The sequence below is a fragment of the Phyllobates terribilis genome, unplaced genomic scaffold, assembly GCF_046119375.1.
Source record: "Phyllobates terribilis strain yellow unplaced genomic scaffold, ASM4611937v1 Scaffold_2__4_contigs__length_985480577, whole genome shotgun sequence".
NCBI classification, from domain to species: Eukaryota; Metazoa; Chordata; class Amphibia; order Anura; family Dendrobatidae; genus Phyllobates; species Phyllobates terribilis.
In genome coordinates this window covers 727,929,912-728,002,000 of record NW_027362762.1, presented here as the reverse complement: position 1 = coordinate 728,002,000, position 72,089 = coordinate 727,929,912, and positions in this window count along the sequence as shown.

The window sequence follows — 72,089 nt, the reverse complement described above, 5'->3', positions numbered from 1 at the left end:
TACTGCTGCTGCCCTGCACCATCACCCCCATCCTCCGCATACACTGCCCTGAGGCTATACTCCTCCCGTGGGGAGTTATGCTACGCTCTGCTGCACCCACAACACCAGCCTTAGCGGTCTGCCCTGTAGCGGCGGTTCACTCTGACCGCAATCCACGGGTGGCGTAGTCGGACATTTAAACATCAAAACCACATAAATAGTTCCGCCACTGGTTTGACCGCCCTGAGCCACGGAACCGGATCGCCGCCACGAAGACTACAACCACCAGCATCCACCAAAAAGGGTCCGGCTCCGGGTGTCCCAAGGCCCAGGGGGTGCGTCAGAACATTTTCATCACCTTTCACAATCACCAATGGGACAAGGCAGGGATGTCCTCTGTCCCCTCTCTTATACATCCTAGTGACGGAGCACCTGCTCTCATCAATTCGCCATAACCCCAATATTAGGTGGATTGAGGTGGGAGGCACCAAGTACAAGTGCTCTCTATTTGCTGATGATGTCCTAGTATATATCACTCAATCACATATATCCATCCCTGCTGTTATGGCTGAAATAGATCACTTTGTTACATGGTAAAATTTTAAAATCAATGCAGCGAAGTCTGAGGCCCTCGATGTCTCCCTCCCTAAATCCATATAGGATTCCATCCAGTCCAACTTTCCCTTTGCCTGGCCCTCACAGGGTATCAAATACTTAGGAATTCCTATTCATAGAGACCTCTCCCATCTATGTTATCTTAATTTTGGGCCCTTTATTGAACAATTCCATACAGACCACGGTTGGCAAGTTAGAACTGTAAGATTCACTACGTGAACCACTGGTGTTTTGTGGAAAAGCACATGTACACCGCGTTCCAAATTATTATGCAAAAAGTGTTTAGGAGTGATAAGGGAAGAATTTGTTTGTTTGTCAGTTAAACTCATTGATGGTGATGTGTGTCAGGGCTCTTTATATCACTGTAAGCAATTGCAGACACCTGTGCTAATTAGTTTGGCAGGTGTGTCCAATGAAAGGCAAGACTACTTAAGAAGGCTCTCTCACATTATTAAGCAGCCTACATTTTCTGCCAAAATGGGAAAGAAAAAGGATGTGTCGGCTGCTGAGAAGCAACAAATTGTGGAGTGTTTAGGTCAAGGCATGACTACAATCAACATTGTGCGATGATCAGGATGAAGTGTCTTGGCAATCAAGAAGTATGTAGCTGATTCACAGTACACACGTGTGCGTGCTGATAAGGGCAAATTGAGGACTCTTTCCTACAGGCAATTACGTCAGGTTGAAACAGCAGCGGCAAAAAAGCCTTGTCATAGCAGCAGACAAGTTTTTGAAGCTGCTTGTGCCTCCAACGTCCCCCGAACAACAAGATGCAGGGTCCTTCAGAGGTTTGCAGCTGTGCATATGCCATCCTGTCGACCTCCTCTATCCACTTCACACAAGCAGAAACGGCTCCAGTGGGCCAAACATTACATGAAGACTGATTTCAAAACTGTTTTGTTCACGGATGAGTGCCGTGCAGCGCTCGATGGTCCAGATGAATGGAGTGGAGGATGGCTGGTTGATGGACACCCCACGCAAACACGGCTACAGCGCCAACAAGGAGGAGGTGGAGTAATGTTTTGGGCTGGAATCATGGGGAGAGAGATTGTCGACCCCTTTAGGATCCCTGAAGGCGCTAAAGATGAACTCCATAATGTATGTGGATTTTCTCAAACAGCACTTCCTGCCATGGTTCAAGAAGAAGAACCGTGTATTTCACAGCAAGATCATTTTTCTGCATGATAATGCACCATCTCATGCTGCACATAAAACATCTGCATCTCTGGCTGATATGGGCATAAAAGGGGACAAACTTATGGTGTGACCCCCATGCTCCCCTGACCTCTACCCCATTCAGAACCTTTGGAGCATCATTAAAAGGAGTGTCTATGATGGCGGGAGGCAGTTCACATCTAAGCAACAGCTCTGGGAGGGTATTCTGTCCTATTGCAAAACAATTGAAGCAGAAACTATCCAAAACCTGACAAATTCAATGGACGAGAGAGTTCAGAAGCTCCTTTCGAACAAGGGGTCCTATGTGAAAATGTAACATCACCTAGAATAAAGTTTTGAGTTGAAAACTGTTTGATTTCAGTTTCTAACAACCTGCTAATGCTTATAATTTCAAAAATGACCATTTTTTTGTTCTTTATTAAAATGAAAAGGTTGATCGAAAAGTTTGGGGGATCTAAGAGTGTGGCAACCCAGTAGTCATGATTACTTCGAATTCTGACAATATGAGGGTCATGCTGCAGGTAGTGCAGCAAGAAGGCACTTATGTGTCTTGCGCATCTCGGAGCCCCAAAATTATTTTCCGGGCTAGATGCAGCTAAAAATTATTTTTAATTTTAAATCTGGTGAAGCTTATTATAGATGGCCTAATAGGATCAGTGCTGCACACTGCTACAAAGCCCAAATTATTTTCCAGTCAAGATACAGATAAACATGATTAGTAATTTGAAAGCTTAAAACGGTTGGTAGGGTGATTTTAACCAATCATCAAGCTTTTACTCTCCCCAGGATGACACAGGGGTAGAAAAGTCGTTTCGGATCCATGATTTGTTCATCTTTATGAACGTGAGTCTGTCTACATTATCAGTGGAGAGCCGCGTGCGCTTATCTGTCAGCACACCACCAGCAGCGCTGAACACACGTTCAGACAGAACGCTGGCTGCGGGGCATGACAAGATCTCCAAGGCGTAAGTGGCTAGCTCCGGCCATTTATCCAGATTGGAAGCCCAAAAAGAGCAAGGGTCCAGTGACACAGTCGTGGCTTCAATGTTTACTTGGAGATACTCCTGTACCATCGTCTCTAGGCGTTGACTATGTGTCAGACTTCTTGTCTCCTGTGGCCTTGCAAAGGATGGGCTAAAAAAGTGGTGAAATGATTCCGCAAAATTGATGTTACCAGCAGATACTGTGGTTCTGTTACGGTTTGAGTGCTGAACACTTGACGGTCCCACGGTTGGCAAGTTGGAACTGTGAGATTCACTACGTGCACCACTGGTATTTTGTGGAAAAGCACATGTAAGATTCTGCAACAGTCTCTGCTGATACTCCTGCATGCGTGCATCCCTTTCTATGGCAGGAATAATTTCTGCAAATTTACTTTTGTACCGGGGATCTAACAGTGTGGCAACCCAGTAGTCAGGATTATTTCTAATTCTCACAATTCGAGGGTCATGTTGCAGGTAGTGCAGCAAGAAGGCACTCATGTGTGTTGCGCATCCAGGAGCACCAAGTCCCTGTTGTGTTGGTGGTGAGGTAGCAATCATGCTTCCTTCCTCTGTCCTCTCCCCCCAACCTCGCACAACAGAAATGTGATCAAGGTCTCCCTCATCTGATGAGTCTTCCATCAGTTCGTCCTCCACTTCTTCCTGGGCTCCTGCACCTTCCTCACTAGTTTGGCTGCTACCATGCGCCCTGGTAAAATCATCTCCCCCACCCTCACATGCCTGCCGCCTTGGTGCTGCCGACCGTCTGGACCTTGCAGATGTTAGCCCTTCCGCATACAACTCCTCCTCCTCTACTTCCTCCACCTCCTCTTGTGCCACCACCTGACTCCGAATTCTGTTTAACATGTGCTCCAGCATGTAAATCACCGGAATAGTCATGCTGATAATGGCATCGTCAGCACTAAACATCTTCGTCGCCATTTCAAAACTGTGCAGAAGGGTGCATAGGTCCCTGATCTGAGACCACTCCTCCAGCGTGATTTGCCCCACCTCTGAATCTCGTTGGCCCAGGCTATACGTCAGAACGTATTGCACCAGGGCTTGTCGGTGCTGCCACAGTCGCTGCAACATGTGCAGAGTTGAATTCCACCGGGTAGGCACATCGCATTTTAGCCGGTGAAGTGGCAGGCCCAACGACTTCTGTAGAGATGTAAGTCGCTGAGCTGCGGGATGCGAACGGCGGAAGTGAGCACACAGCGACCGTGCCCTCTGCAGAAGGCCATCTAGTCTGGGATAGTGGGCTAAAAATTGCTGGACAACCAGGTTCAACACGTGAGCCATACAAGGCACGTGTGTGACATTGCCCCGGCGAAGGGCCGCACCCAGGTTTGCAACATTGTCGCACACGGCCTTCCCTGGTTTCAGGTCCAGTGGCGACAACCATTCATGAAATTGGTTCTCCAGAGCTGACCACAACTCCTCAGCTGTGTGACTCACATTTCCCAGACATTTCAATGTAAAAACCGCCTGATGACGTTGAGCCCTACTGCCAGCATAGTAAGGAGGTGTGCAGGATCCCTTCTGCGCAGTTAGAAAGCTTGTGGCATGACCAGACAGGCTTTGGGTGCAGGTGGAAGACCGAGAGGAGGTTGAGGAGGCAGAAGCAGTGGAGGAAAAATGACATAAAGAGGATTGACGCACAACTCGTGGGGACGGCAAGACTTGGACAGCAGCCCCTTGTCCTGCTGTCACCATAGTTACCCAGTGCCCAGTCAGCGACATGTAACGCCCCTGTCCATGCCTACTCGTCCAAGTGTCTGTGGTGAAATGCACCCTGTCACACACAGAGTTTCTCAAAGAAGCGGTGATGTTGTGTGCGACATGCTGGTGGAGCGCAGGCACACCTTTCTTTGAGAAGTAGTGCCGACTGGGCATCTGGTACTGGGGCACTGCGACGGACATAAGGTCTCGAAAATCCTCTGTGTTCACCAGGCGGAAAGGCAGCATTTCTGTAGCCAAGAGCTTGCAGATGGTGAAATTCAACCTCTTAGCTTTCTCATGGCTAGGAGGAAATGGTCTTTTACTTGTCCACATCTGAGGGACCGAGGGCTGGCTATTGTGCTTAGACGGGGTTGATAAGGGTGTCCCCGGCAAACTGCCGGTCTGTGAGGAAGATGCAGGCGGACATGTTAGGTTGCCTTGATCCAAAGGTGGTGCTATCGATGTCGGACAGCGCTCAAGACCAGCTGGTGTTACCACCTCCAAAGAAAATGATGACCTGCCAATCACGCTGGCTGTTGCGGGTAAAGAGGTGGCAGGTCTGCGCCCCAAAACAGGTGTGACTGCTGTCCCCCCAGTCACAGAGGATGAAGAGGCCGCGGATGCACAAGATATGGCAGACGGTGGTTGGCCCGGCCGGCTAGACCGCATTGTAGCACACTGAGCTTCCCACTGCAACTTATGCTTCATGTCCATGTGCCGGTTCATGCATGAAGTACTCAAACTATGTATTTTTTGGCCTCTACTTAGCTTTTGCTGACAAATGTTACAGATAACACGAGTTGGGTCATCTTTATCGATCTGAAAAAATGCCCAGGCTATGCAAGGCTTAGCACCCATGCGACCTGAAGAGCCACCACGACTTGTGGTGAGAGGCAGAGTTGTGTTTGAGGATGCAGTTGTTGACGTGCTTCCAGTACTACGTCTCTGTCCAGGAAGGCGCAACCTGACCTCGTCGTCACTAGCATCTTCCTCCACCTCCTCTGCTGACCTCATCTCTTGGCTGACTGTGGGTTGACAGTAAGTGGGATCTCCGACCTCATCATCATCACCCTGTGCGTTATCACACCCGTCGTCCTCAGAGCCAACCTGTTCCTGCCCTGACAAAAAACTAAAGTTGTCGCTCCAATCAGGTATTTGAGTCTTATCATCGTCTTCCTCATTGTCTCCACCAACAGGAGTTACAGTTTGGGAATGAGGGTCTACATTATGGTCAGAACCTTCTGCGTCTGGTCCTGGATCCGACTCATAAAGATTCTGGGCATCAGTGCAGATCATTTCCTCGTCTGGATTCACAGAAGCGCTGGAGTCGACCTCTGATTCCCAGGCTATAGTATGAGTAAACAGCTCTGCAGACTCAACCATCTGTTCTACCTCATACTCAGACGGGCAGCTGGAGATTTGGGAGCTGTGAGGAAGCAAGTGCGATTTGGGTGACACCTTTGAGGACTGGAGTATTTGTGATGTTGAAGTTGATGTGGAGGAGAGCCCACTTAAAGGAGCACTTGATATCCGTTGAAGCACCTGCTGTTTTTGTGCCTCATCTGGAATTTGTAGCGATTGGCGTGGCCGTAAGAAAGGGATCTTATCACATTGTCCGCTAAAAGAAGTAGACATTTTAGTTTGGCTGGAAGATGGTCTTTCTTCTGCACCTACCCCACGGACACAACCTTTTTTCCCCTTCCCAACACGCCTATTCCCCTTTCCACCAGCAGCAGGCCTTTTTCCACTCATTTTGGTGGTTAACTAATTCTCAACTCTGGAGTTGTTTGCACAAAAAAACAATGGATGGTAACCGAGCAGAGCTGAGTGGCCAAACTGTGGTATTAGGCCAAAACTATTGGCTGGGTTAGATGCAGAAAAAAATTATTTTTAATTTGCAACCTGATGGAGGTCAGTATAGATGGACTAATAGACCAAGTCCCACACACCGCTAGAAGCCCAAATATTTTTTCAGAGCTAGATGCAGAAAATTTTTTTATTCAATTTGCAACCTGATGGAGGTCAGTATAGATGGACTAATAGACCAAGTCCCACACACTGCTAGAAGCCCAAATATTTTTTCAGAGCTAGATGCAGAAAAAAATTATTTTTAATTTGCAACCTGATGGAGGTCAGTATAGATGGACTAATAGACCAAGTCCCACACACCGCTAGAAGCCCAAATATTTTTTCAGAGCTAGATGCAGAAAATTTTTTTATTCAATTTGCAACCTGATGGAGGTCAGTATAGATGGACTAATAGACCAAGTCCCACACACTGCTAGAAGCCCAAATATTTTTTCAGAGCTAGATGCAGAAAAAAATTATTTTTAATTTGCAACCTGATGGAGGTCAGTATAGATGGACTAATAGACCAAGTCCCACACACCGCTAGAAGCCCAAATATTTTTTCAGAGCTAGATGCAGAAATTTTTTTTATTCAATTTGCAACCTGATGGAGGTCAGTATAGATGGACTAATAGACCAAGTCCCACACACTGCTAGAAGCCCAAATATTTTTTCAGAGCTAGATGCAGAAAAAAATTATTTTTAATTTGCAACCTGATGGAGGTCAGTATAGATGGACTAATAGAACAAGTCCCACACACTGCTAGAAGCCCAAATATTTTTTCAGAGATAAATGAAGAAAAAAATTATTTTTAATTTGCAACCTGATGGAGGTCAGTATAGATGGACTAATAGACCAAGTCCCACACACTGCTAGAAGCCCAAATATTTTTTCAGAGCTAGATGCAGAAAAAAATTATTTTTAATTTGCAACCTGATGGAGGTCAGTATAGATGGACTAATAGACCAAGTCCCACACACCGCTAGAAGCCCAAATATTTTTTCAGAGCTAGATGCAGAAAATTTTTTTATTCAATTTGCAACCTGATGGAGGTCAGTATAGATGGACTAATATACCAAGTCCCACACACTGCTAGAAGCCCAAATATTTTTTCAGAGCTAGATGCAGAAAAAAATTATTTTTAATTTGCAACCTGATGGAGGTCAGTATAGATGGACTAATAGACCAAGTCCCACACACCGCTAGAAGCCCAAATATTTTTTCAGAGCTAGATGCAGAAATTTTTTTTATTCAATTTGCAACCTGATGGAGGTCAGTATAGATTGACTAATAGACCAAGTCCCACACACTGCTAGAAGCCCAAATATTTTTTCAGAGCTAGATGCAGAAAAAAATTATTTTTAATTTGCAACCTGATGGAGGTCAGTATAGATGGACTAATAGAACAAGTCCCACACGCTGCTAGAAGCCCGAATATTTTTTCAGAGATAAATGAAGAAAAAAATTATTTTTAATTTGCAACCTGATGGAGGTCAGTATAGATGGACTAATAGACCAAGTCCCACACACTGCTAGAAGCCCAAATATTTTTTCAGAGCTAGATGCAGAAAAAAATTATTTTTAATTTGCAACCTGATGGAGGTCAGTATAGATGGACTAATAGAACAAGTCCCACACACTGCTAGAAGCCCAAATATTTTTTCAGAGATAAATGAAGAAAAAAATTATTTTTAATTTGCAACGTGATGGAGGTCAGTATAGATGGACTAATAGACCAAGTCCCACACACTGCTAGAAGCCCAAATATTTTTTCAGAGCTAGATGCAGAAAAAAATTATTTTTAATTTGCAACCTGATGGAGGTCAGTATAGATGGACTAATAGAACAAGTCCCACACGCTGCTAGAAGCCCAAATATTTTTTCAGAGATAAATGAAGAAAAAAATTATTTTTAATTTGCAACCTGATGGAGGTCAGTATAGATGGACTAATAGACCAAGTCCCACACACTGCTAGAAGCCCAAATATTTTTTCAGAGCTAGATGCAGAAAAAAATTATTTTTAATTTGCAACCTGATGGAGGTCAGTATAGATGGACTAATAGACCAAGTCCCACACACCGCTAGAAGCCCAAATATTTTTTCAGAGCTAGATGCAGAAAATTTTTTTATTCAATTTGCAACCTGATGGAGGTCAGTATAGATGGACTAATAGAATGATGCTATGCCCAAAAGATTTTACTTCACTAGGTGCAGTAAAAAAATTGGTATTCTATACACAGGTGGTATATCTTGCAACACAGATAGGCTACTCCACTGACTAACACACTCTGCAATAGGCCAAAAAGGATTAGCTTTGCTAGATTCAGCCAAATGCTGTGAAAAAAACTTGCACAGCACTGGCACAGACCTGCCTGGCAAAAACTGATAGGAACTGATGTAACCTAGTCCTGAAAAGGACTCCAATTACAATTAGTCTTTACTCCCACAATCTATCTATTTAAGAGCACAGACCTGCCTGATAAAAGTCGTAGGAAATGCTGTAACCTAGTCCTTAAAAGGACTGCAATCACAACTATTCCCTACTCCCAAGCTATCTGTATATTTGTGCGAAAATTGGCTTGAAATTAACAAGGTATAGCGCACACAGCAACAGCGGTGCCGTCTAACACGCAGCTGCAGCAGTGAGAAAATGGTGGCGACGGGGAAAATGGCTTGGTCTTATAGGGCAAGGACATGTGACATACACTGCCAATCACACATGCCCTTGCTTGTGTGAAAAAAAGCACTTTGCTCCGTGTGTGCGCTGCTGATAGGCTGACAGATTGCACCTCCCCACTGCAAATGCGGGAAAGAGAAAAAAAAATGGAGATCTTCATTGTTCCTGCAGAGATCCATCCCCTGCCCCTCCCCCCGCCCCGCTGTACACTCAAACTGCGTATTAACATTAATTTTCATCATTACTGAGAAAAAATCCAGTTATGATTTTGGTGCACGAACAGTTATCGAACATAACCTCGAACAGCCGAATTTTTCTCAAATTGTTCGTGTTCGCCGATCGGCTCGAACACCGCCCAAAACAGCTCGAATTTGAGATTGGCGAACAGTTCGAGTAGAACAACGCTCATCTCTAGTGCAGAGTGCTCTGGGAGCTGGAACATGGCATTCACCACTGGTTCAGTGAGAGTCCCAATTTTTATGCCCACCAGCAATGTTTAAATGCTTGAGGGGCGGGACTCAATCCCAAAGGGGCCAATGCAATGCAGCGCAGGGGTGATGGGTGTGGTACTTAGTCATGGGGGCGGTAGGAATTGCTCCTATGGACGGTGGCTTTCTGTCAATGGCTACAGTGCTGTGATGATGGGCCGGATATCGGCCGTGACGTCACTGGAAGTGACGCGCGATGCGTGCTCCCATCCATTTGAGAAATAGTCTATGGTAGTGCTGGTCATGTGAGCGTGCATTTCACTGTCCCGGGTCTAAGGCCAAGAGTGTGCATTCCACAGGCTGGGGGACGGACTTGTGCATGATGGCCATGTGATAGGTCCGCAATGGGTGCCCCAGGAGATGACAATAAGGACATAGAGCGCCATCTGAAACATAAATGTGCTGCATAAGTAATGGTAACAAAACACCTAAATCAAACAAGTTACAGTATAATGCAAAATTGAAATGCGGGAACACACATGTAAAATTGTCATGACAGGATTTAAAGGTACAGTCTCAATGGAGTAATAGGAACCCTTACTGCTATTACCTAGAGAAGGAGGGTAACGATGGGAAATAATGCATTAAATAAAAGATAATAAATCATAATCCCTATTCAAACCCTTAGGCGCGAGGGACTGGAGTTCATGTATCCAATAAGCCTTGTGTTGTTTCAGAAGGCGTATGCGGTTGCCACCCCTCCGTGGTGGAAGAACTTGTTCCAGAACCTGAAACTTCAGTTGAGAGATGTTATGTCCCGCTGTAATAAAGTGTAAAGGGATGCGTAATAATAAATTCTTGCACCGTATAGTGGACTTGTGCTTCGATATTCTGTCCCTAATGGGCTGGTTGGTCTCTCCTACATAGATCAAGCCACAAGGGCATTTGATCAAGTAAACCACAAAGAATTTTTCACAGGTGAAAAAGTTTTTTATTGTATATTTCTTACCCGTATGTGGATGATGGACGCAGCGGTGGGCGCCGCTTTCCAGCTCCCAGAGCACTCTGCAAAGCATCACAGGTATTTGTTTTTCTGAAAATCCCTGCTGTATTTAATACCTCAGCCCTCATTTTATTGAGCTGCTTTTATATATATCTTTTAGTGATGCACATCACCTGAGGCACATTGCTCATTCTCTCCCTCCACACCTGAGTTTTCAGCAGTCTGGTATGTTCTATTTGTGCTGATATACTGTTGGGCCTTCTGAGGCAGTCAGAGGAATGCAATTTTAAGCATTTGACAGTGATTTTCGGATGTATAATACTTTATTTGCTTTTTCTTTGTATTGTTTAATATATTTTTCTCTGTTTTTGTAGACCACACTAATGAAGGCCTTATGTTTAGGCCGAAACGTTTGTTTTGATTTTGGACTGCATTCAATTCAATATAAATTCATTATAATTTGAGTGTCAAGGTTATTTCACAAGTATTTTGGTTTGGACCCTACTGTTGCACCATTCCAGTAGTGCGGCGTTATTCTTCAAGTTCCACTACAGCCAAACCCAATAGATGGAGACCCAATCAGGATTCTCCACACTTCCAAAAATTAGTGCCAGACACCAGCAAAGTGACATCAATTTCACCAGAGTAGAAACAGTTTAATGTAGACAGAAACCTCTTCCACTACAGCAAAATCTAATAGATAGAGACCCAGTCAGGATTCTCCACATTTCCAAAAATTAGTGGCAGACACCAGCAAAGTGGCATCAATTTCACCAGAGTAGAAGCAGTTTTATGTAGACAGAAATCTCTTCCACTGCAGCAAAACCTAATAGATGGAGACCCAATCAAGATTCTCCATATTTCCAAAAATTAGTGGCAGACACCAGCAAAGTGACATCAATTTCTGTTATGTTCTGCTACCAGAGCTAAGGAAAGAGAGGAGATCTGTCCCTACTATAGGACTCAGCTGAATCCCTACGATGTAACAGGGAACCTGATCCTGCGATCAGACCTGCTAAAGTCCTAAGCTAGTCTGTACGAAGACCTATAGATGTGGGGGAGGAATCCCTACAAGTACTAAGGACTGGTAGGAATATGGGACACCTCCTAACAGAAATAGTAGCAGACAGACGAACAAACAAAATATAAAGAACATAGAGGTCCGTAGACCAAGCAAACTAACAGAGCAAGACACAGAGCACAGGCTAGCTAGAAAGTAGATATACAATGAAGTCCAGCAAAGCCAGAAGGGCGGAGCAGGATTAAATAGGCCAACAAGGTCATGTGACCAGCAAAGGAAAAAACCTAAGAGCAAGGTTCTAACAGTACCCCCCCTTCTAAGAGGATCCTCCGGATCCCCTAGGACCAGGCTTATCAGGAAATCTCCTGTGAAACGCTCTGATAAGTCTGGACGCGGAAACATCATCTGACCTCACCCAAGAGTTATCCTCGGGTCCGAAACCTTTCCAGGCCACAAGATACAGCAAACTACCTCTATACCGTCTAGAGTCAAGGATGCGAGAAATTTCATATTCCCCGTCCTCCACCACCGGAGGAACAGAGGCAGAGGCGTCACCATCCGACACAACAGCTTTTTTTAACAGAGAGACATGAAAGACCGGATTAATTCTCCAGGAGGTAGGAACCTCCAACCTAACAGCAGATTGGTTGACAACCTGAAGCACCTTAAAGGGCCCTACAAACTTGGGACCCAATTTCTTAGAAGGAATCCTCAACCGCAGATTCCTAGAGGACAACCAAACCATGTCACCAACAGCGAACAAAACCTCCTGTCGTTTCCTATCAAAGTAGTCTTTAGATTTTCTGTTGGCCTCCTGAAGATTACCACGCACATCCGTCCAAACTCTTTCCAAATCACCGGAAAAATTCTCCTCCTCAGGCACGGCAGATCCCAACTTGGAGAACGACCCAAACGACGGATGTCTCCCAGAACAACAAAAAAAAGGCGAACAACCAGCAGAAGAAGATGTATGATTGTTCAGAGCAAATTCGGCAAGTGGCAGAAACTCAGACCACCCCTCTTGATTGTCTGCCACAAAACAACGCAAGAACTGCTCAACATCCTGGTTTTTCCTTTCTGTCTGGCCATTAGATTCAGGATGATATCCGGACGAAAACGACAAATGAATTCCCAACCTGTCACAAAAGGCACGCCAAAAACGAGCCACGAACTGAGGACCCCTATCAGAAACAATGTCAGTAGGAACGCCATGAAGTCTGACAATTTCCTTGACAAAGGCCTTAGCGAGAGTTTTAGCGCAGGGCAGTTTGATGAAGGGAACCAAGTGACACATCTTGCTAAAACGGTCCACGACCACCCAGATGACAGTAAAACCCTCAGAGGGGGGAAGGTCAGTTATAAAGTCCATAGCCAAATGTGTCCAAGGAGCACTGGGGACCTCCAAAGGACAAAGCAACCCCGCAGCAGGAGTATGTGAGGACTTAGATCTAGCACATACAGTACATTGGCGTACCCACTTAATGACTTCCTTCTGCCATCCAGGCCACCAAAAACTGCGACCCACCAGTCTCTTGGTCTCAGAGATTCCGGGATGACCTGCCAACCGAGATTCGTGACACTCAACAAACAAATCTCTCCTAAAGGTCCCAGGCACAAACAACCTCCCATGAGGAGTGTTAGATGGGGCATTCTCCTGAGCTTTAAGAATCTCATCTTCCAAAACGGAGTCTAAAGCAGCTATCACAACACCTTCTTGTAAAATGTTTTCCTCTTTCTCAGCACCGACTATGGGTGAAAAACTGCGAGACAAGGCATCCGCCTTAACATTCTTAGTACCAGGGATGTAAGTAACGGAGAAATTAAACCGCGAGAAAAACAGTGCCCACCTAGCCTGACGGGCATTCAGGCGCTTGGCAGCGTCAAGATATATCAGATTTTTATGATCCGTAAGAACCTGAACGGGAAATTCCGCACCTTCCAAGAAGTGGCGCCAGTGTTCAAATGCGAGTTTAATAGCCAATAATTCCCGATTACCAATATCGTAATTCAATTCAGTCTATGAAAATTTTTTTGAAAAAAAGGCACAGGGATGTAATCCATCCCCGTTATCCTGAGACAATACTGCGCCAACCCCCACAGAGGAAGCATCAACCTCAACCAAAAACGGCCTAGTAACATCAGGCTGCATAAGGATGGGAGCAGAGGTGAACCTCTCCTTGAGATACACAAAAGCTTCAATGGCCTCAGAAGACCACTGAACCGCATCAGCACCTTTCCTGGTGAGATCAGTCAGAGGTTTGACAATACTAGAAAAATTTTTTATGAATTTTCTATAGTAATTGGCGAAACCCAAAAACCTCTGTATCGATTTCAAACCAATAGGCCTAGGCCATTCCTGCACAGCCTGAACCTTAACCGGATCCATCTCAAAACCTTTGCTGGAGATAATGTAGCCCAAAAAACTAATTCTCTGTACAGCGAACTCACATTTCTCCAGCTTAGCAAAAAGCGAATTGTCCATTAATAACTGTAATACCTCACGCACGCTCCGCCAATGAGACTCCAGATCTGGCGAATAAATCAAAATGTCATCCAAATACACAACCACATTTTTACCGATCAAAGGTCTAAGGATGTCATTAATCAGATTCTGAAAAAATGCAGGAGCATTAGTAAGACCAAAAGGCATCACCAGATTCTCAAAATGACCCACAGGAGTGTTAAAAGCAGTCTTCCATTCATCACCCTCCTTCATGCGCAACAGATTGTATGCCCCCTTAAGGTCAATTTTAGAGAACCACTTGGCCCCCAATAACTGGTTAAACAGATCAGGAATCAATGGCAGTGGGTAAGGATTGCGTACCGTAATTTTGTTAATCTCACGAAAATCCAGACAAGGACGTAAACCGCCGTCCTTTTTTTTTACAAAAAAAAATCCAACCGCCACAGGAGACTTAGAGGGCCTAATGTGACCGGCGGCCAAACTTGTCTGTATGTATTCCTCCAAAGCCTTCCTCTCAGGAATAGTAAGGTTAAATAAACGACTTTTAGGAAGAGTCGCTCCAGGGACAAATTCAATAGAACAATCATAGTCTCTATGGGGAGGCAAAACCTGCGAATCTTTCTCAGAAAAAACTCTCCAAAAATCCTGAATAGGAACAGGCAATTCTCCCCTATCCAAAGCTGCAATACGCCCGTTACAACACTTGTCATAACATTTATGGCTCCAGGATTTAATTTCACTGGTAGACCAATCCAGTACAGGATTGTGAAATTTTAACCAGGGCAAACCCAATATTACTGGAGAAGGCAAGTTATTCAACACTACCAAATCCAATTTCTCATGGTGAACACCATTAATAGTGAGAGGAAATTCACAGACCTTGAGAGTAATATTCTTCAAAGGGGAGCCATCCACAGAAACCACAGCAATGGGGGATGATAAAGGTTCAGGTTTTAAATTGAGTTTTTCCACGAATCCCCCATCAATTACATTCAGTGTAGACCCGCAATCAACAAACACCCGAAATTCCATTAATTTTTCCTGAGCAATCGTGGAAGCAGCTAAAAATACACCCTTGGAATTTAAACAGGCAATACGGGCGTGACTGACCATTTTTTTTTCTTTCTTCATACGAAGCTCACAGCCTTTAATCAAATGACCAGATTTTCCGCAATAGAAACACAAGCCTTTCGAAAAACGACGGTCTTTTTCTTGAGAGCGAGGTTCCACCGATCCAATCTCCATCGGTTCACCACTGTTAGTACACACATTCTCATAACCAGAAACTGACATAGCAGAGGATTTGCTCTCATTAACCCTAGCACGCAGTCTCCTATCCACCCGTATAGCTAATTGCATAGCCTGTTGCAAATCCTCAGGTGTAGGATAAGCAATTAGCAGGTCTTTAACCCTTTCACTGAGCCCAGCAAGAAATAGACTTTTCAGAGAAGAATCGTTCCACCCTGTTTGAGTGGACCAACGACGAAAATGTGTACAATATTTTTCGACATTACCTGATCCTTGTTTTAAACGTCTCAACTCAGTCTCAGCTGATGCGACACGGTCAGGATCATCATATAATAGTCCTAAAGCAGAAAAAAAACTATCCACTGATCTGAAGCATGTATCACTAGGTTGCAAAGAAAAGGCCCACTCCTGAGGCTCTTTGCGCAAAAGTGACATTATGAACCCTACGCGCTGGGATTCATCCCCAGAGGAATTGGGTCTCAAACGAAAATACAATAAGCAAGCATTTTTAAATGAAAAAAATTCTCGATGTTCACCAAAAAATAAATCCGGCAAACATACCTTAGGCTCCAAGAAATGTGCTCCAGAACAGTTACTCACGTGCTGACGGAGCTCGGCCACTTCCAGAGAGAGTCCCTGCAGGCGATGAGCCAAATCCTGAACCGACACCATGATGGAACAAAAAAAATCTTTCCTTAGAGAATTTGCTGGCTGGACTTACTGTTATGTTCTGCTACCAGAGCTAAGGAAAGAGAGGAGATCTGTCCCTACTATAGGACTCAGCTGAATCCCTACGATGTAACAGGGAACCTGATCCTGCGATCAGACCTGCTAAAGTCCTAAGCTAGTCTGTACGAAGACCTATAGATGTGGGGGAGGAATCCCTACAAGTACTAAGGACTGGTAGGAATATGGGACACCTCCTAACAGAAATAGTAGCAGACAGACGAACAAACAAAATATAAAGAACATAGAGGTCCGTAGACCAAGCAAACTAACAGAGCAAGACACAGAGCACAGGCTAGCTAGAAAGTAGATATACAATGAAGTCCAGCAAAGCCAGAAGGGCGGAGCAGGATTAAATAGGCCAACAAGGTCATGTGACCAGCAAAGGAAAAAACCTAAGAGCAAGGTTCTAACAATTTCACTACAGTAGAAATTGTAGAATTAGGAATGACACCTCTTCCCCTACAGCCAACCCAGTAGATGTAGACTCAACCAGAAGTGTTGACATTCCCCTAATTTAGGGCATTAGGGCTTATTACCACCAAAGTGGCATCAATTTCACCAGTGTAGAAGGAGTTTAATGGAGACAGAAACGTCTTTCACTACAGCCAAACCCAATAGATAGAAACCCAATCAGGATTCTCCATATTTCAAAAATTAGTGGCAGACACCAGCAAAGTAGCATCAATTTCACCAGATTAGAAGTAGTTTAATGGAGACAGAAACCTCTTCCACTAGAGACAAACCCAATAGATGGAGACCCAATCAGGATTCCCCATATATCCAAAAATGTGTGGCAGACACCAGCAAAGTGGCATCAATTTCACTACAGTATAAATTGTAGAATTAGGAATGACACCTCTACCCCTACCGCCAACCCAGTAGATGGAGACTTAATCAGAAGTGTTTACATTTCCCTAAATTAGGGCCTAACACCAGCAAAGTGGCATCAATTTTTCCAGAATTTCCAAAAATTAGTGGCAGACACCAGCAAAGTGGTATTAATTTCACTACATTAGAAATTGTAGAATTAAGAACCAAAACCTCTTCCACTACAGCCCACCCAGCAGATGGAGACTCAATCAGGAGTGCACCATCTTCTCCAGTCATTTACCACTTGTCAGACTTGTACTGTGTTGTGCAGGTGCGCGAGCTGGTTTAAAAAATGTGTGAAAGGAGTCACAGAAATTGCTTCTGCCACATTACTGCTGTTGCTAATATTTTGGCATTGACGAACTGACGTGCCAGAGGTTGGAAGTGTAGAGTTGCGATGAACTCTGTTTGCCTCACTGCTGGCTTGGGGAAAACATATTTTAAGGATGTGTAAAAGCGTATTTCGATACTCCAGCATTCGCGGGTCCCTTTCAAGGGTGGAAAGCATCTGGCAAAATTTACTCTTATAACATGGATCTAACAGAATGGCAATCCAGTAGTCAGCACTATTTTGAATCACAACTATACTAGGATCACGTTACAGTGCAGCCAGAAAGCACTCATATGTCGGCCTCTTTCCTGAGGTTCAAGCACATGCTGTGCTGGTGGCTGAGTAATTCAGATGCTTGTTTCCTCCGTCCCCTCCCATCTAACATGAACAGAGAGGGGATGATTATCATGTTCATGTTCTGACTGTTGCTCGCCCATCACCTCTTCCTATTCCATTTGTTCCTCATCCTCACTAACACCTTCACTAACAGTTTTTCTGGTATTGTCAACCCCCCTCGATCGCAGTGAACCATCCTCCCTTGACACCTTGAGATGTCACCTAGTGTATGACGTTAGTAACTTAAGAAAGTATTTTTTTATTGTGGCTGAGGCCTGTATAGCATACGAAATATTCTCCAAACTTATTCAAACTGAGATATCACCTACTCTATAACATTAGGAATCGAAGTTGACTGTGGATGAGACCTGTATAACATAGAATATATGCTCCAAGATATTTCAAACTCAGATCTAGCCTGCTGTATCACGTTAGTCACAGTAAAAAATATTTTTTACTCTGCATGAGCTCTGCTAAGCTGAATTTCACCGCCACTAAAATAGTAGGTGGCTTTAAGCAAAGTGTATCACATTTGCGACACAAAAAAAATCTTTTGTGGACTCTGTCTAGCAACAGAAAAAAATTTTTTTTTTACTCCGGAAACAGCTGAAGTTCACCACCACTAACGTAGCAGTTGACGTATAGCAGAGTGTATGGCGTTTGCCACACAAGAAAATCTTTGGTGGACTGTGGCTACCAACAGGAAAAATCAATTCTTTTACTCTGAAAACAGCTGAAGTTCACCCACCAAAAAAATGACAAACTGGGCTAACACAGCTTGCACTATCACATTAGCAAATGAAAAAAAAAAAAAGTTTTTGTGCTCTGTACTGACAAGCTATGCAGATAGCTGAATTTTAACTCCACAAAATCAAAAAGTGGCCTACAAGGGCTTGCTTGCTTGATCACATTAGCAAGTGCAAAAATAGATTGCAGGTATACTCCTTCATGGAGCACAGTATAACTGGTGCCCAACACTGTTCCATCGCATGGGCCCTGCTCTTTCTGTCAGAATATCAGTAATTGCACAAGAAAAGAAAAATGTTATGCACGGTTGATTGAACAGGTACTATCTGACTTCCAAACAAGCGCCCATCTATCTAGCTAATATCTCTCAATACCCAGGCGCACTCTGAGCAGTGCCTGTCTCCAGCAGTGACATGGATAAAATGGTGCTGAGGGAACATGGCCGGTTTTTATACACTCCCTGACAGAAGTTATGTCGCTTATCCATGTAATGTAAATAAAAGCTTATAATCATTAAATTCATCCATTGGTTTTATAATTTACTCTTTTGAAAGCTGAAACCCTCCCAAATTTGGTTTAGGTTAAGAAAATAAATTGGCATCAATGCTGAAATATTGATCATTTAATGAACATAGAATGGTCAGATTTTGGCAAGACAAAAGTTTTGTCGCCTGGTCACATAATGCACCCAATCCTAGTTTACATCCTCACCAGTGCTCAGTAAATGATTGGTTAATTAGTGGGGTGTATAAAAAGAAACCCAGCAACCCAGACCTTCAGTTGAACTGCAACTTGATCTCTGACAACATGCCAAAAATCCACCCTGCGACCAAAGCCTTGATTATCAAGAGGCTGAAGACCAGATCCACTGCAGAGATGGCTGGCACCTTTAATGTGTCTGAGCGTCAAGCACAAAGAATTAAAAAAAGATTTGAAGAGACTGGAGATGTGTTTGACAAGACCAGGTCCGGCAGACCCTGCAAGATAACTGCTCAGGAGGAACGTTTGTTGGTTAGAAAATCCAAAGCTAGCCCCTCTTCCACTGCAGCAGAGCTCCAACAGGCCTGGTCACCTCAAGTCCCCGCGTCAACTAGAACAGTTTGTAGGATTCTGTCTCGAAATGGCCTCCATGGTCGAATCAGTGCCAAGAATCCAGCACTAAACAAAAGGCAAATAAAAAAACGTGTGGCATTTGCAAAGTCCCACAGCCTGCTAAACAGATGGACACTGGAAAAGTGTCAGAAGGTGGATTTCTCTGATGACTCTTCAGTAGAATTACACCACAGCTGCTGCAAATACTGCAGGAGACCTACTGGAGCCCGTATGAATCCAAAATACACCTAGAAAACAGTTGAATTTGGTGGTGGAAAGATCATGGTCTGGGGTTACATTCAGTATGGGGGTGTGCAAAACATTTGCAAAGTGGAAGGCAATATCAATAGCCTAAAATATCAAGAAGTATTAGCTACCTCCTACATTCCAAATCATAAAAGGGGTCAAATTCTGCAGCAGGATGGTGCTCCATCTCATACATCCATCTCAACAACAAAGTTCCTCCAGGCAAAAAAGATCAAGGTGCTCAAGGACTGGCCAGCCCAGTCACCAGACATGAACATCATTGAGCATGTTTGGGGTAGGATGAAAGAGGAAGCTTGGAAGACAAAACCAAAGAATCTAGATGAACTATGGGATGCATGTAAGACTGCATTCTTTGCTATTCCTGATGACTTCATTAATAAATTGTGTGAATCATTGTTGAAGCGCATGGATGCAGTCCTTCAAGCTCATGGAAGTCACACAAAATATTAAATATGACTCTAATTTGACCACAACTTCATTCACTAATGTTATGCAACATATATTAATATTTTAAGACAATTATTTGTTTGAATATCACATTACTTTCTGTGGGCGACAAATCTGACCATTCTGTGTTCATTAAATGATCAATATTTCAGCATTGATGCCAATTTATTTTCTTAACCTAAACCAAATTTGGGTGGGTTTCAGCTTTCAAAAGAGTAGTTTATAGAACCAATGGATGAATTTAACGTCAGGTTATAAGCTTTTATTTACATAACATGGATAAGCGACATAACTTCTGTCAGGGAGTGTATAGAGAGGACATGTGATTTCAGCAGCCAATTGCCGAAGCCCCTGTGTCTGGACAGTGTGTATGCTTCCTGCGCTCTGATTGGCTCATCATACGCAAGCACTATGCTAGCAAAGCAGTTAAAAACACTGTAGTTGCCCGGCAATTACGTTCCCGCATTTATTTGTCAAACTTTGCCAATTTTTTTCCAAACTTAAGAATTTTTTCTCGCATTTCTGATCACGAATCCGAAAGTGCCATATTCGTGTTGAATTTAAGTTGTAAGATTGGATGTCGAACAAATTCGCTCATCACTACTAAAGACATTACCATGAAGGGGTTTTTAGTGGTGGTTGAATAATTTTTGTTGCAACTGTACAGTATGTCCAAAGGCATAGTATCTAGATTCTTGTGTTTTCTGTAATTTGCCTGTATGATCTCTAATCAATGCTGTATGCTAATTTATCTACGTAACTGTAATTTTTCTTAAACTCACTTAGTAACATCTATCATTCTCTCACCCTATTGCTGTAGCAACTGTAATTTATAGCCTTCTTTTTTTTCCAATTGTTCCAATCTTGATTAGTTAGAATTGTGACTACAGTTTGCATATTCAATATTCAAATGAATCACTTCTACTTTGACCTGATTAAATGAGTGATTCTTTTAGGAGCTTATCCTTGAAAATAAACTGCTAATTTACATAAAGTATAAAATGCTGCATTCACTCCTTTAATCATTTGGCTGTATCTAACATTGCAATCTAGTTTGCTACAGTTTTTCTTACAGTTTAATTTTGCTTTCAAAATGAGAAAAAAAATGTTAATTTTGAAATGATAAAAAATAATAGAATAATGTAATTTTAACTGTTAACTTCTAAGTAAAAAAATGTATTCCCTGTTCTACCCTGTTAGATGCACTGACAGCAAAATGGACAGCAAAATGGAACGTGATCATTCTCATTCTAGCATATGAGCATTCTGCCTAGAAAGCACTGGTGACAGCTAGAGATGAATCAATTTGATGCAGTGTTGAATTTTTAAGAATATTCCACATCAAATAAATTCACACACTTTGTAGTTTGACTTGTGCAAATTGCTAAAATTGTCATTTGACTTGTGTTGAGTGAGCATGCTCGACACTGCTCAGTACTCGCCCAAGCATCTCACTGCTCGGGATGTTCGGCGAGCACCGAGCACTTTCAGGTTACTCGGGCGGGAGCTCGGGTCTCCGCCCTGCATGTTTGGCGCTCTTTGCAGAGCCAATGAACATGCAGGGATTGCCAGCCAGTCACTGTAATGCCGCAGCCATGTTGGTTGTGGGCATTATAGTGATAGGCTGGATGCACAGCGTCATATTGAGTATTTAAAACTGGGCACCACCATCTTGGACACAGTCACTCCGGATCAGACAGTGTAGGGAGAGTGCGCTGAGATAGGGATAGATTTATACTGCGAAATAGGTAGTGTAGGGTCTCTAAAGCCTGCAAAATCAAACAAACAGTCCTTCTGAGGTCTAATAACTATCCCAGATATCAGGCAGGCAGGCTGTATAGGAGACGCAGTGGTTATACCAACAAACACTGCATTACAGTCCTGTGTGCTACCACTGCTCAAATTGCTAGACTTAGCCCCAGGTCTCAGGGGCCAGGAAAAATCATTTTTTTTCATGTAAATCCTCTTTTTTTTTTTCTTTCCTCAGTTAGACTGTACAAATACCTGTCTTAATAACCTTTTGGTATTCCCCCCCCCCCCTAAAAAAATTTGAGTCTGTCTGTGAGTGTTCAGACACAAATATATCTGTTTAAAAGAGTCTAGTTTTGGCCAGATAATTAATACTGTGGTTTTGCAGTTCCATGATTCAAATCTCTGTATTTTCCACCTTTTTCCTTTTTTCCATAAAAAAAACAGTTTGAGTGTCTCGTTGACTATTCAGACACAAATATATCTATTTAAAAAAGTCTGGTATATGCCAGAAAATTAGAACTGTGGTTTTCCTCTTCCACGGTACAAATCTGGGTGTTATCTACCTTTTTGCCTTTTTTACATAAAAAAAAACAGTTTCAGTGTCTCGCTGACTGTTCAGACACAAATATATCTGTTTAAAAGATTCTGGTGTAGGCCAGAGAACTAGAACAGTGGTTTTCCTCCTTCACGGTTCAAATCTCGGTGTAATCCACCTCTTTGCATAAAAAAAAACAGTTTGAGTGTCTCGCTGACTGTTCAGATACAAATATATCTGTTTAAAAGATTCTGGTGTAGGCCAGAGAACTAGAACTGTGGTTTTCCTCTTCCATGGTTCAAATCTGGGTGTAATCCACCTTTTTGCATAAAAAAAATTACTTTCAGTGTCTCACTGACTGTTCAGACACAAATATATCTGTTTAAAAGATTCTTGTGTAGGCCAGTGAAGTAGAACTATGGTTTTCCTCGTCCACGGTTCAAATCTGGGTGTATTTGACCTTTTTGCATAAAAAAAAAACAGTTTCAGTGTCTCGCTGACTGTTCAGACATAAATATATCTGTTTAAAAGATTCTGGTGTAGGCAAGAGAAATAGAACTGTGGTTTTCCTCTTCCACGGTTCAAATCTGGTTGTAATTCACCTTTTTGCATAAAAAAAAGTTTAAGCGTCTCGCTGACTGTTCAGACACAAATATATCTGTTTAAAAGATTCTGGTGTAGGCCAGAGAACTAGAACTGTGGTTTTCCTTTTCCACGGTTCAAATCTGGGTATAATCAACCTTTTTGCCTTTTTTACATAAAAAAAACAGTTTGAGTGTCTCACTGACTGTTCAGACACAAATATACCTGTTTAAAAGATTCTGGCGTAGGCCAGAGAGCTAGAAGTCTGGTTTTCCTCTTCCATGGTTAAAATCTGGGTGTAATCCACCTTTTTGCCTTTTTTACATAAAAAAACTGTTTCAGTGTCTCGCTGACTGTTCAGACACAATTATATCTGTTTAAAAGATTCTTGTGTAGGCCAGAGAACTAGTACTTTGGTTTTCCTCTTCCATGGTACAAATCTGAGTGTAATCCACCTTTTTACAGGGAAAAAAACAGTTTCAGTGTCTCGCTGACTGTTTAGACAAAAATAATATCTGTTTAAAAGATTCTGGTGTAAGCAAGAGAAATAGAACTGTGGTTTTCCTCTTCCAAGGTTCAAATCTGGGTGTAATCAACCTTTTTGCATAAAAAAATTAGTTTCAGTGTCTCGCTGACTGTTCAGACACAAATATATCTGTTTAAAAGATTCTGGTGTAGGCCAGAGAACTAGAACAGTGGTTGTCCTCCTTCACGGTTCAAATCAGGGTGTAATCCACCTCTTTGCATAAAAAAAAACAGTTTGAGTGTCTCGCTGACTGTTCAGATACAAATATATCTGTTTAAAAGATTCTGGTGTAGGCCAGAGAACTAGAACTGTGGTTTTCCTCTTCCATGGTTCAAATCTGGGTGTAATCCACCTTTTTGCATAAAAAAAATTAGTTTCAGTGTCTCACTGACTGTTCAGACACAAATATATCTGTTTAAAAGATTCTTGTGTAGCCAAGTGAAGTAGAACTATGGTTTTCCTCGTCCACGGTTCAAATCTGGGTGTATTTGACCTTTTTGCAATAAAAAAAAAACAGTTTCAGTGTCTCGCTGACTGTTCAGACATAAATATATCTGTTTAAAAGATTCTGGTGTAGGCAAGAGAAATAGAACTGTGGTTTTCCTCTTCCACGGTTCAAATCTCGGTGTAATTCACCTTTTTGCATAAAAAAAAAAGTTTAAGTGTCTCGCTGACTGTTCAGACACAAATATATCTGTTTAAAAGATTCTGGTGTAGGCCAGAGAAATAGAACTGCGGTTTTCCTTTTCCACGGTTCAAATCTGGGTATAATCAACCTTTTTGCCTTTTTTACATAAAAAAAAACAGTTTGAGTGTCTCACTGACTGCTCAGACACAAATATACCTGTTTAAAAGATTCTGGTGTTGGCCAGAGAGCTAGAAGTGTGGTTTTCCTCTTCCATGGTTCAAATCAGGGTGTAATCCACCTTTTTGCCTTTTTTACATAAAAAAACTGTTTGAGTATCTCGTTGACTGTTCAGACACAAATATATCTGTTTAAAAGATTCTGGTGTAGGCCAGAGAACTAGAACTGTGGTTTTCCTCTTCCACGGTTCAAATCTGTGTGTACTCCACCTTTTTTCATAAAAAAAAAACAGTTTGAGTGTCAAGCTGACTGTTCAGACACAAATATATCTGTTTAAAAGATTCTGGTGTAGGCCAGAGAACTAGAGCTGTGGTTTTCCTCTTCCACGGTTCAAAACTGGGTGTAATCCACCTTTTTGACTTTTTTACATAAAAAACAGTTTGAGTGTCTCGCTGTCTGTTCAGACACAAATATATATGTTTTAAATATTCTGGTGTAAGCCAGAGAAATAGAACTGTGGTTTTCCTCTTCCACGGTTCATATCTGGGTGTCATTCACCTTTTTGCATAACAAAAAACAGTTTGAGTGTCTCGCTGACTGTTCAGACACAAATATATCTGTTTAAAAGATTCTGTTGTAGGCCAGAGAACTAGAACTGTGGTTTTCCGTTTCCACGGTCCAAATCTGGGTGTAATCCACCTTTTTGCCTTTTTTACATAAAAAAAAACAGTTTGAGTGTCTCGCTGACTGTTCACACACAAATATATCTGTTTAAAAGATTCTGGTGTAGGCCAGAGAACTAGAACTGTGGTTTTCCTCTTCCACGGTTCAAATCTGGGTGTAATCCACCTTTTTTCATAAAAAAAAACAGTTTGAGTGTCTCGCTGTCTGTTCAGACACAAATATATATGTTTAAAAGATTCTGGTGTAAGCCAGAGAAATAGAACTGTGGTTTTCCTCTTCCACGGTTCATATCTGGGTGTAATTCTCCATTTTGCATTAGAAAAAACAGTTTGAGTGTCTCGCTGACTGTTCAGACACAAATATATCTGTTTAAAAGATTCTGTTGTTGGCCAGAGAACTAGAACTGTGGTTTTCCTCTTCCACGGTTCAAATCTGGGTGTAATCCACCTTTTTGCCTTTTTAACATAAAAGAATTACAGTTTCAGTGTCTCGCTGACTGTTCAGACACAAATATATCTGTTTAAAAGATTCTGGTGTAGGCCAGAGAAATAGAACTGTGGTTTTCCTCTTCCATGGTTCAAATCAGGGTGTAATCCACCTTTTTTGCCTATTTTACATAAAAAAAACAGTTTCAGTGTCTTGCTGACTGTTCAGACCCAAATATATCTGTTTAAAAGATTCTGCTGTATGCCAGAGAAATAGAACTGTGGTTTTCCTATTCCACGGTTCATATCTGGGTGTAATCCACCTTTTTGCATAAAAAAAACAGTTTGAGTGTCTTGCCGACTGTTCGGACACAAAGATATCTGTTTAAAAGATTCTGGTGTAGGCCAGAGAACTAGAACTGTGGTTTTCCTCTTCCACGGTTCAAATCTGGGTGTACTCCACCTTTTTTCATAAAAAAAAACAGTTTGAGTGTCAAGCTGACTGTTCAGACACAAATATATCTGTTTAAAAGATTCTGGTGTAGGCCAGAGAACTAGAACTGCGGTTTTCCTTTTCCACGGTTCAAATCTGGGTATAATCAACCTTTTTGCCTTTTTTACATAAAAAAAAACAGTTTGAGTGTCTCACTGACTGCTCAGACACAAATATACCTGTTTAAAAGATTCTGGTGTTGGCCAGAGAGCTAGAAGTGTGGTTTTCCTCTTCCATGGTTCAAATCAGGGTGTAATCCACCTTTTTGCCTTTTTTACATAAAAAAACTGTTTGAGTATCTCGCTGACTGTTCAGACACAAATATATCTGTTTAAAAGATTCTGGTGTAGGCCAGAGAACTAGAACTGTGGTTTTCCTCTTCCACGGTTCAAATCTGTGTGTACTCCACCTTTTTTCATAAAAAAAAAACAGTTTGAGTGTCAAGCTGACTGTTCAGACACAAATATATCTGTTTAAAAGATTCTGGTGTAGGCCAGAGAACTAGAGCTGTGGTTTTCCTCTTCCACGGTTCAAAACTGGGTGTAATCCACCTTTTTGACTTTTTTACATAAAAAACAGTTTGAGTGTCTCGCTGTCTGTTCAGACACAAATATATATGTTTTAAATATTCTGGTGTAAGCCAGAGAAATAGAACTGTGGTTTTCCTCTTCCACGGTTCATATCTGGGTGTCATTCACCTTTTTGCATAACAAAAAACAGTTTGAGTGTCTCGCTGACTGTTCAGACACAAATATATCTGTTTAAAAGATTCTGTTGTAGGCCAGAGAACTAGAACTGTGGTTTTCCGTTTCCACGGTCCAAATCTGGGTGTAATCCACCTTTTTGCCTTTTTTACATAAAAAAAAACAGTTTGAGTGTCTCGCTGACTGTTCACACACAAATATATCTGTTTAAAAGATTCTGGTGTAGGCCAGAGAACTAGAACTGTGGTTTTCCTCTTCCACGGTTCAAATCTGGGTGTAATCCACCTTTTTTCATAAAAAAAAACAGTTTGAGTGTCTCGCTGTCTGTTCAGACACAAATATATATGTTTAAAAGATTCTGGTGTAAGCCAGAGAAATAGAACTGTGGTTTTCCTCTTCCACGGTTCATATCTGGGTGTAATTCTCCATTTTGCATTAGAAAAAACAGTTTGAGTGTCTCGCTGACTGTTCAGACACAAATATATCTGTTTAAAAGATTCTGTTGTTGGCCAGAGAACTAGAACTGTGGTTTTCCTCTTCCACGGTTCAAATCTGGGTGTAATCCACCTTTTTGCCTTTTTAACATAAAAGAATTACAGTTTCAGTGTCTCGCTGACTGTTCAGACACAAATATATCTGTTTAAAAGATTCTGGTGTAGGCCAGAGAAATAGAACTGTGGTTTTCCTCTTCCATGGTTCAAATCAGGGTGTAATCCACCTTTTTTGCCTATTTTACATAAAAAAAACAGTTTCAGTGTCTTGCTGACTGTTCAGACCCAAATATATCTGTTTAAAAGATTCTGCTGTATGCCAGAGAAATAGAACTGTGGTTTTCCTATTCCACGGTTCATATCTGGGTGTAATCCACCTTTTTGCATAAAAAAAACAGTTTGAGTGTCTTGCCGACTGTTCGGACACAAAGATATCTGTTTAAAAGATTCTGGTGTAGGCCAGAGAACTAGAACTGTGGTTTTCCTCTTCCACGGTTCAAATCTGGGTGTACTCCACCTTTTTTCATAAAAAAAAACAGTTTGAGTGTCAAGCTGACTGTTCAGACACAAATATATCTGTTTAAAAGATTCTGGTGTAGGCCAGAGAACTAGAACTGTGGTTTTCCTCTTCCACGGTTCAAAACTGGGTGTAATCCACCTTTTTGACTTTTTTACATAAAAAACAGTTTGAGTGTCTCGCTGTCTGTTCAGACACAAATATATATGTTTTAAATATTCTGGTGTAAGCCAGAGAAATAGAACTGTGGTTTTCCTCTTCCACGGTTCATATCTGCGTGTCATTCACCTTTTTGCATAACAAAAAACAGTTTGAGTGTCTCGCTGACTGTTCAGACACAAATATATCTGTTTAAAATATTCTGTTGTAGGCCAGAGAACTAGAACTGTGGTTTTCCGTTTCCACGGTCCAAATCTGGGTGTAATCCACCTTTTTGCCTTTTTTACATAAAAAAAACCAGTTTGAGTGTCTCGCTGACTGTTCACACACAAATATATCTGTTTAAAAGATTCTGGTGTAGGCCAGAGAACTAGAACTGTGGTTTTCCTCTTCCACGGTTCAAATCTGGGTGTAATCCACCTTTTTTCATAAAAAAAAACAGTTTGAGTGTCTCGCTGTCTGTTCAGACACAAATATATATGTTTAAAAGATTCTGGTGTAAGCCAGAGAAATAGAACTGTGGTTTTCCTCTTCCACGGTTCATATCTGGGTGTAATTCTCCTTTTTGCATTAGAAAAAACAGTTTGAGTGTCTCGCTGACTGTTCAGACACAAATATATCTGTTTAAAAGATTCTGGTGTAGGCCAGAGAAATAGAACTGTGGTTTTCCTCTTCCACGGTTCAAATCAGGGTGTAATCCACCTTTTTTGCCTATTTTACATAAAAAAACAGTTTCAGTGTCTTGCTGACTGTTCAGACCCAAATATATCTGTTTAAAAGATTCTGGTGTATGCCAGAGAAATAGAACTGTGGTTTTCCTCTTCCATGGTTCATATCTGGGTGTAATCCACCTTTTTGCATAAAAAAAACAGTTTGAGTGTCTTGCTGACTGTTCGGACACAAATATATCTGTTTAAAAGATTCTGGTGTAGGCCAGAGTACTAGAACTGTGGTTTTCCTCTTCCACGGTTCAAATCTGGGTGTAATCCACCTTTTTGCATTTTTTACATAAAAAAAATCAGTTTGAGTGTCTCGCTGACTGTTCAGACACAAATATATCTATTTAAAAGATTCTGGTGTCGGCCAGAGAAATAGAACTGTGGTTTTCCTCTTCCACCGTTCAAAACTGGATGTAATCCACCTTTTTGCATTTTTTACATAAAAAAACTGTTTTAGTGTCTTGCTGACTGTTCAGACACAAATATATCTGTTTAAAAGATTCTGGTGTAAGCCAGAGAAATAGAGCTGTGGTTTTCCTCTTCCTTGGTTCAAATTTGGGTGTAATCCACCTTTTTGCCTTTTTTACACAAAAAAAACAGTTTTAGTGTCTCGCTGACTGTTCAGACACACATATATCTGTTTAAAAGATCTGATGTGGGTCAGAGAAATAGAACTGTGGTTTTCCTCTTCCACGGTTCAAATCTCCTTTTTTTTACCCTTTTGCCATTGATAGTGCGAGTGTAAGCTATTTTACTTCATTTACAATGGGCAAGCCGCGTGGCAAGGGACGTGGAACTGGATGTTCTGGTGATAGTGGGTGAAAAGGATGGGGCCGTGGCCAAGGTGAAAATGTGCCACAACCAGCAGCCACATCTTCTCGCTCCAAGTACTTGACCAAATTACTAGGGAAGCACACAACTACACCACTATTGCGAACTGATCAATGTGAACAGGTTATTAATTGGATAGCAGATAATACTTCTAGTCACCTGGGCACCACCACCTCTGTTCTGTCTTCCACACGGTCAAGTCTTAGTAGCCGTGAGTTTCGACAGCATACTCCTCCTCACCCTGATGCTCCCTCCTCCCACCATGCCCAGTGTCGACAGACAGCAACTGATCCCACAGTTGGACACTCTGAAGAGCTGTTTACTGGTCCATGTCCATATTTGGGCCCCTCGCCTGCTCCGCTTGAAGTGGTTGAAGAGGAGATCCCATGTAGCGATGGCCAAATATTTGAACAGCCATGACCACAGGAAGGCGACGCTGGCAATTTGTCGAAAGAGGTGGACGATGACGAGACACAATTGTCACGAAGTGAAGATGAGGACCGTGGTGCGGAAGTGGAAGAGGAGGAGGTGGTGGATGATCTAGTAACTGACCCAACGTGTCAGGAGGACACGCAGAGTGAGGCCAGCAGCATACAGGGAGGGAGGCAGAGTACCCTAACAGGCAGGAAGAAGCAGTGTGGTGGCCGCAGAAAGAAGGCGGTCAACAGCTCCCCGTAACACCAACACGAGGGACGCTGCCAGTACAACCGGTAAGTCTTCCAGAGTCAGGAATTTTTTAAAGACTCTGCTGATAACCCCAAAAAAGGCCATTTGTACCATCTGCCAGGCCAGCATCAGCAGGGGTGACAAAACTACCAGCCTGACCACCACCAGCATGATCAGGCACATGTCAGCAAAGCACCCAACTTTGTGGAGCGAACCCCAGGGTCCACGACCAGTGTCAGCAGGTGTCACCACTGATTCTTCCGCTGTTGTGCATGTAAGAGAACCCCCTGTTGTGCATTCAAGGCAATCCCCTGTCCATACTGCATGCAAAGATGCCCCCTGCTCTCAGTCTTCACTTGTTACGACAGTTTCTCAAGAAACAGCATCAACGTCCACGTCTCACCACAGCGTTCAATTGTCCATATCCCAGACCTTTGAATGAAAGCACAAATTCGCAGCCAACACCCCACCAGCCACAGTCCTAAATTCGCACATTTCACGACTGCTTGTGTTTGAAATTCTGCCTTTTAGGCTGGTGGAGACGAAATCCTTCCGCAACCTTATAGCGGTGGCCGTCCCTCGGTACTCGGTCCCCAGCCGACACTATTTTGCCCAATGTGCCATCCCCGCACTACACAAGCATGTGTCAAAAAAACATCTGCCATGCCCTCAACAATGCAGTTACTGGGAGAGTCCACCTGACAACGGACATGTGGACAAATGCTTGTGGCCAGGGATGGTACATCTCCCTGACGGCACACTGGGTAAACATAGTTGAAGCCGGGACCCAGTCGGACCTTGGGACGGAACACATCCTCCCCACACCGAGGATTGCGGGCCCTATGTCAGTCAGAGTTTCCGCCACAGTGTACAACTCCTGCGCATTATCCTCCTCCTCCTCCTCATGTTCAGTCTCCATCTCAGATATCACCACATCAGTTACAAGCTGGAAGCACTGCAGTACTGCCTCAGCCACGAGGCAACAGGCTGTGCTGAAACTCATAACCTTAGGTGATAAACCTCACACTGCTTGTGAGTTGTTGACAGCTGTGAAAGAGAAGGCAGATCTGTGGCTGAGACCGCTGAACCTACATCCAGGCATGGTCGTGTGTGACAATGGCCATAACCTGGTGGCAGCTATGAGGCGAGGCGAGATCACACACGTACCATGCCTGGCTCATGTGTTAGCCTCGTGGTTCTGCAGTTTCTTAAATCATACCCCGAGTTGCCAGATCTGCTCGTCAAAGTACGCCGCCTGTCGGCTCATTTTTGGAAGTCGTCTACAGCTTCCGCCGCCCTTGCTGTGTTGCAGCAGCGTTTGCAGCTTCCGGCACACCGACTGGTGTGTGATGTCCCCACACGTTGGAACTCTACCCTCCACTTGTTGCAAAGGATTTGGGAGCAGAAGAGAGCAGTTGTGGAGTACAAGCTGCAACAAGCCCGTCGATATTCAGGTCAGACTCCACACATAAGACCTCAGGAGTGGACCTGGATGTCTGACATATATACCATCCTAACAAACTTTGAGGAGTCCACCAAGATGGTGAGTGGCGATGACGCCATCATAAGTGTCAGCATTCCACTTGTCTGTCTTTTGCAACGCTGTCTGCAGAGAATTAAAGAGGAGGCATTGCAGCCAGAGTATGATGAGATGGATCAAGAAGCCGTAGTGGTCGAATACACACAGCCCAGCCTCATCTCATCCCAAAGTGCATTGGGGGACAATGAGGGAGAGGAGGAGGAGAAGAAGAGGAGGTGGTATCATGCGCTGTAGACGGTAGTACCTGTACATCTATCATACCGTCGGTTCAGCGTGGGTGGCCTGAGGACAGGGGGGAGGAGGAGGAGGAGGAGAGCATGGTCAGTCGTCATCTTGGTGAGGACACGGAAGTCTTGCCCGTTACCAGTCTGGCACGCATGGCTAACTTTATGATACGCTGCCTTCACCGTGACCCTCGCGTTGTCAAAATGTTGGGTGACAGTCATTACTGGTTGGTGACACTTTAAGACCCCCGCTACAAGGAGAACTTTCACTCTCTTATTCCTGAGGTGGAGTGGTCTACAAAAATGGAGCAGCACCAAAAGACCCTTTCTGCAGAACCGTTCTGGACATTTTTCAGAGACCCGCCCAGCTTACAGGCCCTGAGGCGCGGGGTACTCTCACAAGGAGTGGAAAGTTTCAAAAGATGGTGAGGGAGTGCCTTACCGACCGTACTAGCGTCCTCCGTGATTCCTCTGTGCATTTTAATTATTGGGTATCCAAGCTGGACACTTGGAATGAACTCGCTCTGTATGCCTTGGAGGTCTTGGCCTGCCCTGCCGCTCGCGTGTGTATCGAAGCGTGTTTTTAGTGCCGCTGGGGGAATAATAACTGATAAGCGCACTCGCCTGTCAACTGACAATGCTGACAAGCTGACCCTTATCAAAATGAACAAGGGCAGGATTAGGCCAGACTTCTCATCACCACCAAATGACAGCAGAGTAACATAAAGTCAAATCCACTGTGTTCTTTCTGGAGGTGTATTTCCATGCACCGCTTCACACCCACACATGGGTATATGGTTCCTCCTTTTGGCTGTTTTTTGCTCTTCTCTTTATCTTCAGCCTCAACCAACACTATACCACCAGGGTGACCATGGTCCATGATGCCAGCTTTGCAAGTTCCTCAGTCCTGATTTTTGGCAGCTTTTGCTTGGAAGGCATAGGCAAAGACTATGGGAGACTCACTCCCCAATTATGGGAATAATGTTTTAATATGCTGTACTGCATGGATCTTGTAAGGGGCTTTGCAAGTTCCTCCTTCCTAATTTTTGGCATCTTTTGCTTGGAAGGCATAGGCAAAGACTATGGGAGACCCACTCACCAATAATGGGAATAATGTTTTTAATATGCTGTACTGCATGGCTCTTGTAAGGGGCATTGCAAGTTCCTCCGTCCTAATTTTTTTCAGATTTTGCTTAGAAGGCATAGTCAAAGACTATGGGACACCCTTTTCCCAATAATGGGAATAATGTTTTTAATATGCTGCACTGCATGGCTCTTGTAAGGGGCATTGCAAGTTCCTCTGTCCTAATTTTTGTCAGCTTTTGCTTGGAAGGCATAGGCAAAGACTTTGGGAGACCCACTCACCAATAATGGGAATAATGTTTTTAATATGCTGTACTGCATGGCTCTTGTAAGGGGCATTGCATGTTCCTCCATTCTAATTTTTGTCAGCTTTTGCATGGAAGGCATAGGCAAAGACTAAGGGAGACCCACTCCCCAATAATGGGAATAATGTTTTTAATATGCTGTACTGCATGGCTCTTGCAAGGGGTATTGCAAGTTCCTCCGTCCTAATTTTAGTCAGCTTTTGCTTTGAAGGCATAGGCAAAGACTATGGGAGACCCACTCCCCAATAATGGGAATAATGTTTTTAATATGCTGTACTGCATGGCTCTGGTAAGGGGCATTAAAATCATCTTGTTAAGCTACTGTGACCTCCACGTCTCTTCCAAGGGGCATGGATATTGTCATTTTATTCCACTGCGACCTCCACATCGCTTTTCCAAGGGACATTGATATTGTCTTTTTATTAAACTGTGACCTCCACCACTCTCCCAAGGGGCATTGATATTGTCTTTTTATTCCACTGGGACCTCCACCACTCTTCCAAGGGGCATAGATATTGTATTTTTATTCCACTGGGACCTCCACCACTCTTCCAAGGGGCATTGATATTGTCTTTTTATTCCACTCTGAACTCCACATCTCTTCCAAGGGGCATTAAAATCGTCTTGTTAAGCTACTGTGACCTCCTCTTCTCTTCCAAGGGTCATTGATATTGTCGTTAATTCCACTGGGACCTCCACCACTCTTCCAAGGGGCATTGATATTGACTTTTTATTCCACTGCGACCTCTACCACTTTTCCAAGGGGCATTGATATTGTCTTTTTATTGCACACTGAACTCTACGTCTCTTCCAAGTGGCATTAAAATTGTCTTGTTAAGCTACTGTGACCTCCACCACTCTTCCAAGGGGCATTGATATTGTCTTTTTATTCCACTGCGACCTCCACCACTCTTCCAAGGTGCATTGATATTGTCTTTTTATTCCACTATGAACTCCACATCTCTTCCAAGGGGCATTAAAATCGTCTTGTTAAGCTACTGTGACCTCCACTTCTCTTCCAAGGGTCATCGATATAGTCTTTTATTCCACTGGGACCTCCACCACTCTTCCAAGGGGCATTGATATTGTCTTTTTATTCCACTGCGACCTCCACCACTTTTCCATGGGTCATTGATATTGTCTTTTTATTCCACTCTGAACTCTACGTCTCTTACAAGTGGCATTAAAATTGTCTTGTTAAGCTACTGTGACCTTCCCGTCTCTTCTAAGGAGCATTGCTATTGTCTTTTTATTCCACTGGGACCCCCACCAATGTTCCAAGGGGCATTGATATTGTATTTTTATTCCATTGCGACCTACACCACTCTACCAAGGTGCATTGATATTGTCTTTTTATTCCACTGGGACCTCCACCACTCTTCCAAGGAGTATTGATATTGTCTTTTTAATCCACTGCGACCTCCACCACTCTTCCAAGGGGCATTGATACTGTCTTTTTATTCCATTCTGAACTCCACATCTCTTCCAAGGGGCATTAAAAACGTCTTGCTAAGCTACTGTGACCTCCACTTCTCTTCCAAGGGTCATTGATATTGTCTTTTATTCCTCTGGCACCTCCACCACTCTTCCAAGGGGCATTGATATTGTCTTTTTATTCCACTGCGACCTCCACCACTCTTCCAAGGTGCATTGATATTGTCTTTTTATTCCACTGGGACCTCCACATCTCTTCCAAGGGGCATTGATATTGTCTTTTTATTCCACTGGGACCTCCGTCACGCTTCCAAGGGGCATTGATATTGTCTTTTATTCCACTGCGACCTCCACCACTTTTCCAAGGGGCATTGTTATTGTCTTTTTATTCCACTGGGACCTCCACCACTCTACCAAGGGGCATTAAAATTGTCTTGTTAAGCTACTGTGACCTCCATGTCTATTCCAAGGTGCATTGATATTGTCTTTTTATTCCACTGGGACCTCCACCACTCTTCCAAGGGGCAATGATATTGTCTTTTTATTCCACTGCGACCTCCACCACTCTTCCAAGGGGCTTTGATATTGTCTTTTTAATCCACTGTGACCTCCACGTCTCGTCCAAGGGGCATTAAAACCATCTTGTTAAGCTACTGTGACGTCCACGTCTCTTCCAAGGGGCATTGATATTGTCTTTTAATTCCTCTGGGTCCTCCACCACTTTTCCAAGGGGCATTTATATTGTATTTTTATTCCACTGCGACCTCCATCACTCTTTCAAGGGGCATTGATATTGTCCATTTTTTCCACTGCGACCTCCACCATTCTTCCAAGGGGCATGGATATTGTCTTTTTATTCCACTGGGACCTCCACCACTCTTCCAAGGGGCATTGATATTGTCTTTTTATACCACAGCGACCTCCACCACTTTTCCAAGGGGCATTGATATTGTCTTTTTATTACACTAGGACCTCCACCACTATTCCAAGGGGCATTGATATTGTCTTTTAATACCACTGCGACCTCCACCACTTTTCCAAGGGGCATTGATATTGTCTTTTATTACACTGGGACCTCCACGTCTCTTCCAAGGGGCATTGATATTGTCTTTTTAATCCACTGTGACCTCCACATCTCGTCCAAGGGGCATTAAAACAGTCTTGTTAAGCTACTGTGACCTCCACGTTGTAGCGTCGGCGTCCCTGCCCTCTGTTAGGCAGGGACGCTGTTCCCCTCACCTCTCTGCTCCGAGCCCGGCGTCCTCCTCCCGCTCTACTGGCAGCGCGCGCTGCTTCCCGGCCACTGTGCTTAGGGCGCGCGAGCGCGCTCCCTCCCTCTTAAAGGGGCCGCGCGCGCCGTCCTAAGGAGTCCCCGGCCAATGGCCGGAGGACTTCACCATATATAAGGCACCTCCTCCAAAATGGTGGTGCCCGAGCAATGTTGTTGGAATGTTCACTACTCTGCTTCAGCCCTCAGGTCTCGTTGCCAGTTACCTGCCTGATTCCTGCCAGAGTCCTGCCAGTTTACTGTCTGTTTCCTGCCTGATATTCCTGCTACCTGCTTGCTAGCCTGAGGTCCGACGGTCTGCCTTCCTACTCCTGTCAGTCTGTCTATGGACCAGCTTGGCCGCTCACCTGGGAGCGCACATCTGCTATCTGCCTGCTAGCCTACCTGGAGGCTCCGCCGTCACGTGCTGTGACCACCTGCTATTCCAGAGACTCCTGCCCGCTCACCTGGGAGCGCTCCTCCGCTACCTGCCTGTTTGCCTACCTGGAAGATCCGCCGTCACATGCTGTGACCACCCGTTCATCCAGAGACTCTCGCTTGCTCACATGGGAGCATACATATTCCATCTGCCTGCTAGCCTACCTGGAGGTTCAGCCATCACAGGTCGTACCTACCCTTTACCCAGATACTGCCCCGGTCACTTGCCGTGACCTCCAGCCCGTTCATCCAGAGACTGCCCCGGTCATTTGCCGTGACCTCCTGCCCGTTCACCCAGAGACTGTCCCGGTCACCTGCTGTGACTGCCTGCCCGTCTTCCCTGGTCGCCACCCGCTCCCTTACAAGGACCGCCCCCTTGTATAGTAGCTCTGAGGTTCCGCCTCCCAGACCCGTTACAGTTTGCTCGGGCCATGGAACCCGGTGGCACCCAAGCTCCCTCGCTCTCGGACCTCTGTCATGAACTGTCCCGTCAGAGGTCCCAACAGGAGTCCATCCTGGGTCACCTGCGGAATGTCAATTCTCGCCTGGACACTCTGACTGCTCCACCAGCAACCACCGCCAGTGCCATGACTCGCAACCCGTCAGCTCCGCTGCCCACCAATACCATGGTACCCTACCCCGGACCCCGGCTTTCTGCACCTCCTCGCTTCAGAGGCGACTCCGCTCAGGCTCGGGGCTTCATAAATCAGTGCACCCTGCACTTTGAACTCCTGTCCCACCAGTTTAACTCCGACCGGGCCAAAATTGCCTTTATCATGTCCCATCTCACCGGGGAGGCCCTGGCCTGGCTAAACCCTCTATGGGAGAGAGGAGACCCCCTGGTGTCCGACTTGCCTGCCTTTCTCGCGGCTTTCCGGAAAGTCTTCGACGAACCCGGACGGAAGACCTCATCCGCATCATCTCTGCTACGCCTCCACCAGGCAAATCTCACCGTGGGCCAATATGCCATACGGTTCCGTACCCTTGCCTCGGAGCTGGCTTGGGATAACGACGCTCTGGTGTCTGTCTTCTGGGAGGGTCTGTCCGGCCGTATTAAAGATGAACTTGCCGGTCGAGACATTCCTACCACTCTCGATGACCTAATAACTCTTGCCACCCGGATTGACCTACGGTTCCAGGAGCGTGCCAAAGAGGTCACCCGTGAGAGGAGGTTTCCACGTCTAGCTCCTACTTTTCAGAAACCCGTCACTCCCTCCGTTTCTCCCCAGGTACACTCTCCTGAGCCTATGCAGGTCGACCAGACCAAGATGGTCAAAACCCGTCAGGACTTACGTCGTGCCGAAGGGAGCTGCTTCTACTGTGGCAGTAAGGAGCACCGGATCCGTACCTGCCCGGAGAGGTCGGGAAACGCCTGTGTCTAGGTTCGCTCAGAGAGGTCGTCCTAGACAAGAATAAATCCTCTCCATCTCTGCTACTGTCAGTCTCTATTATCTGCGGGGAGAATCGTTATTTCGAACGAGCCCAACTTGACCCTGGAGCGGCCAGGAATCTTATTTCACAGTCCCTGGTAGAAAAATACCGCATTCCCACCAAACCTCTGGCTGTACCATTATCTGTCGCTGCTGTGGATGGGGGCCTCTTACCACGTCCCATCCAACTCATCACCGAATCCATAACTCTGCAGGTGGGAATGCTGCATTCTGAGCGCATCCCTTTTCATGTTCTGCCTGGACTCTCTCACGCCCTCTTACTAGGTCTACCTTGGCTCCAGAGACATGCACCCGTGCTTGACTGGCAGACCGGAGAAGTCCTTCGCTGGGGACAGGACTGTCATAAGACTTTTTTGGTTCCTGTTCATCCCGTCCGTCCGTCTCCTACCCCAACTAATCTACCTGGACTTCCGATTCCCTATTGGTCATTTGCTGATGTCTTTAATAAAAAGGAGGCAGAGACATTACCCCCTCATAGACCATACGACTGTCCTATCGACCTGTTACCCGGTACTACTCCTCCCCGTGGGCGTATTTACCCATTGTCCGCTGCTGAGACCCGGTCGATGTCCGAATATATTGAGGAGAATTTGGCCAGGGGATTCATCCGGAAATCTACCTCCCCGGCGGGAGCAGGCTTCTTCTGCGTAAAAAAGAAGGACGGCTCTCTCAGTCCCTGTATAGACTATAGAGGCCTTAACCAGATCACGGTGAAGAATAAGTACCCCCTTCCGCTCATTCCAGAATTATTTGATCGCCTGAGGGGGGCTAAAGTCTTCACCAAACTGGACCTCCGTGGGGCGTACAACCTGGTCCGTATCCGTCAAGGGGATGAATGGAAGACTGCATTCAACACCCGGGACGGCCACTATGAATATCTGGTAATGCCCTTTGGTCTCTGTAACGCTCCTGCCGTCTTTCAAGAGTTGGTCAATGACATCTTCCAGGACCTTCTCTACTCCTGCGTTGTGGTGTACCTGGACGACATCTTGGTCTTCTCTCCGGATCTCCAGACTCACCGGAGGGACGTTCGTCAGGTCCTGCTCAGGCTCAGGCAGAACCACCTCTTCGCTAAATATGAGAAGTGCCTCTTTGAGCAGACCTCGCTTCCGTTTTTGGGCTACATTATTTCTCAGACCGGCCTACGAATGGATCCAGAGAAACTGTCTGCCATCGAGAAATGGCCCCGACCGGAGGGGTTGAAGGCCATTCAGCGGTTCCTGGGCTTCGCCAACTACTACCGCCTCTTCATACCACACTTCTCTTCCCGGACTGCCCCAATTTCCGCGCTCACCCGTAAGGGTACTAATCCCAAGGAGTGACCGTCCGAAGCAGAGGAGGCCTTTCTTTCCTTAAAACAGGCCTTCTCTTCCGCCCCGGTGCTGCATCGTCCGGACGGCAACAAACAGTTCTTTCTGGAGGTTGACGCCTCCTCCTCTGGAGCTGGAGCTGTACTTGCTCAAAAATCTTCTTCCGAGAGGATGGTAACTTGCGGCTTCTTCTCCAAACTCTTCTCCTCTTCTGAGCGCAATTATTCCATAGGAGACCGAGAGTTATTGGCCATCAAGCTGGCATTGGAGGAGTGGCGTTACCTACTCGAGGGGGCTCTTCATCCGGTAATAATTTACACTGACCACAAGAACTTGGCTTATCTCCAGCATGCCCAGAGACTTAATCCGCGCCAAGCCCGGTGGTCCTTGTTATTTGCTCGCTTTGATTTTGTTCTACATTTTCACCCGGCTGACAAGAACATCAAAGCGGACGCCTTGTCCCGATCCTTTCTGGTATCTGACCTCGAGGAAGAACCTAAACATATCATCGATCCCGCCAGAGTAATGCAGGTGGCTCCCGTGAGTCTAAATCGTCTCCCTCCCAGTAAGACGTTCGTATCGGTACCTGATCGGGAGAAGATCCTACACTGGGGTCATTCGTCTAAACTAGCTGGCCACGCCGGTCAGAAAAAGACCCTCCAGCTTATTACCCGGCACTACTGGTGGCCTAACCTGCACAAGGATGTAATAGACTTTGTTTCTGCCTGTGTGTCCTGTGCCCGCAACAAAGTTCCGAGACACCTGCCAGCCGGTCGCCTCCTTCCTCTGCCAGTACCTGCTGCCCCCTGGCAGCATATAGCGATGGACTTCATAACTGATCTTCCCGTCTCTGCCGGTTGTACGGTCATTTGGGTGGTCGCTGAACGCTTTTCCAAGATGGCTCACTTCATTCCCCTGCCAGGCCGCCCGTCTGCACCCGAGCTGGCTAAAGACTTTATCCGCCACATCTTCCGTCTTCATGGCCTGCCCCGTCACATCGTGTCGGATCGTGGGGTACAGTTCACTTCTCGTTTCTGGAGAGCCACTTGTAAATTGCTAGACGTCACCCTGGACTTCTCCTCCGCTTACCACCCACAGTCTAATGGTCAAGTGGAGCGGATCAATCAGATCCTGACCAGTTACCTCCGGCACTTCGTTTTTGCCCACCATTCTTACTGGGTGGATCTCCTGCCATGGGCCGAATTCTCGTACAACAATCACGAGAGCGAATCTTCCTCTAAATCCCCGTTTTTTGTAGTCTTCGGTCAGCATCCTCGGATCCCGTTTCCCGTCTCCACCTCGGTGGACAATCCGGCTGCGGAATCTCTTGTTAACAAATTTTCCTCCATATGGGAGAGTACCCGGTCCGCACTCCTTCTGTCATCCGAGCGTATGAAAAGACATGCTGACAAAAAACGTCTGGATCCTCCTCAATTCCGTCCAGGGGATAAGGTCTGGCTCTCGTCCAAGTATGTCCGGCTCAAGATTCCTTCCTATAAGTTAGGGCCTCGGTTCATCGGTCCTCTGGAGGTCATCAGTCAGATCAACCCGGTGGCCTATAAATTGAAACTCCCGGCCAACTTGCGGATCCCTAACTCCTTCCATGTATCTCTCCTCAAACCTGTGGTACTTAACTCTTTTTCCAAGTCTACAGGCACGCCTCCTGCTCCGGTTTCCGCTGAAAACGAATTTGAGGTAGAGAACATTCTGGCCACCAAAAGGGTAAGAGGGAAGACCTTTTTTCTAGTAGATTGGAAGGGGTTTGGTTCTGAAGAGAGAACGTGGGAGCCCCGGGAGAACATCCATGCCCCTCTCATCCTTGCTAAATTTCTGTCTGGCCTAAAAAAGGGTGGGCCTAAAGGGGGGGGTACTGTAGCGTCGGCGTCCCTGCCCTCTGCTAGGCAGGGACGCTGTTCCCCTCACCTCTCTGCTCCGAGCCCGGCGTCCTCCTCCCGCTCTGCTGGCAGCGCGCGCTCCTTCCCGGCCAATGTGCTTAGGGCGCGCGCGCGCTCCCTCCCTCTTAAAGGGGCCGCGCGCGCCGTCCTAAGGAGTCCCCGGCCAATGGCCGGAGGACTTCACCATATATAAGGCACCTCCTCCAAAATAGAGGTGCCCGAGCAATGTTGTTGCACTGTTCACTACTCTGCTTCAGCCCTCAGGTCTCGTTGCCAGTTACCTGCCTGATTCCTGCCAGAGTCCTGCCAGTTTGCTGTGTTTCCTGCCTGATATTCCTGCTACCTGCTTGCTAGCCTGAGGTCCGACGGTCTGCCTTCCTACTCCTGTCAGTCTGTCTATGGACCAGCTTGGCCGCTCACCTGGGAGCGCACATCTGCTATCTGCCTGCTAGCCTACCTGGAGGCTCCGCCGTCACGTGCTGTGACCACCTGCTATTCCAGAGACTCCTGCCCGCTCACCTGGGAGCACTCCTCCGCTACCTGCCTGCTTGCCTACCTGGAGGCTCCGCCGTCACGTGCTGTGACCACCTGCTATTCCAGAGACTCTTGCCCGCTCACCTGGGAGCGCTCCTCCGCTACCTGCCTGTTTGCCTACCTGGAAGATCCGCCGTCACATGCTGTGACCACCCGTTCATCCAGAGACTCTCGCTTGCTCACATGGGAGCATACATATTCCATCTGCCTGCTAGCCTACCTGGAGGTTCAGCCATCACAGGTCGTACCTACCCTTTACCCAGATACTGCCCCGGTCACTTGCCGTGACCTCCAGCCCGTTCATCCAGAGACTGCCCCGGTCATTTGCCGTGACCTCCTGCCCGTTCACCCAGAGACTGTCCCGGTCACCTGCTGTGACTGCCTGCCCGTCTTCCCTGGTCGCCACCCGCTCCCTTACAAGGACCGCCCCCTTGTATAGTAGCTCTGAGGTTCCGCCTCCCAGACCCGTTACAGTTTGCTCGGGCCATGGAACCCGGTGGCACCCAAGCTCCCTCGCTCTCGGACCTCTGTCATGAACTGTCCCGTCAGAGGTCCCAACAGGAGTCCATCCTGGGTCACCTGCGGAATGTCAATTCTCGCCTGGACACTCTGACTGCTCCACCAGCAACCACCGCCAGTGCCATGACTCGCAACCCGTCAGCTCCGCTGCCCACCAATACCATGGTACCCTACCCCGGACCCCGGCTTTCTGCACCTCCTCGCTTCAGAGGCGACTCCGCTCAGGCTCGGGGCTTCATAAATCAGTGCACCCTGCACTTTGAACTCCTGTCCCACCAGTTTAACTCCGACCGGGCCAAAATTGCCTTTATCATGTCCCATCTCACCGGGGAGGCCCTGGCCTGGCTAAACCCTCTATGGGAGAGAGGAGACCCCCTGGTGTCCGACTTGCCTGCCTTTCTCGCGGCTTTCCGGAAAGTCTTCGACGAACCCGGACGGAAGACCTCATCCGCATCATCTCTGCTACGCCTCCACCAGGCAAATCTCACCGTGGGCCAATATGCCATACGGTTCCGTACCCTTGCCTCGGAGCTGGCTTGGGATAACGACGCTCTGGTGTCTGTCTTCTGGGAGGGTCTGTCCGGCCGTATTAAAGATGAACTTGCCGGTCGAGACATTCCTACCACTCTCGATGACCTAATAACTCTTGCCACCCGGATTGACCTACGGTTCCAGGAGCGTGCCAAAGAGGTCACCCGTGAGAGGAGGTTTCCACGTCTAGCTCCTACTTTTCAGAAACCCGTCACTCCCTCCGTTTCTCCCCAGGTACACTCTCCTGAGCCTATGCAGGTCGACCAGACCAAGATGGTCAAAACCCGTCAGGACTTACGTCGTGCCAAAGGGAGCTGCTTCTACTGTGGCAGTAAGGAGCACCGGATCCGTACCTGCCCGGAGAGGTCGGGAAACGCCTGTGTCTAGGTTCGCTCAGAGAGGTCGTCCTAGACAAGAATAAATCCTCTCCATCTCTGCTACTGTCAGTCTCTATTATCTGCGGGGAGAATCGTTATTTCGAACGAGCCCAACTCTACCCTGGAGCGGCCGGGAATCTTATTTCACAGTCCCTGGTAGAAAAATACCGCATTCCCACCAAACCTCTGGCTGTACCATTATCTGTCGCTGCTGTGGATGGGGGCCTCTTACCACGTCCCATCCAACTCATCACCGAATCCATAACTCTGCAGGTGGGAATGCTGCATTCTGAGCGCATCCCTTTTCATGTTCTGCCTGGACTCTCTCACGCCCTCTTACTAGGTCTACCTTGGCTCCAGAGACATGCACCCGTGCTTGACTGGCAGACCGGAGAAGTCCTTCGCTGGGGACAGGACTGTCATAAGACTTTTTTGGTTCCTGTTCATCCCGTCCGTCCGTCTCCTACCCCAACTAATCTACCTGGACTTCCGATTCCCTATTGGTCATTTGCTGATGTCTTTAATAAAAAGGAGGCAGAGACATTACCCCCTCATAGACCATACGACTGTCCTATCGACCTGTTACCCGGTACTACTCCTCCCCGTGGGCGTATTTACCCATTGTCCGCTGCTGAGACCCGGTCGATGTCCGAATATATTGAGGAGAATTTGGCCAGGGGATTCATCCGGAAATCTACCTCCCCGGCGGGAGCAGGCTTCTTCTGCGTAAAAAAGAAGGATGGCTCTCTCAGTCCCTGTATAGACTATAGAGGCCTTAACCAGATCACGGTGAAGAATAAGTACCCCCTTCCGCTCATTCCAGAATTATTTGATCGCCTGAGGGGGGCTAAAGTCTTCACCAAACTGGACCTCCGTGGGGCGTACAACCTGGTCCGTATCCGTCAAGGGGATGAATGGAAGACTGCATTCAACACCCGGGACGGCCACTATGAATATCTGGTAATGCCCTTTGGTCTCTGTAACGCTCCTGCCGTCTTTCAAGAGTTGGTCAATGACATCTTCCAGGACCTTCTCTACTCCTGCGTTGTGGTGTACCTGGACGACATCTTGGTCTTCTCTCCGGATCTCCAGACTCACCGGAGGGACGTTCGTCAGGTCCTGCTCAGGCTCAGGCAGAACCACCTCTTCGCTAAATATGAGAAGTGCCTCTTTGAGCAGACCTCGCTTCCGTTTTTGGGCTACATTATTTCTCAGACCGGCCTACGAATGGATCCAGAGAAACTGTCTGCCATCGAGAAATGGCCCCGACCGGAGGGGTTGAAGGCCATTCAGCGGTTCCTGGGCTTCGCCAACTACTACCGCCTCTTCATACCACACTTCTCTTCCCGGACTGCCCCAATTTCCGCGCTCACCCGTAAGGGTACTAATCCCAAGGAGTGACCGTCCGAAGCAGAGGAGGCCTTTCTTTCCTTAAAACAGGCCTTCTCTTCCGCCCCGGTGCTGCATCGTCCGGACGGCAACAAACAGTTCTTTCTGGAGGTTGACGCCTCCTCCTCTGGAGCTGGAGCTGTACTTGCTCAAAAATCTTCTTCCGAGAGGATGGTAACTTGCGGCTTCTTCTCCAAACTCTTCTCCTCTTCTGAGCGCAATTATTCCATAGGAGACCGAGAGTTATTGGCCATCAAGCTGGCATTGGAGGAGTGGCGTTACCTACTCGAGGGGGCTCTTCATCCGGTAATAATTTACACTGACCACAAGAACTTGGCTTATCTCCAGCATGCCCAGAGACTTAATCCGCGCCAAGCCCGGTGGTCCTTGTTATTTGCTCGCTTTGATTTTGTTCTACATTTTCACCCGGCTGACAAGAACATCAAAGCGGACGCCTTGTCCCGATCCTTTCTGGTATCTGACCTCGAGGAAGAACCTAAACATATCATCGATCCCGCCAGAGTAATGCAGGTGGCTCCCGTGAGTCTAAATCGTCTCCCTCCCAGTAAGACGTTCGTATCGGTACCTGATCGGGAGAAGATCCTACACTGGGGTCATTCGTCTAAACTAGCTGGCCACGCCGGTCAGAAAAAGACCCTCCAGCTTATTACCCGGCACTACTGGTGGCCTAACCTGCACAAGGATGTAATAGACTTTGTTTCTGCCTGTGTGTCCTGTGCCCGCAACAAAGTTCCGAGACACCTGCCAGCCGGTCGCCTCCTTCCTCTGCCAGTACCTGCTGCCCCCTGGCAGCATATAGCGATGGACTTCATAACTGATCTTCCCGTCTCTGCCGGTTGTACGGTCATTTGGGTGGTCGCTGAACGCTTTTCCAAGATGGCTCACTTCATTCCCCTGCCAGGCCGCCCGTCTGCACCCGAGCTGGCTAAAGACTTTATCCGCCACATCTTCCGTCTTCATGGCCTGCCCCGTCACATCGTGTCGGATCGTGGGGTACAGTTCACTTCTCGTTTCTGGAGAGCCACTTGTAAATTGCTAGACGTCACCCTGGACTTCTCCTCCGCTTACCACCCACAGTCTAATGGTCAAGTGGAGCGGATCAATCAGATCCTGACCAGTTACCTCCGGCACTTCGTTTTTGCCCACCATTCTTACTGGGTGGATCTCCTGCCATGGGCCGAATTCTCGTACAACAATCACGAGAGCGAATCTTCCTCTAAATCCCCGTTTTTTGTAGTCTTCGGTCAGCATCCTCGGATCCCGTTTAACAGTCTCCACCTCGGTGGACAATCCGGCTGCGGAATCTCTTGTTAACAAATTTTCCTCAATATGGGAGAGTACCCGGTCCGCACTCCTTCTGTCATCCGAGCGTATGAAAAGACATGCTGACAAAAAACGTCTGGATCCTCCTCAATTCCGTCCAGGGGATAAGGTCTGGCTCTCGTCCAAGTATGTCCGGCTCAAGATTCCTTCCTATAAGTTAGGGCCTCGGTTCATCGGTCCTCTGGAGGTCATCAGTCAGATCAACCCGGTGGCCTATAAATTGAAACTCCCGGCCAACTTGCGGATCCCTAACTCCTTCCATGTATCTCTCCTCAAACCTGTGGTACTTAACTCTTTTTCCAAGTCTACAGGCACGCCTCCTGCTCCGGTTTCCGCTGAAAACGAATTTGAGGTAGAGAACATTCTGGCCACCAAAAGGGTAAGAGGGAAGACCTTTTTTCTAGTAGATTGGAAGGGGTTTGGTTCTGAAGAGAGAACGTGGGAGCCCCGGGAGAACATCCATGCCCCTCTCATCCTTGCTAAATTTCTGTCTGGCCTAAAAAAGGGTGGGCCTAAAGGGGGGGGTACTGTAGCGTCGGCGTCCCTGCCCTCTGCTAGGCAGGGACGCTGTTCCCCTCACCTCTCTGCTCCGAGCCCGGCGTCCTCCTCCCGCTCTGCTGGCAGCGCGCGCTCCTTCCCGGCCAATGTGCTCAGGGCGCGCGCGCGCTCCCTCCCTCTTAAAGGGGCCGCGCGCGCCGTCCTAAGGAGTCCCCGGCCAATGGCCGGAGGACTTCACCATATATAAGGCACCTCCTCCAAAATGGAGGTGCCCGAGCAATGTTGTTGCACTGTTCACTACTCTGCTTCAGCCCTCAGGTCTCGTTGCCAGTTACCTGCCTGATTCCTGCCAGAGTCCTGCCAGTTTGCTGTGTTTCCTGCCTGATATTCCTGCTACCTGCTTGCTAGCCTGAGGTCCGACGGTCTGCCTTCCTACTCCTGTCAGTCTGTCTATGGACCAGCTTGGCCGCTCACCTGGGAGCGCACATCTTCTATCTGCCTGCTAGCCTACCTGGAGGCTCTGCCGTCACGTGCTGTGACCACCTGCTATTCCAGAGACTCCTGCCCGCTCACCTGGGAGCGCTCCTCCGCTACCTGCCTGCTTGCCTACCTGGAGGCTCCGCCGTCACGTGCTGTGACCACCTGCTATTCCAGAGACTCTTGCCCGCTCACCTGGGAGCGCTCCTCCGCTACCTGCCTGTTTGCCTACCTGGAAGATCCGCCGTCACATGCTGTGACCACCCGTTCATCCAGAGACTCTTGCTTGCTCACCTGGGAGCATACATCTTCCATCTGCCTGCTAGCCTACCTGGAGGTTCAGCCATCACAGGTCGTACCTACCCTTTACCCAGAGACTGCCCCGGTCACTTGCCGTGACCTCCAGCCCGTTCATCCAGAGACTGCCCCGGTCATTTGCCGTGACCTCCTGCCCGTTCACCCAGAGACTGTCCCGGTCACCAGCTGTGACTGCCTGCCCGTCTTCCCTGGTCGCCACCCGCTCCCTTACAAGGACCGCCCCCTTGTATAGTAGCTCTGAGGTTCCGCCTCCCAGACCCGTTACAGACGTCTCTTCCAAGGAGCATCGATAATGTCTTTTTATTCCACTGGGACCTCCACGTCTCTTCCAAGGGGCATTGATATTGTCTTTTTATTCCACTGCGACCTGAACCACTTTTCCAAGGGGCATTGATATTGTCTATTTATTCCACTCTGAACTCCACGTCTCTTCCAAAGGGCATTAAAATTGTCTTGTTAAGCTACTGTGACCTCCACGTCTCTTCCAAGGGGCATTGATTTTGTCTTTTTATACCACTGCGACCTCCACCACTCTTCCAAGGGGCATTGATATTGTCTTTTTAATACACTGGGACCTCCACGTCTCTACCAATGGGCATTGATATTGTCTTTTTAATCCACTGTGACCTCCACATCTCGTCCAAGGGGCAATAAAACCATCTTGTTAAGCTACTGTGACCTCCACGTCTCTTCCAAGGAGCATTGATATTGTCTTTTTATTCCACTGGGACCTCCACCACTCTTCCAAGGGGCATTGATATTGTCTTTTTATTCCCCTGTGACCTCCATCACTCTTTCAAGGGTCATTGATATTGTCCATTTTTTCCACTGCGACCTCCACCATTCTTCCAAGGCGCATTGATTTTATCTTTTTATTCCATTGGGACCTTCACCACTCTTCCAAGGTGCATTCATATTGTGTTTTTATTCCACTGGGACCTCCACGTCTCTTCCAAGGGGCATTAAAACCGTCTTGTTAAACCACTCTGAACTCCACGTCAAGTCCAATAGGCATTAAAACCGTCTTGTTAAGCTACTATGACCTCCACGTCTCTTCCAAGGGGCATTAAAACCATCTTATTAAACCACTCTGAACTTCACAGCTCTTCCAAGGGGCATTGAAATGTTGTTTTTAATTACCTCTAACCTCCACCACTCTTCCAACGGGCAATGCATTTCCTCCTAATTTTAGTTAGCTTTTGCTTTTCAATACATAGGTGAACACTAAGGGACATCCACTCCCCAAAAATGGGTAGTGGGTTTTTAGTACGCTGTAATCCACGTCTGTTTCAAGGGGCATTGCAGTTCCTCATAATTTTTGGAAAGCCTTCCATTCACTGCTTAGGCAAACAGTGTACTGTAGACCCAGTTGCTGTAAATGGAAAAAACGGTTTAGTTAAGGCCGTCTGACCTCCATGTCACTTCCAAGGGGCATTGGAGTGCCTCGAAATTTTTGGTAGGCATTGCACTCACTGTATGCCCTATAACTGTGTTGCCAAACCGCTTCTTTTGGTACAGAAACATAGAACCTGGATAGTAGCAGGAAAACATCCTGCAATCCTCCAAGGAGGTAGGATATGCGCCAAAACGCTGACCACCTCAGGCCTAGCCGCTACTACATACATGCGCTTGCATTTCAAGGAACAGCAAGCTAAGGAAATGGATAGCCTCTTGATCATGAATAATTTACTCGTTGTGTAGGAGGCCGACCACTGTTACTATCTATCTTCTGAACTTTGTGTTGAAGCCTGATTGACCCAGGACCCGCAATCCTCTATGTCTGGAGGATGTGTTGCATCCCAGTGTCCAACTGTGTCCCGGCTTCCACACTATTAACCCAGTGTGAAGGCGTCAGTGAGGTGGACCATCCCTGGCCACATTCTCTTGTCCACGTGTTTGTGGTTAGGCTGTCCTTCCCACTAAATGCACTGGGGAGGGCACAGGTAATGTTTTGGTATGCGCGCTTGTGTATAAAGTGCACAGGGACAAATAGGAGCCGCTGGGGACCGAGTATGGACACCCGGCAGCCCCCTGGCGGCTGGGAACCGAGTGTGGACACTCGTCCGCCGGGCGGCTGGGGACTTAATATGGACCAGGCCGCCGACGCTGTTAGAACTCTCCTGTTGTTTTTTTTCTAGTTTGCTGGTCACATGACCTTTTTTGCCTATTTAATCCGGCTCCGCCCTCCTGGCCTTGCTGGACTTCATTGTATTACTACTCTTGAGCTAGCTTGGTGCTCTGTTACCTTTCTCTGCTAGTTTTGCTAGGTCTTCTGACCTCTATGTTCTATGTTGTATGTTTGTCTTTAACTGCTACAATTTCTGCTAGGAGGTGTCCAACTTTATCCCAGTCCCTAGATCTTGTAGGGATCCCTCCCTTGCATCTATAGGTCTTCGTACAGACTACCTGAGGACTTTAGCGGGTCTGATCGCAGGATCAGGTTCCCCATTACATCGTAGGGATCCAGTTTAGTTCTATTGTAGAGACAGATCTCCTGTCTTTCCTTAGTGCTTGTAGCAGATCATAACAGTAAGTCCAGTCTAAAAAAAAAAAATCTCTAAGGAAAGACCTCCAGTTTCCATCATGGTCTCGGTTCAAGATTTGGCTCAACGCTTGCAGGGACTCTCTCTGGAGGTGGCCGAGCTCCAACAACACGTGAGTAGCTGTTCTGGAGCACATTTTGTGGAGCCAAAGGTACGTCTGCCTGATCTATTTTTTGGTGAACAACAAGATTTTTTTTTCTTTTAAAAATGCTTGTTTATTGTATTTTAGTTTAAGACCCAGATCCTCTGGTGATGAATCACAGCGCATAGGGTTCATAATGTCACTTTTGCGCAAAGATCCTCAGGGATGGGCCTTTTCTCTCCAACCTAGTGATCCGTGCTTTAGATCAGTGGATAGTTTTTTTTCTGCTTTGGGTTTGTTGTACGATGATCCTGATCGTGTCTCATCTGCTGAGTCTGAATTGAGACATCTGAGGCAGGGATCAGGTAATGTGGAAAAATATTGTTCTCACTTCCGTCGGTGGTCTGCCCAGGTGGGGTGGAACGATTCAGCTTTGAAAAGTTTGTTTCTTGCAGGGCTAGGTGAAAGGGTTAAGAATTTGCTGATTGCTTATCCCACACCTGTAAACTTGCAGGAGGCAATGCAATTAGTTATACGGGTGGACAGGAGACTGCGTGCAAGGGTTAATGAGAGTAAATCCTCTGCCATGTCAGCTCCGAGTCTTGAGAGGGTCTGTGCTGACAAAGGAGAGCTGATGGAGATTGCGGCGATGGCACCCCGCTCTCAGGAAAAAGACCGCAGGCTTTCCGGAGGTTTGTGCTTCTATTGCGGAAATTCTGGTCATTTCATTAAGAACTGTGTGCTTCGTATGAACAAAGAAAAAAAAAAAGGTCAGTCATGCACGTATAGCCTGTTTAAATATTAAGGGAGTATTCCTATCTGCTACTACCGCTGCTCATGAAGAATTAATTGAATTTCGGGAATTTGTGGATTGTGGTTCTACTCTGAATGTGATTGATGGGGGATTCTTGGAAAAACTTAAATTAAAACCTAAACCTTTGTCATCCCCTATTGCTGTGGTTTCTGTTGATGGCTCTCCCTTAAAGAGTGTTACTCACAAGGTCTGTGAATTTTTCCTCACTATTAATGGTATTCATCAAGAGAATTTGGATTTGGTAGTATTAAATAATTTGCCTTCTCCAATAATTTTGGGGTTGCCCTGGTTAAAATTGCACAATCCTGTACTGGATTGGTCTACCAATGAAATTAAGTCCTGGAGCCCTAAATGTTATGACAAGTGTTGTAACGGACGTATTGCTGCGGTGGAAAAAGGGGAATTACCTGTACCTATTCAGGATTTTTGGAGAGTTTTTTCTGAGGAGGAGTCACAAATTTTGCCTCCCCATAGAGACTATGAATGTACCATTGAATTTGTCCCTGGAGCGACTCTTCCTAAAAGTCGTTTATTTAATCTTACTATTCCTGAGAGAAAGGCTTTGGAGGAATACATACAGACAAGCTTGGCCGCCGGTCACACATTAAGCCTTCCAAGTCTCCTGTGGCTGTTGGATTTTTTTTTGTAAAAAAAAATGATGGCAGTTTACGTCCTTGTCTGGACTTTCGTGAGATTAATAAAATTACTGTACGCAATCCTTACCCACTGCCATTGATTCCTGATTTGTTTAACCAGTTAGTGGGGGCCAAGTGGTTCTCTAAAATTGATCTCCGGGGGGCATACAATTTGTTGAGCATGAAGGAGGGTGATGAATGGAAGACTGCTTTTAACACTCCTGTGGGTCATTTTGATAATCTGGTTATGCCTTTTGGTCTTACCAATGCTCCAGCATTTTTTCAGAATCTTATTAACGACATCCTTAGACCTTTGATCGGCAAAAATGTGGTTATGTATTTGGATGACATTCTGATTTATTCGCCTGATCTGGAGTCTCATTGGCGGAGCGTACGTGAGGTTTTACAGTTATTAATGGACAATTCGCTTTTTGCTAAGCTAGAGAAATGTGAGTTCGCTGTACAGAGAAATAGTTTTTTGGGTTACATTATCTCCAGTGAAGGTTTTGAGATGGACCCGGTTAAAGTTCAAGCTGTGCAGGAATGGCCTAGGCCTATTGGTCTGAAATCGATACAGAGGTTTTTGGGTTTCGCCAATTATTACAGAAAATTCATAAAAAAATTTTCTATTATTGTCAAACCGCTGACCGATCTCACCAGGAAAGGTGCTAATGCGGTTCAATGGACTTCTGAGGCCATTGAAGCTTTTGTGTTTCTAAAGGAGAGGTTCACCTCTGCTCCAATCCTTATGCAACCTGATGTGACTAAGCCGTTTTTGGTTGAGGTTGATGCTTCTTCTGTGGGAGTCGGTGCGGTGTTGTCTCAGGAAAGCAAGGATGGAGTACATCCCTGTGCCTTTTTTTCAGAAAAATTTTCTGAGACTGAACTTAATTACGATATTGGTAATCGGGAATTGCTGGCTATTAAACTCGCATTCGAACACTGGCGTCATCTCTTGGAAGGTGCTGAATTTCCCATTCAGGTTTTCACTGATCATAAAAATCTGATCTATCTTGATGCTGCCAAGCGCTTGAATGCCCGTCAGGCTAGGTGGGCACTTTTTTTCTCGCGGTTTAATTTTTCCGTTACTTACATCCCGGGTACCAAGAATGTTAAAGCGGATGCTTTGTCTCGCAGCTTTTCTCCCATGGTCGGTGCTGAGGAGGAGGAGGAGAGCATTTTAAAAGAAGGTGTTGTGATTGCTTCATTGGACTCCATTTTGGAATATGAGATTCTTAAAGCACAGGAGAATGCCCCATCTAACACTCCCCATGGGAGGTTGTTTGTGCCTAGGACCTTTAGGAGAGATTTGTTTGTTGAGTGTCATGAGTCTCGGTTGGCAGGTCATCCAGGAATTTCTGAGACCAAGAGACTTGTGGGTCGCAGTTTTTGGTTGCCTGGATGGCAGAAGGAAGTCATTAAGTGGGTGCGTCAATGTACTGTGTGTGCTAGATCTAAGTCTTCGCATGCTCCTGCTGAGGGGTTGCTTTGCCCTCTGGAGGTTCCTAGTGCACCTTGGACACATCTGGCTATGGACTTTATTACTGACCTTCCCCCCTCTGAAGGTTTCACGGTCATCTGGGTGGTCGTGGACCGTTTTAGCAAGATGTGTCACTTGGTTCCCTTCATCAAACTGCCTTGCGCTAAGACACTCGCTAAGGCCTTTGTCAAGGAAATTGTCAGACTACATGGCGTTCCTACTGACATTGTTTCTGATAGGGGACCTCAGTTCGTGGCTCATTTTTGGCGTGCCTTTTGTGACAGGTTGGGAGTTCATTTGTCGTTTTCATCCGGATATCATCCTGAGTCTAATGGCCAGACAAAAAGAAAGAACCAGGATGTTGAGCAGTTCTTGCGTTGCTTTGTGGCAGACAATCAAGAGGGGTGGTCTGAGTTTCTGCCACTTGCTGAATTTGCTCTTAACAACCATACATCCCCTCCTGCTGGGTGTTCGCCTTTTTTTGCTGTTCTGGGATACATCCGTCTTTTGGGTCATTCTCTAAATTGGTATCGGCTGTGCCTGAGGAGGAGAGTTTTTCCGGTGATTTGGAGAGAGTTTGGACGGATGTGCGTGATAATCTTCAGGAGGCTAACAAAAAATCTAAGAGGTACTTTGATAGGAAACGGCAAAAGGTTTCGTTTGCTATTGGTGACATGATTTGGTTGTCCTCTAAGAAACTGCGATTGAGGATTCCTTCTAAAAAATTGGGTCCCAAGTTTGTAGGGCCCTTTACGGTGCTTCAGATAGTTAACCAATCTGCTGTTAGGTTGGAGGTTCCTACCTCCTGGAAGATTAACCCGGTGTTTCATGTTTCTCTGTTGAAAAGAGCGGATGTGTCGGTTGGTGACGCCTCTGCCACTGTTCCTCCGGTGGTGGAGGACGGGGAATATGAAATTTCCCGCATCCTAAATTCTAGACGGTATAGAGGGAGTTTGCAGTATCTCGTCGCTTGGAAGGGTTTCGGACCCAAGGATAACTCATGGGTGAGGGCGGATGATGTTTCTGCTTCCAGACTTGTCAGAGCATTTCACTGGAGGTTTCCTGGTAAGCCCGAGCCTAGGGGATCCGGAGGATCCTCTTAGAAGAGGGGGTACTGTTAGAACTCTCCTGTTGTTTTTTTTCTAGTTTGCTGGTCACATGACCTTTTTTGCCTATTTAATCCGGCTCCGCCCTCTTGGCCTTGCTGGACTTCATTGTATTACTACTCTTGAGCTAGCTTGGTGCTCTGTTACCTTTCTCTGTTAGTTTTGCTAGGTCTTCTGACCTCTATGTTCTATGTTGTGTGTTTGTCTTTTACTGCTACAATTTCTGCTAGGAGGTGTCCAACTTTATCCCAGTCCCTAGATCTTGTAGGGATTCCTCCCTTGCATCTATAGGTCTTCGTACAGACTAGCTGAGGACTTTAGTGGGTCTGATCGCAGGATCAGGTTCCCCGTTACATCATAGGGATCCAGTTTAGTTCTGTTGTAGGGACAGATCTCCTGTCTTTCCTTAGTGCTTGTAGCAGATCATAACAGACGCAGCCATGACATGGTGGCCGGCGTCTGCCTCCACAAGCCTAAAAGGCCTCATTTTGAGTGCAAGCAAGCTAGCAGTATGGTATTGCAGCCTGGGGGTGGGTGGGTGGCAGGTTGCACACTTACGCTTGCATTCCAAGAAAAAAAAGCAGATGGTAACTTCTATCATCATCATCATGCTCCTCACCTTGGCACTCTCAACTCCCCTGATGGAGAAGCCAGGGCCCACCGGAGGAGTCTGGTTGTCTGGTGGGCTCGTCCAATGCTGCCCTAAAGCAGGCCAGGCTAAGAAAAGTGTGAGGAAGGTTACCGGGACAAATAGTGGCGGCTGGGAACTGAGTATGGAGACCTCGCTGCCGAAGCAGCCATGAGGTAGTGGCCAGCTTCAGCCTCCTCCAAACTCAAAGGCCCCACTTCAAGTGTAAACTAGCAGTATAGTATTGCAGCCTGCGGGTGGGTGGGTGGTTGGCTGCATATTTGCGCTTGCATTGCAAGGAATGGGGGAGGTACAATTGAACATTGCCCTGGGAAAAGGACTTGCACGGGGATAGTTGCAAGTCTGCATCTTCTGATGCGGCAAGGATCACTTCTGATGGGCACACTTTTAGGCAGTGACCTGGGTGTCAGAGATGCTTCCAGGGGTCTTCCCCATGCTGTTCCCATGTCTTTTCAGCACTGTATGCATGTGTCACACAGCACATGGCCAGATAAGGTTGTAAAATGTTAAAATGAAATTTCCTGGTGAATGCATTTGTCATAGTTGAAAGCAATACAAAAATGCAAAAACGCATAAAAAATGCTTCTTGTGAACATAGCCCAAGGTGTGGAGGAGTATTTTTTTTTTGGTTATTTATTTTACCTTATACACAAGTCTTTACCCAAGTCTTTAACTTATTTCACAGGAAAACAGTTTCAGTTTCGTTTTTGAACGTTTTATTGTGAGCCCTTAAAAGTGGCTTAATACCTCTGACCACGTTGTTGACAGCAGTGACCTGTGGGTCAGAAATGCTTCCTGGGGCGATCCCCATGCTGTCCCCATGTCATTTGAGCACTGTCACTATCGTTTTGGGCACTTTTCAGGCTTTCAACAGACTGCCGGGGGTGCCGCCGCAAAAATGCTCGGGTCTCCCATAGACTAACATTGGGCTCGTTGCTTGGGTCGAGCACTCGAGTATCACGGTGAGCTGGGCCTGAGCTTCGAGCATCGGAGCATTTTAGTGCTCCTTCAACACTACATTTGACACATTGAAGGTGATTCCATCAATCAGAGAATGATTACATGAACTTCAGTGTGGCTAAGTATGACTTTCCATTATACAGTGGGTATGGAAAGTATTCAGACCCTTTTAAATTTTTCACTCTTTGTTTCATTGCAGCCATTCATTTCTGTTTTTTTGGGATGAGGTGCAGAGTGTACATTAATGAGAAAAAAATTAACTTTTTAGAATTTACCAAATGGCTGCAAAGAAACAAAGAGTGAAAAATTTAAAGTAATAATTAGTCATTAAACTTTTAAAGTGATTTTCTGGCTCACAATGTGTTAATGAAACAAACATTGCTGATTTTTGTACCCAGGTTACATCAGCCTAATTTGACAAATGTACATGCCAACACCAAAACTGTATGGTATAAAAATGCTATATTTTTGGTGTTTACATTTTTTGTAAAAAAATTATATATACTATGTATATATACTAGCTATTGAACACGTTCTATGCTTGGGTGACGAGCATTTTTATTGGTATATGCTCCCCCATCCTGTTACGTGCAGCCCCCATCCTGCGCCCCCATCCTGTTATATGCTGGCCCCATCCTGTTATGTGCTGCCCCATCCTGTTATGTGCAACCCCATCCTGTGCCCACATCCTGTTATGTGCTGCCCCCATCCTGTTAAGTGCAGCCCCCATCCTGCGCCCCCATCCTGTTATATGCTGCCCCCATCCTGTTACGTGCTGCCCCCATCCTGTTATGTGCTGCCCCATCCTGTTATGTACAGCCCCATCCTGTGCCCACATCCTGTTATGTGCTGCCCCCATCCTGTTATGTGCTGTCCCCATCCGGAGGCTGGGGGATGAGTGTGGCCCCAGGGTGCGCGTGTGCCCATACCGCGCTGTCCGGCGCCAATGTTTCTTCACTAAAATGGCCCCGGATAGCGCGTTATGCACATACGCCAATTCAGACACCGTACTCCTCCCTCAGACTCTGGCCAAAACAGAGGTGCCGCGGCCACATTCCTTCGGATCAGGTATGTACTTCATATGCCTTCAGTGTCTACACATACCGTGATCTCCGGCACCATATACCTATACATCGTGCATGTGCAGTCTATAGAGGCTTTGGACAGAGGGACACATCCCTTGTTATATTATAGATGTCCCCCAATTCTGTTAATATCCCCCATCCTGGTATGCATGGTACCCCTCCATCCAGGTATGCATGGCACCCTTCCATCCCGATATGCATGGCACCCCTCCAACCCGGTATGCATGGTACCCCTCCATCCCGGTATGCATGGCACCCCTCCATCCTGGTATGCATGGCACCCCTGATCCCCATCCTGATAAGCAAGGCACCCCTCATCCTTATATGCAAGGCCTCCCTCATCTCTATCCTTGTATGCATGGTACCCCTCATCGTTATCCTGGTATGCATAGCGCCACTCATTCCCAATCCTGGTATGCATGGCACCCTTTTTCCTGGTATGCATGGCACCCCTCATTCCTATCCTGGTATGCATGGCACCCCTCCTCCCTATCCTGATATGCATTGTACCCCTCATCCTTATCCTGGTATGTATGGCACCCCTCTTCGCCAATCCTGGCATGGATGGCACTCCTCATCTCTATCCAGGTATGCATGGTACCCCCTCATCCCTATCCTAGCATGCATGGTACCCCCTCATCCCCAATCCTGGTATACATGGCCCCTCATCCCTATCCTGGTATGCATGGTACCCCCTCATCCCTATCCTAGTATGCATGGTGCCCCCTCATCCCCAATCCTGATATGCATGGCCCCTCATCCCTATCCTGGTATGTATGGCACCCCTCATCCCTATCCTGGTATGTATGGCCTCCTCATCCCTCAATCCTGGTATGCATGGTTCCCCTCATCCCTATCCTGGTTTTCATGGCACCCCCTCATCCCTATCCTGGTATGCATGGTACCCCCTCATCCATATCCTGGTATGTATGGCCCCTCATCCCAATCCTGGTAAGCATGTACCCCTCATCCCCCAATCCTGGTATGTATGGCCTCCTCATCCCCCAATCCTGGTATTTGTGGTCCCTCATCCGTATCCTGGTATGCATGGCCCTTCATCCCCCGATCTTGTATGTATGGTATCCCTCATCCCTATCCTGGTATGTATGGCCCCTCATCCCCCGATCCTGGTATGAATGGCCCCTCATCCCCATCACGCAGCACACACACAAAAAACCAAACACTTCTACTCACCTTTCTTCCCTGTGCTCCAGCGCTGCATCCCGTTCTGCCGGAGGCCGGGGGAGGAGTGTGGCGCCGGAGTACGCACATGCCCATACCATGCTGTGTGGCGCCATTTTGTTGAAGACACACTGCAAATGTGTCTTCAGTAAAGGATACCATGCTATGCACATGAGCCGATTCTGAAGGAAAAGTATGATTATGTTTCAAAAGTTTTGACATATTTGGATTTTTTATGATTCGATATTTTCCTTTTTTTTCTCTGGCTTTTTCACTGACTGTCCAATTTTCGAGATAATACAGTCTTTGGCATGCGGACTAATTATTCACATTGAATAAGTAGCAATATTAATATTATATGGAAATTTCACAGCCAAACATTTTTCCCTTGTTTTATATCTCTTACTTATACACTGCAGTTTCAGACTTTAAAAGCTACTTAATTTGTATAAATAGTCCAGAAATTATCCCATTTTGGAGACAGATGATTTATTTGCTGCTATTTATACACAGGCAATGATAGCAGAAAACGCCATGGCTTTTTAGATGGGGAAGGTAAAAATTATCCCTCTTTGGAGTGTATGAAAAATTAGTTTTTTTTGTTAAATAAAATACCTGTCCTGTAGCAATAGATTTTTTGACAAGCTACCCAAAAATGATCCCTTTATTTAAGGAAACAAAACAGGTGTACTGTTTTGAATGGGAAGAATAATGGCTACTCAAATAAGGAAAAAATTATCCTTTTTATGGAGTAGGAACCGACAAGCTGTTTTCAAAGTCAATAATCAACGACTTTGTAAAAATTTGTCCTATTTTGAAAGCTGTTTCATATTTGTGTACCATCAAGAGAGTACATTGTACATTAGCAGCACAATATATCACTATAAAACACAGTAGACAGACAGGAGATGTGTGCTTGGCATGGCTGTGAAGTAATAAGAGGCATAATCTGCATAGCAGAGAATTAGGATGTGGAATGCAAGGAGATGTCTGGCAGCATAGGGCAAGCAATGGCAACCATAACAGGGAGAAGATTCCTGCCTGAGCATGAGCCATTGGATCTATTGGCAGTAGAATGGTGTAGAAGACAGATGAATAACAGGTAGGGAGGCAGGCAGATGATATGGCCAATTTATTCATTGTGGTCAGCCATAGGTGAATAAAAATCGGTACTCTGTCATTTCTGATTCATTTTGACAAATAATAGGTTTTTCAATCTTGCAATGGATTACTGGATAACTTGCTTTGCTTGGTTGTGACAAAACCTCTGCCACTCTGAACACTCTCTTTGACATTACACTAGAGGCTGGAAATGGCAGCATGCAGATAGCAAACTGTACCAGTTCTTAATACTTGTCCAAGCTTTTGATACAGAAGTAAATGCGATCAGAGCTCAGGGTATCTGCCTAAGAAAGGACACAGTCTAGGTATGACTGAACATGGCTGTTCAACGGGTGCATCTCTGTTTGCTAAAGCATGTCCTGTTGTTGAAATGACAGAAAAGGACATCTGGTCCATCATGTCAAATATATTCTAGCTGTTGGCTCTGCTTCATCAGCTACTTTTTGGTGTGTTATCGCTGTCACAGGCAGAGGAGCATTTTGTCAGCGGCGATTGCAGAGGGGTTTGCTGGTCAGTCATGCAGGACACAGGTGTCTGCTATGTGAAAGATTCAAAGTGTCAATAATACAGTTTATATTCGTAATAAGCCAATTTGAACTCCCCTTTGGAAGCCATTAAATATTTTTTTTATTTTTCTTTATAGCTAGGTTCTAAAAGAGGGCTATTGAATAGTCATCCGTTTGATGTAAACAATATGCCTTTCATCAAACAAGCATGACAGCATACAGCTTGCCAAGTTATCTATCATATTCAAGAGCCCCATTGACACATATTCATCCCTCTGTAACATAAACCTTGAGGACTCTAATAGACACTGGGTGGTGATGAATGGGTGCATGTTGATGTTCTTCGCCTTTCCCCTCTTGCATTCTGGTGACTGTATATTCCAAGATAAATATGAAGAGAATGACATAGTATGATTGATTTCACATGTCTCCCTAATTACAAATTTTGTTGCTTTTTTGAAGGGCTTCAGTTGGCAATATATGTCACTCATCAGCTGCCAATGTCAGATCTCAAAAAAAACAATGCTCCGGTTTCTCTATTGCATGATGTAATCCATCACTACTTTATGCTGCTCATACAGACGCTACAACATATACAGCATTGATATTAAGTGCTATGGCAGACCATTTTGTTTTTGCAAAACCAGGAGGTCATGCTTTGCCACATTGGATTGTTGGAAATGAAATGACACTTTCGTGGCCATAGCCACCACCTTCCTCAAATGGGTATATTTGAAAATACATGCTGTACCAATTATATTTAAAATGTGGGCCGTTCATGGAGTGTGATTTACATTTCCTGACCGTAAGGCAGCCAGAAGGTTATGTGCATTGTTTCTTATGACAATTTCGAGTTGCAGTGCAGCAACTCATCCACCATACTGTATGGCCTTTATCCCCAAGCTGTACAACCACTTGACAGCACGTTACTTTGCACGAACAAGAAAAATTAGAGTAAAGTGTTAAATTAAAGAGATGCCTTATGCCTGTTGAGGATGGGGTCATGTCAGTTGATCATGTCAGTTGATCAAGATCTGGAAGAGAAACCTCTGTACCAAACCAATTGTACATTTGAGTACTTGGATTTAGAAGCCCAATAGATCATTGCTCTGCTTTGGGTACACTTTCTAATTTGGGATTAATATATAGCATGTGAGAAAGTATAGTGTTACTATGAAGAAAAATGATTTCTGCGAAGCTATACAGTCTTTATATGTTGGCAGTGATGTGACAATTAATATGGCAGTCCACATCTTCTGTATTAGGAAACAGCTTTCAAAAGGATGAAGAAAATGTTTCATCTTCAATTAGCTTATCCTAGTTCTCAAAGATCAACTCCTCTGGGATGCTATGGAGTTTATAAATCAGTGCTGAATATTTATGAAGGTTGGTGTAAAACATTGATTCTGTCATGCATCCATTCTACATATCTATCATTTGTTCGAACAATATAGTTTAATAAATGATCTTTTTCAGATTATATAATTATTTATTAACAGAAAACATTTTAATTCTAACATTATAGTGTGTGATTACAATTGTACATGTTTTATGATGTGCATTTGGTAAAAACTACACATGATCAAATCTTTTGAAATTAAAATTCATCAGTTGCAGCAAATTGTTCCCAAAAAATTGAGAAAAGACATTTATTGGTCTCCTAAGACTGTATTCATCCCCTTTCAAGCTCCTTGCTGTAAACATAGCCTTAGTAATGTTAAAGAGTCTCCACATATATGGTTATGGAGAAACAGATTGTAAACATTTATAGCTGCTGTCTTGTCACACATACTACCTGCAAAGTTTATTCAGATGTTTTATTTGGGCTTTTTCTCCCTATTTCTGTTGATAAGCTGTGAGAGCTGTGACAACATCTCACTAAACAGATTTGCCCCCATAATAGCTGCTACTCTGCATTCAATGCCTCAGATTTCATACAGTCTATGATAGGCTGTGCTCTGATATGTAATGTGCTATACTGTGTGATTACTATGCTATACTATGCAATGTGATGGCTGCAAAGCATTATTGGAAAGTTCACCCGGTCGTGTCCAAGGTCAGCCTTCTCTAGCTGCTGCAATCTTTTGCATCGTTTAAAATAGTGACAGGCATTTTTAGTGATTTGTGCGTATCGAATCGCAAATGGTTTGAATTTGCTGGGTCCAGCAAATTTCCAAAAATTCAACACATCTTTAATTAGCCTGTCTTATTTGTATATTGTGAGACAAAATGTTTCCATTTGACTTATATAAGGATAGTAAACATCAATATGCCTTTATTCCAACTGCATCAAATGTTGAAAGTAGAAGGACAGGGGCTAATATAACATTGTTGTAACCTATGCAGTCATGTAGGCAACCAAGTGTTAAGGGGGTAAACAGGCTAAAAAAAGGGGGTAAAAAAAACAGAAATGTAGAAATTTTTACAAATTTATTAAAAAAGAAAAACTGAAATATCACATGGTCATAAGTATTCAGACCCTTTGCTCAATATTGAGTAGAAGCACCCTTTTGGGCTAATACAGCCATGAGTCTTCTTGGGAATAATGCAACAAGTTTTTCACACCTGGATTTGGGGATCCTCTGCCCTTCTTCCTTGCAGATAATCTCCAGTTCCGTCAGTTTGAATGGTGAACATTGGTGGACAGCCATTTTCAGGTCTCTCCCGAGATGCTCAATTGGGTTTAGGTCAGGGCTCTGGCTGGGCCAGTTAAGAATGGTCACAGAGTTATTCTGAAGCCACTCCTTTGTTATTTAGCTGTGTGATTATGGTCATTGTCTTGTTGGAAGTTGAACTTTCGGCCAAATCTGAGGTTCATGGCACTCTGGAAGAGGTTTTCATCCCGGATATCTCTGTACTTAGCCACATTCATGTTTCCTTCAATTGCAACCAGTCGTCCTGTCCCTGCAGCTGAAAAACACCCCCACAGCATGATGCTGCCACCACCATGTTTCACCGTTGGGATTGTATTAGGCAGGTGATGAGCAGTGCCTGGTTTTCTCCACACATACCGCTTAAAATTATCACCAAAAAGTTCTATCTTTGTCTCATCAGACCAGAGAATCTTATTTCTTATAGTCTGGGAGTCCTTCATGTGTTTTTAAGCAAACTCTATGCGGGCTTTCATATGTCTTGCACTGAGGAGAGGCTTCCATTGGGCCACTCTGCCATAAAGGCCCGACTGGTGGAGGGCTGCAGTTATAGTTGACTTTGTGGAACTTTCTCCCATCTCCCTAGTGCATCCCTGGAGCTCAGCCACAGTGATCTTGGGGTTCTTCTTTACCTCTCTCACCAAGGCTTTTCTCCCACGATTGCTCAGCTTGGCTGGACAGCCAGGTCTAGGAAGTCTTATGGTGGTCCCAAACTTCTTCCATTTAAGGATTATGGAGGCCACTGTTCTCTTAGAAATCTTGAATAATGCAGACATTCTTTGCTAATCTTGGCCAGATCTGTGCCTTGCCACAATTCTGTCTCTGAGCTCCCTAGGCAGTTCCTTTGAGCTCATGATTCTCATTTGGTCTGACATGCAGTGTGAGCTGTGAGGTCTTATGTAGACAGGTGTGTGCCTTTCCAAATTAAGTCCTATCAGTTTAATTAAACCCAGCTGGACTCCAATGAAGGAGTGGAACCATTTCAAGGAGGATCGCACGGAAATGGACAGCATGTGACAAATATGAGTATCTAAGCAAAGGGTCTGAATGCTTATGACCATGTGATATTTCAGTTTTTCTTTTTTCTGTTTTCTTCTGTCAAGATTGGGTGCAGAGTGAACTTTAATGAGAAAAAATAAATGAACTTTTTAGAATTTACCAAATGGCTGCAATGAAACAAAGACTAAAAATTTAAAGGGGTCTAAATACGTTCCATACCCACTGTATGTAAAAATTACAGTTGCAATATTAGCCATATAGTCAAATGGCAGTGAAAGACAGCACACAAGTGAACAATGTTGACAGCTGCATTAATTAAGTTTTGGGATCACTTTTGATAAATAATCTCATTTTGAGTCAACTTCCAGGAAAAAAGCTGAATAAGCCACAATATTTACAATGAAAGTATCCAGTCCTATCGCAAAGTTATACAAGATTCCCAAGTAGTAATTACTGCTATGAACCTGAACATGAGGTGAAGAAGACACCTGCATGAAGATCTCATTATATATAGAGCTTTCGTTAGCATAAATTTGGGCGAGAGATGGGTACCTTCTCTCTGAGAAAAAAAAATACCTTTTCATATATATCTCCAATATTCTCTTTAAATTGGAATTTTTTTGTTTATATGAAGGGGATGAACTTATTTTCTTGTCTTGATACAAGTGAAATAAATGAAAGGTATCAGACCATGCACCTGTGCGATCATTATATAACTCGTACAACTGCAATAGTTTCTCTGTTGTAAAGGAGAAATATTGGAAATCACATGAAAGTGATATAGAAAGGACATAGGAAAATGGTATAATATATCATATGAGGAATAAGCTTTTTTTGATTAAATTGAAATACCACATTTCTCTTTTACTCTGCTGTGATCATCAAGCCAACGGACATCAGCAAAGACTATTTTCTACAGTAGAGGTAATGCAATGGAAGGAAAAGAAGGGATACATTTACCAAAGTACTTGTTCTGCCACGTATAACTCTCCTGGTTTCTATATGAATGTATGAATTAATTCAGTAATTAAGATAATTGCTTTAGAGTGCTAAAAATTGAGATGTGTTCTATGTATGGAGAATGTACCTCTATATTTAATGTTTGACAATTATTAATTTTACATTATATTCATCATAGCAATGATAAAAAATAATTTAATACAATTGAAAAAATAACATAACTACTTAATCAACAAGCTAATCACTTCAGTCTGTTAAGGGGTTCATTAGATATTTTTTTTTCATGTTACTGTTGTTATTCATTAGTCATATTCTTCTATCACCGTGCAGTTCTACGCATCACCTTAGTAAGAAATTGAGCCTGAACTACAAATGATTATTTTATGACTACATTTGTAAATTTTTTTTCTCTTTTTCATGCACAACAGTTGAGTCATTTTGTTAACAGTTTAATGGCCAAGTGATTTTCCATGTTTACACTTTTGTTCTTCCCTCTCCATCTTCCAAGAACAGTGGGCCCGATACCACAAGACCAGCATTGATCATGCCAGTCTTGCTGAGATGATGTGCTGGAGTTACTCGCTTCAGATTTATAAAAAGGCATATGCATCGTCTTTAAATTGATGAGTAGCGGTCACTGTGACCCCGTTCCCCTTCACCTTCATCCACTTCCAACTTTTTCAGGGCTGGGCGAAAATGGAAGGAGAATGCCAAGAGTCGCGTAATTTTAGAACAGCTGTCAATTGTGCAAAATTATTCAACTTTTCAAAGCTTTTACTTCAGAAAACTGGTATAAAAGCTTTAATGAATTAGGCTCAAATACTTTTTTTTTCTGGGTTATATATATCATATTAATTGCTTTTCATATCATTTTTTGGAAGGAAAGTGTGGAGATTATAAAATGGGAAATTTGGTATTTTGTTTCTTTACAGCTTTTAACAAACTTTCTATATAATTTTTACTTTACTTTAAGTGGACTTTAACTTGCACAACTATACCAAATATGTTTATTATTTTAGATCTTTATTTTTGAACTAGGAATAAGGTTGTAAATTAAACTTTTATGTGTTTAACATTTTCTAAAACAGTTTTTTTCAATGTTCACTTTATTTTTATTTCCAGATTGGGCTACTTGGAAGTACTCAGATGGAAGTGACAGGGCCTTTAGTATCCTCCGGCTGACACAGAAACCCAATCGCAAGGTGGCCATTGGCATTTGATGCATAGATAAAATTACATATAATCCATTCAAATGACATTGTAAGTGAATTCCAATCAAAGCAGAGGTAGCAATGTCAATCAAATCAGATGGCGGAAAGCAGGCAGTCAATAAAAGATAGTCGGAGGAATGGAGCACCTATATCACATATTGGATAAAAGATTTTTTTCAGAACAATGGAGAGACAGATTTCTAAACAAAAAGTACAGTGGGTACGGAAAGTATTCAGACCCCTTTAAATTTTTCACTCTCTGTTTCATTGCAGCCATTTGGTAAATTCTAAAAAGTTCATTTTATTCTCATTAAAGTACACTCTGCATCTTGACTTAAAATGAAACAGAAATGTAGAAATTTTTGCAAATCTATTAAAAAAGAAAAACTGAAATATCACATGGTCATAAATATTCAGACCCTTTGCGCAAACACTGATAGGACTTGATTTGGAAAGGCACACACCTGTCTGTATAAGACCTCAGAGCTCACACTGCATGTCAGACCAAATGAGAATCATGAGCTCAAAGGAACTGCCCAAGGAGCTCAGAGACAGATCTTTAAAGGTGCTATGTCCCCTACATGGCATTGTTTTTAGTTTAAATCTAGCTATGGAGCTGACTGACTCCCTTTCATTCATTTATAAAAGAGAGGTCATATTGAAGAAATGATCTCACAACATATAACATAAATAATTGTCATAGTTAATTTATTTAAATATATTCTGCAATTAATATATTTAGCCCGGAATTTAAAATCATTTTAGTAATGTTTCCTACCATTGATATCAGCTTGTTGATTTAATTTGGTATGTTAATATATTAGTATAATTATATGTGATGTGTGAATGTTTTCATTTCATATATTTCCCATCTACTTTTAAAGGAACACTTAAATTACAAACTTCAGGAAATCTCATCAGTGTTGATTACTTTTAATTAACATTCTCATAACTCAATGTTTAAAATAAGCATTCCAATATTCAACTCACGTCTTGTTTCTGTCGTCTTGATTTATGGCACCATGAAATCCATTTATTGCTTTGTGGTACTGTAAAATTTTTTAAAGCCCAAAATTCAATATACAGTGAAAATATGGAATATACAAGTTTAGGATCATCTACAGTCATCTACAGTGAATAGATTTTACAATCTCAATCTATTAAATGCATTAAAAAAATATATGACAAGAGAGTAAAATAGTAGCACAAGTTTACCTATAGGTTGAACTGTAGATTTTAATATGACCATATGTCTTTTCTTGAAAATCTTAAAACTGCATTTACAGTTTTGTCCTACTATCTGTGAGTCAGTACTTTATGAGGTTGATAAAGCAGAGAAATAGTGAGAAAATCTGACTCTCATACATAACTATACAATTCGGAAAGTAAGGCATCCTTAGCGTGGCTTAGTGCATTTTTCAATCAATGGAAAGAAAGGTCCATAGAGGAAAGTCATCAGCATAGGCCTACCAATGTTATAGTACCTGGTCTTTTTTACCATGTTCCTCTATAGATATTACAGACTTCTCATAATTCTTCAACCCCTTCATGACAAGCATCATTCATTAGTGCTAATTATAGCACCGTTTGGCTGTTATGACCTGCTGCAATTGTGATGCATAGCCATGCACCAGCTTTTGGTATCTCCCAGTAAAATCTTACCCCATCCATAGCATCCAGTTGACAAATATGTATGTGCATTTTCTGCAACCACTGGAGACTATCAAATCCTTCGAAATTGAAATTTGCCAAGTTCTGTGAAATTTTCCCAAAAATTCACCACCTGCTCTGAAAAACTGTGTGTAACACTCTGAGGTCTCCTAAAACTTTATTCAAAACCCTTTCAAATGCTTTAATGCAAAACCCTAGAAATGTCAAAGCGACCTCATTGGAGATGAGCGTACCTGAACTTAAAAGTTCAGGGTTCGTACCAGAAACTTAATGTCCGATACTAACTCTGAAAACTGACTTCTCCAGGAAGTCCGTGTTAATGTTCGGAGTTCTGGGGAAAGTTGAGTAATGAGACAGAGAGATTTTTTTTTTTTATTTCCAGATCCAGAGTTCAGGTCTCCATTGTTTTCAATGGGGTTCCAGTTCTCGTTCAAGTTTGGGTACAGTTCTGGTACCCAAACTGAACTTTGGACTATATTTCGAAATGGATACCAGAACACAAACTTCCACGGGTCCGCTTATCCCTAGACCTCATCATAAAAAAGGATGATTATCCAATAGTAGTAAAAAACAGTCCATTTAATGGCATAGCACGCTGAAAAAAATAATAAAAAATGTTATTCTAAAAAATGTCCAAAAATTATTCTTTTTATTTATATTTTATAGAGCTAAATGTTCTTTGCAGAACATTTAAACTCATGGTTTCGTTGTTAGGTGTAACATAATCCTGCTGTAACTGATATGTGTAATGTGGCATAAATTCCATAATACCCTCTGCTTCCTCTCGATAATACACATGCCAGGGACAAAGAAGGCCAACTATTGCTTGAGTTTGGAAGCATTACTGCCTCAACAGCTGATGACAGTGGTGGTGGTGGTGCTTCTGCCGTGTTTGGAGGAAGAAGAAGGTTGAGTACAACCCCAAGAACACAGTCCCAACTGTGTAGCATGGTGGGGGAAACATCATACTTTGGCGGTGCTTTTCTGCAAAGGGGACAGGACAACTGCACCATATTGAAGGGAGGATGGATGGGGTCATGTATCGCAAGATTTTGGCCAACAACTTCCTTCCCTCAGTAACAGCATGTAAGATGGGTAGTGGCAAGGTCTTCCAGCATGACAATGACATGTCATGACACACAGTCAGGGCAACTAAGGAGTGGCTCCGTAAGAAACATTTCAAGGTCCTGGAGTGGCCTAGCCAGCCTCCAGACCTGAGTGTAATAGAAAATCTTTGGAGAGAGCTGAAACTTAGTGTTTCCCAGCAACAGCTCTGAAACCTGAAAGATCAAGAGAAGATCTGCATGGAGGAGTGGGCCAAAATCCCTGCTGCAGTGTGTGCAAACTTGGTCAATAACTACAGGAAACGTCTAACCTCTGTGATTGCAAACAATGGTTTCAGTACCAAATATTAAGTTCTGTTTTTCTATTGTATCAAATACTTAATTCATGCAATAAAATTCAAATTAATTATGTAAAAATCATACAATGTGATTTACTATTTTCTTTTCAAGATTCTATCTCTCACATTTGAAGTGAACCTACGATACAAATTACAGGCCTCTCCATTCTTTGTAGGTGGGAAAACTTGCAAAATCGGCAGTGTATCAAATACTTATTTTCCCCACTGTACATGTAATATACACAGAAATTAAATATCAAAACATTTATATATATATATCTTTTTGTATTATAGCAAAATCGAGTTTTCTGTACCTAACAGTTACCTAATCAGTAGGCATTTGGTCAACTTATAAAATGGTCTTAGAAGTGGTAATCAGGATGCATAAATCAATGTTCATTATATCTCTGACTTCATTCATCGACAAGTTGTTTACATCTCACATGACCCTCTTTTATTTGCCCTAGCTAGACTACGACTGATGACTTTGACTTGTTTTAAGGCACTTAGATTGCTTGATGTTCCCAATTGATTTTACCACTTTAATCCATGGAAAACTTAAAATAAGGAACTATAAATACACAATTAATAAATACAATTTATATTTGCCATACATTCATTTCACAGAATGTTTTTGACATGTATGTGGACAAGAAGGTTAAGAAGGTTAATTAACAGTCCTAAAGTAGAGTATATTAGTAAATTACTAGTGATGTTTTTCAGCAAAATTGTGTGATACACAGTTTTTCTAAATTGTGAGTTTCTAGAACCAACTGAAACGAAGTTCCAGATATTTGTGCTTTTCAAATTCTTTATAAGTGTGAGACAGATAAATTTAGAGACATACTGAAAATGAGAAGGCATCTTCTGGCTCTATAAGAAAATTTAAACCCATTCACATCATTTAAAGATATCTTTCAGCACTAAATATCTGAGAAATGAAGAATGACCTTTCACCTGTATCATTTGTTATTGACTTTTGCAGAGTTGTATTGAGCCTTAAAATTATATCCTAAGTATATCCTATTGTGGTCAATGTATTATTTTTAACATCTCACACATGTATCATGTTCCTCCTGTGAGTGAAGTGAGGAATTATTTTGCTTTTAATTTCCCATGAGTCTGAAAATTATTATAACAGTTCCTTTCTCTGTGTGAAACTTCAGCATGTTTGACAGGGCTTTCGATTATTACCTCTTGTCACTCACTTCCCAGTGGATAAGATGATTTAAAACATTAGTTAGGATTCTTCACTGTTTTTAGACTGTATCGGTACAAGAGCATCCTTTCCATTTTGAATGGAGAGAAGCCAGTTGCAAATCAAAGCAATTGGAAATCCCTGTGAGATTTGTAGATGAAAACTTTGAAGACAGCTCAGATAAACAGCATCTGCCTTCAAACTTTAATGCATGAATATCATGATATTTCACTGCACACCAAAAAAAAGTCACAAAAACTAATAGAGTAAACTTCTAGATCTTAAAGATTCAATGAAAAAAGTACATTTTGTAGAAACTATTCAACCTATATTAACTAGAGATGAGCGTTGTTCTACTCGAACTGTTCGCCAATCTCAAATTCGAGCTGTTTTGGGCGGTGTTCGAGCCGGTCGGCGAACACGAACAATTTGAGAAAAATTCGGCTGTTCGAGGTTATGTTCGATAACTGTTCGTGCACCAAAATCATAACTGGATTTTTTCTCAGTAATGATGAAAATTAATGTTAATACGCAGTTTGAGTGTACAGCGGGGCGGGGGGAGGGGCAGGGGATGGATCTCTGCAGGAACAATGAAGATCTCCATTTTTTTTTCTCTTTCCCGCATTTGCAGTGGGGAGGTGCAATCTGTCAGCCTATCAGCAGCGCACACACGGAGCGAAGTGCTTTTTTTCACACAAGCAAGGGCATGTGTGATTGGCAGTGTATGTCACATGTCCTTGCCCTATAAGACCAAGCCATTTTCCCCGTCGCCACCATTTTCTCACTGCTGCAGCTGCGTGTTAGACGGCACCGCTGTTGCTGTGTGCGCTATACCTTGTTAATTTCAAGCCAATTTTCGCACAAATATACAGATAGCTTGGGAGTAGGGAATAGTTGTGATTGCAGTCCTTTTAAGGACTAGGTTACAGCATTTCCTACGACTTTTATCAAGCAGGTCTGTGCTCTTAAATAGATAGATTGTGGGAGTAAAGACTAATTGTAATTGGAGTCCTTTTCAGGACTAGGTTACATCAGTTCCTATCAGTTTTTGCCAGGCAGGTCTGTGCCAGTGCTGTGCAAGTTTTTTTCACAGCATTTGGCTGAATCTAGCAAAGCTAATCCTTTTTGGCCTATTGCAGAGTGTGTTAGTCAGTGGAGTAGCCTATCTGTGTTGCAAGATATACCACCTGTGTATAGAATACCAATTTTTTTACTGCACCTAGTGAAGTAAAATCTTTTGGGCATAGCATCATTCTATTAGTCCATCTATACTGACCTCCATCAGCTTGCAAATTAAAAATAATTTTTTTCTGCATCTAGCTCTGAAAAAATATTTGGGCTTCTAGCAGTGTGTGGGACTTGGTCTATTAGTCCATCTATACTGACCTCCATCAGGTTGCAAATTAAAAATAATTTTTTTCTTCATTTATCTCTGAAAAAATATTTGGGCTTCTAGCAGCGTGTGGGACTTGTTCTATTAGTCCATCTATACTGACCTCCATCAGGTTGCAAATTAAAAATAATTTTTTTCTGCATCTAGCTCTGAAAAAATATTTGGGCTTCTAGCGGTGTGTGGGACTTGGTCTATTAGTCCATCTATACTGACCTCCATCAGGTTGCAAATTAAAAATAATTTTTTTCTGCATCTAGCTCTGAAAAAATATTTGGGCTTCTAGCGGTGTGTGGGACTTGGTCTATTAGTCCATCTATACTGACCTCCATCAGGTTGCAAATTAAAAATAATTTTTTTCTGCATCTAACCCAGCCAATAGTTTTGGCCTAATACCACAGTTTGGCCACTCAGCTCTGCTCGGTTACCATCCATTGTTTTTTTGTGCAAACAACTCCAGAGTTGTGAATTAGTTAACCACCAAAATGAGTGGAAAAAGGCCTGCTGCTGGTGGAAAGGGGAATAGGCGTGTTGGGAATGGGAATAAAGGTTGTGTCCGTGGGGTAGGTGCAGAAGAAAGACCATCTTCCAGCCAAACTAAAATGTCTACTTCTTTTAGCGGACAATGTGATAAGATCCCTTTCTTACGGCCACGCCAATCGCTACAAATTTCAGATGATGCACAAAAACAGCAGGTGCTTCAACGGATATCAAGTGCTAATTTAAGTGGGCCCTCCTCCACATCAACTTCAACATCACAAATACTCCAGTCCTCAAAGGTGTCACCCAAATCGCACTTGCTTCCTCACAGCTCCCAAATCTCCAGCTGCCCGTCTGAGTATGAGGTAGAACAGATGGTTGAGTCTGCAGAGCTGTTTACTCATACTATAGCCTGGGAATCAGAGGTCGACTCCAGCGCTTCTGTGAATCCAGACGAGGAAATGATCTGCACTGATGCCCAGAATCTTTATGAGTCGGATCCAGGACCAGACGCAGAAGGTTCTGACCATAATGTAGACCCTCATTCCCAAACTGTAACTCCTGTTGGTGGAGACAATGAGGAAGACGATGATAAGACTCAAATACCTGATTGGAGCGACAACTTTAGTTTTTTGTCAGGGCAGGAACAGGTTGGCTCTGAGGACGACGGGTGTGATAACGCACAGGGTGATGATGATGAGGTCGGAGATCCCACTTACTGTCACCCCACAGTCAGCCAAGAGATGAGGTCAGCAGAGGAGGTGGAGGAAGATGCTAGTGACGACGAGGTCAGGTTGCGCCTTCCTGGACAGAGACGTAGTACTGGAAGCACGTCAACAACTGCATCCTCAAACACAACTCTGCCTCTCACCACAAGTCGTGGTGGCTCTTCAGGTCGCATGGGTGCTAAGCCTTGCATAGCCTGGGCATTTTTTCAGATCGATAAAGATGACCCAACTCGTGTTATCTGTAACATTTGTCAGCAAAAGCTAAGTAGAGGCCAAAAAATACATAGTTTGAGTACTTCATGCATGAACCGGCACATGGACATGAAGCATAAGTTGCAGTGGGAAGCTCAGTGTGCTACAATGCGGCCTAGCCGGCCGGGCCAACCACCGTCTGCCATATCTTGTGCATCCGCGGCCTCTTCATCCTCTG